The sequence below is a fragment of the Argiope bruennichi genome, chromosome 9, assembly GCF_947563725.1.
Source record: "Argiope bruennichi chromosome 9, qqArgBrue1.1, whole genome shotgun sequence".
In the NCBI taxonomy this organism is placed as follows: Eukaryota; Metazoa; Arthropoda; class Arachnida; order Araneae; family Araneidae; genus Argiope; species Argiope bruennichi.
In genome coordinates this window covers 74814061-74886149 of record NC_079159.1, presented here as the reverse complement: position 1 = coordinate 74886149, position 72089 = coordinate 74814061, and the positions used below count along the sequence as shown (strand labels likewise).

Below are 72089 nucleotides of genomic sequence, written 5' to 3'. Positions count from 1 at the left end.
AAGGGGTTTTTTTTATATAGTTATTTTAGGAGAAAGCGTGGATTCTTCAGTGGTATATGCGTCATTATTTGGGATCAAGGATGGGAATGAAATATATAAATACAGTTTTAAACCAACTAGAACAGTCTGTTTAAAACTTTCTCACATATTCTATAATGAACTTGACACACCAGAGAAAGCCTTATATAGCATTAGTGTACAATGGTTACGAAATATTAACTTTTGGCGTATCGCGAATTGTTATTTTTGAATTTATTATTTTTACTGAATCTAACGAGTGATCTATTAGAGAGTAATTTGGCGATTCATTTCTAGCATGAATAAATAGTACACAAAAATCGTATTTGCGTTTTAGACTCGTTTTCCCCAACCGATTGAGACAAAAATTTGACAAAAAATTGCAATTGTAGACATAAAATTCCATACCAAATTTGATATTTTTAAGTCATTGCATTTATGAATTATTTTATTTATATGTTTCTGAAAATACAGACAGACAATCAACCCATATTTGAATTTTGCTCAAAATTTGACAACAGGTAACTGTAAATTTAAAATCGGTGTATTGAATGCTATCTATCTAGCTCTCTGTTTTATAATTAACCATGTTATTTTATATTCTGACAGACGGATAGACGGACTTCCTCTGCACATATTTTATTCAAAATTTGACAGAGATCTGCAAATTTTGTATACAGACTGTATACCAAATTTCAAACGTCTAGCTCAAGAGCGTTTTTGAGTTATGTTTGTCACAGACAGACAGACGTATACTTTCCAAAACTATTTTTCGTATTCGGTGGGGGGGGGGGTCTAAAACGTGGAGATTTTCGAAGTCTCGAGTTCGAAATTTTTGACCATTTCTATATTTTCTATATACTACGTATACAAGAAAGTAAAAAGAACTTTCCACATTCTTAAAGCGTCATAAAGGCAGGACTGGGAACTAGAATTTGTTGGCCTAATATCTTGTATTAGATTGTTAGAGTACCTTCCAATCGAAAACGAGTTAGATAGAAAAGATTATCAATAGAGTCGAAAACCGATATCGAATACTTGAAACTCTTAATCTGAAAGAGTGTTTCGCAACTGATACTTGTATCAAGTCGATACAGAATCACCTAACATTAGCACAAAGTTATATCGATATGTAAATCAGTATTTATAATAAAAATGTATTTACAGTTATCACGTGTCTATGACGTCAGGTGAATTAATTGCATTTGATGTTTAAATTTGTAACTGCCAATTTCAGTAACTATTGGCATAGTTATTGGAATGAATAATTTAATAAATCCTAGAATGATAATGCAGCGTCATTTTTTTCTGCTACATTCGCTACTGAAATTCAAATCCGTTTATTGTTAGGGAGAATTGCCTTTCCACCTCTGACCTAAACTTTTAACTGACTTTGAGTGTGGTTACCCAGACGCACCTATAAGTCAAGTAAAAAAAGAACCAACCCTATGAGTCAAATTCTACCGGTTCTCGTTTCCAATTTTGCAAGTTATCGAAATTCTGCAAGAAATAGAACTAAAGAAAAAGATTTAGCATCCAAGAATCCTAAACGCATTTTATTTTTGTTTACAGTTTTTTGTACCAATAAAGAAATAAAAAAGGAACGTCATGTTTTACCATTGTTTTTTTTTTTTTTTACTCTTTTATATTACGAATTACAAAAAAATTGTCTGTTTTTAAATTTTTCTTTAAAAAAAACAAATTTATTAAAATACTTGAAAAATATTTTAACAAATAAAAAAAATCCTTATTAAGTTTTTGAGATCATAAAATATTTCAACGTTTACCAAATGAATTAATTTTAGAACAAGAATCAAATAGATTTGCCTTGCCTTTAATGAAACACAGCAGTGGTGTTTCCATTCCTCTTTAAAATAGAAATAATAATTGTTATATTATTCAATGAAAATCGTTGAACAAATCAATATAAATAAAAAATAAATTTATAAGTTCTTCGCGCATTATAGAAATAGAAGTTAATGAACTGAAATTCAAATTAGACTTACAAAATCAATAAATCATAAAGGAAGTTTTGATTAGGATTCCGTGGCAATTTATTAAATAGAAAATTTTTTTTGTTAATTATGTAAATTAAGTTCTCATGCAAAAAAAAATTATTTTTTATGATTCTATTGTTGTTGAATAAAAATAGAAATATTATTGAGATTTTGAAATCATTTTACGTGTTTATCTCAAATTTGCCATGAAATTTAAACAAATTTTGTATTATTCTTTAAAAAAGTTTAGCTTATGGAATAGTTTTTGGGGATCTCTAAAATCATTTTATGCATGCTGCTAATATTCGCATTTTCTCAAAAAAAAAAAAAAAAAAAAGTATCAGTAATAAGAAAATATTTTACATTGTTTATGATATACATAAATTATTTTCTATTAAAAATTTTATATACTAGTGTGTGTGTGTGTGCATGTGTGCGTGCGTGTGCGTGTGTGAGTGCGCGTGCGTGTTAATAATTTTCTAGCTCATGATCCCTAATTACATTATTAAAAATAGCTCAATTAATATACGATAACCATAACCTTTGTAACGTTGTAAGTTTTCATTACTTTAAAAGTATACTGCAAATTTTACATAATTTAATATTAATAAGAATATTAACAAATTAAGAAACACGTAAAATATTTTTAAATTACGATGCTTACATGATAACATATTATCTGTAAATTGGATGATCCAGGATAAAAAAGATGTCTCACAAAATTTTCTATATAGACAGTTTGACATAGAATTTACATTTGACTCTTAATTATTTCTTGAGTCGTAGACCCTGCAGAAGAAAGGATTTTCAAAATTTTAGTTAAAAATTAATTAAAATATTAATATTTTCACTCAGTAACTTCGAAGCATATTATTGCATAATAAACAATTTTTACAACAGCTTTTCTTCATTTTACTTAGTGAATTTATACACACGCATGTTGTGATGACATTAAATACAATTTTAATGTGCCTATTATTGCTGCTTTAAAACTAAGAGAAAATAAAATGAAATTAGATGAATCAATCCTAAAATACTATCATGCTATAATATTAACAACAAAATAAAGAAAATCTTTATTTATTTTTTTTATTTTTTTTCATCCTGAAAAACTTTGAGTGTATTAATCGCGAATACCTAAACGGGAAATATTAAATTTTATAATTTAAAATTGAATCTTCCATAAAATTAAAACATTTGCACATTTACTATATAAAATTTCTTTATATACAAATGTTTTTTCTGCTCAAATTCATTTGTAAAAGAGCAGTTCGAAAATCAGTTTTTAAAAACTGATCAAGCCAGAAATAGGTTGAATTCTTCATAGCCTTGATAATTGTTACATCAGGAACGAATGTTTCCTTTAAAAATATATGTTTTCGTTCAAAAAGTGCGCAGAATGAAAGCTTATACGACCACCTGTTAAAATATGAAGCTATTAACATAATGAGACCATGCGCGAGCAGGTGTTCGTGAAGTAAAGAGAAAAGGTGGAAGTGAAAGGCAGCTGCTGAAACTATTCTGCGTCATTTCAATATTTGCTTTTTGAGCTTTGACAGCAGTTTTGTCTTGATATACAGGCACTTTCGAACACTTATCTGGATATAATTAGAGTTAAGTTGTTGTGGATTTGGCACAGATACTTTTGAGACATAAGACGCCATTCTTTTATTCAGGAAATATTGATTTTTCATATTTAGCGCAAGAAGGGAAAAAATGGAAATTTTACAACAATTGGAGTTGATTTATGGAAGATAAATGAATCAAAAGAGATTTGAATCTTGACTTTTTAAAACAGAAAATAATCCCATTTAACTACAACCATAATAATAACATAGAAATAAATTCATGAAACATTTTTATTAAAGGAAGTGGTAATGTGTATTTGAATAAAAGTAGAAAATATAAAAATTATATGTTAAAGATCGCAACCAAAATAATTAAATACATTTTCATTTAGTATGATAGACAACTTGCGTGTTAAAATAATATTTTCCAACAACTGATTTGTATTCACAAAGTAGTGAAAAAAGCAAGTATACACTTAAAAGAAGTATTTTCTCTCACTGTTGGATTTGGTTCAAAATTTGACATAGATATACAATTTTAATGTTAAAATTTCTTGTCAAATTTAATCCTTTTAGCTCATTTGTGGGCATGAGGTATCGAATTTCTATGCACGCAGATAAACAAACTGTTTCTAAAAACAACTTTCGAGGCCAGATAGATATAAAATGGTGATATTTATCATTTAAATATTAATCAAATAATTTGATAACAAAAGTGCTTTTTCTAGCCATATATTTGTATAAGATAGAATAAAATCGTTTCAGTTTTATATGGAATAATGCAAGGTACATAGAGCATTTCATAATTGATTGATACATACTATTGTTTTATTGATCCGTTAGAATATCATCAAATGTATGTGGTTCCACATTGTGAAAGAAAATGTTCATACTAAATTTTTAAAACTTTCAAAAAAAATCAAAAGTTTTGTCTAAAATTATTTCTAGAATTTATTAATAAGATAATTAAACTGAAAAACTTAAATATTGGACAGTTTTGTTTATTTTTTTACGTTTTTAAAATCGTTATTATATTTTTAAAATATAATTAAATAAAATCGAAAAATATCCAATTAAAATTCGCCCATAAAATTCGACAATTTTATTTTTGTCCCATATTTCTGTTATAAGTAGCTTAAAAGGAAATTGCTCAAGACATTTTTTGACAAAGAAACGGACACCAGGAAATACACAGTCAAATTCCTTCCTATAATTTTAACCTATACAAAGACCTCTAATTTAATTCTTCCAAAACATTTGAAAAATAAAAAATATTAACAATACATTTAAGAGGTACTGTTGTCTAACAAGATAAAATTTTTCACACAATTTTGTAATGTTTATCTTTATTTACTTTTATTAGACATTTTTGTCATATATATTTATGGGATCAGATTAATGGAATGGATTCACGGGAGATACATTTATCACATGGTTAATATGATATCTTCGAAGTTTGATAAAAAAAATTTATAGGAAACTTTGCTCTAAAATAACCTATTCAGAAAAGAAAGGAGCGGCAGATGGTTTTTAACCTTTTAATATAGTTATTAAGAAAGTGCACTGAACTTCAGTTATAACAATTGGAATGTTGAAACTTGTTGAAAACCGGTCTCTTGTGATACTTATACTTAAAATATAATACTTCTCTCATGTTCAAAAAATATTTCTAGGTGTGAAATTCAATGTCAAAATTTTTTAAGTTGAATGGTGGCGCCGTAATTGGTGCATATAACTTCAAACGAATTATAACAACTAAAATATGTAGACTCAGTGCAAATTTATCTCTCGTTAAATTGCAAAGCATTTTACTCACGTTTTGGATTGAAATTGTTTATGCGTGTGTCAATTAATCGAAGTTTACGGCGATTATACTATGAGAATGCAGCATGGTGTAAAATAGTAATACTCTAGAATTTAAAAAAAACAAAAATCAAATCCCCAAATTCAAGATTTGGCGCTAATTTTCATCGAAGTTCTGATATCTTTACGACATGATATATCTCCTTGTGATTATTTCTTCTTCTCTTACATTAAGTAGAATGGTCAGGAACAAGATTTTCTCCAGATGATTAATCAAGACAGCTGCTAACAAGTGATTAAAAGAGCATAAGCATGATGCATATCAAACAGAGATGCACAAGTTAGTCTTGTGTATCTCTTGATGGATTTGGCGGATTACAAGTAAAATTGATCTGGCGATATCTCATCCGTCTTATCTGGTTTGCTATTTTATGCTTGCTATTAGTTTGCAAATTCTTATTAGTGTAATAATCATTTTTATCAACCAATTTAACCGCAGACTTTCTTGTGATGTGACGTTAAGCCCTTTAATCCCGAAATAAACATAGGATCATGCCACTAAAGTTAGATAGTTTGGACGATTTCTTGCCAAATATGAAAATTCTGACTATCTCGTGGTCACTCAAACTGTTGAGTGGCATGGGTTTAGCGAGTTTGGCGAAAAATCAGACCCTCTTCTTATTGTATTTTTCTTCCTCATGATACGTTGATAAAAATTTATTCCTTAAATAGTACTTCATGCTTTGGGAGTTCCTATTTTAGAAATTTAAGCCATTTCTTTCATTTTGTCGTCTGTTGCGTTTATTTTAAGTAAGGGAAAATAAAAAAAAAATACCCTTAAATATAGAAACTCTAATCCGAAACATCATAACACGGCATTTAAAGCTTGGATTCGTCTGTCTTATATATACGTCTGGTTAAATATTGCTTAGTCTTCGCTTTTTATATATAACGAATTTACATCACAAAATTTACAGAAAGAAAATGGTCATAAAATGTTATCTTGCTGCTACAAACGAACGTGAAGAATTGGATTTAGATTTCTTCATTTTACCAAAAATTAATATTGAAATCAATTTTACCAAATAGAATTTTGAGATAAAAAAGCAAATTTTTTAAATCACACAATGAACACTGCCAAAAACAAATGAGCGACATGTTTGAAGAAACAATAAAATGGGTTACAGTATTTTTTTCGAAATAATATTATCTTGAATATCATTGCAATGATATAAATCACTGCTTAATATTGCTTAAGAATTTATTTTTAACCTTTTTAACTTATTAAAACTTAAATAAATAAAGAAAAATCATAAAAATTAAATCAAAAAATTGAATGGAAATAAAAAAAATTTAATTATAAAATGAAATAAATATTTTTGTGTGATAATATGTTTGGAAGTTATTAAAGAAAAACTTTAAAAAATTAAATTAATTTTTTTATTAAAAATCTAATTAAAATTTTGAGAAACCATTTTTTAGTGTGTATCTATAACCTAAAAAGAAATGACGTGGCAAATGAAATAACTCCAAGTTCAATGGAACAATCTATGTTAGTACTAGTTAGTACGTACTACTAGTAATCTACGTTATACTACTAATTGATAATCCGGTTGTAACCATTTTTCAAATATATTTTATTCTGCATTTTACCCTTTGAAAAACTTTTGCACATTTTTCAGGTTCCTTCAAGCAACAAAAGGAATAATGGAAAAGAATTATAGAAAAATTAATGATCTTTTTGGGAAAACTGAAATCACTGGTCACACGGATATATGCAGAAGCTGTTGAGAAATGCTTTGGCCGTATGACTAATGAAACATTACTCGTAGGTTAATCATTTGTAAACCTAAAAAGAGACGTGACTTGATTGTGTGTGTTCTGCAAAAAATAATAATAAAATAAATGCCGTACAAAAATGGAAAGTCTTATATTTTTAAGAATTTTTCCCTGGCTCGGTAAAGAACAGAAGCCTTGGGTTATGGAATCATTTATTTCCTGCAAAATATTTTTTTTCTTTCTTACAAATATATCACACCAACCAACAAGAATGAAGGCACGTCAAGTCGGCTGTCAAACCTCGAAAACTAAATAAAATAAGATGGATTCTTTTGAGAAACTGTAACCGAAAAATGCTTTCTGGAAGAAAAATCATCATAATCCTCTTAGGATTGACAGCACCAAAAATCCTTTTGCGGACTGTTTGCTAAGCCCCTGCTTCTTTTTTTGTTGCGCCCCGGCTTTCCCACGGCGTGGGCAAACTTTCTTCTCACTCTTTCTCTCTCTCTTTTTTATTTTTTTGACTTCATACGAAACATCCGTTCCGAATCAAGAATCGAAAAGCAAAAGATTTCTTTTTTTTTTCTTTTTAGTTTAGCCATTTTTATTTTGCAGTGGACAATTTGGAATTTCTTGGATGGTAACGGGTGGAGGAGAAAGGGAGCAAAAGCTGCCATGGGGCGCAGGCTGGGGATTTAGAGGTGTTTATCCGAATGAGGATGTTGGCTTTTCGAAAACTCATTCACTTAAAAATGATTGTGGCTTTTCTGTTAGTGCAACTGTCTCTGCTTTTGGACAACAGAAGAAATTGTGGATTTGAAGCCCCTGAAGTTGGGTTTTCATTTATTATCGAGGAAAGGCGATTATTTCTAATTGTATTAGAAAGAAATATGGATTTTCTTTGTTATTTGGGACTTTGTATAAAGAAAAAAATTACTGTTTTTGCTACCGTCTTTCACAGAAATTGACGTAAGCTGATTTAACTTGGACCGAAAAAAGTTAGAGACAGTCTAAGAGCTGTCGTTTATAACTGCATTTCTAGTAAAATAAAACAATAATTCAATAAAGCAGCAGATCCACAAGAAACTTTAGCACATTTACCTTCCTCTCCCTTCCTTCCCTGTTAGGTGCAAAATGTACATACAAAGTATCAAATGTATATACAAGCGAAATATATACACAGAGTATCTATCACACACAGTTTATTGGCAAGTACGTATCTACTGTGTTTCTTTGTAAATGATATTTAATGTCAGCATGCATTCGTCTTGAATTTTTGTTAGTCTTTTTCAGTAACGGATATGATGTTAAATTAGTAGATTTTTATAAAACTTACATAAATAATGTTATATATATTACTAATCAAATAACATTTGATTTAAAATGTATATATATTATTTTTGTATAAAATCATAGAAAGGGAGATCCATATTTATGCTAATTATAAATTATCTAATTTACTCTAATTATAAAAAGGATAAAATTACAATTTTCTAGGAACATGGAAGTGTTTGTATCAATTAACTGCCTTTGGCGACCAGCTGGTTAGACAGAAATATTGCTTGTGTTATGTCTAATGCAATCTTTTATGCTTAACTTAAAGTTCCTGATTCCATCAAGAAAATACTTTTAAGCATAAAATTGTGGCAAACGTCAAAGAAATTTCAGTAGCCTTATATCTGATCTGCTCCTTGTATATATGAATTATCCTAACAGAATCAAATCTCATAATATATTAGTGCTATTAGTAAGTTGAATTCATTAACTTATTAGTCATACAAACTAAATGGATGTTAAAGAGAATCCTTATTCTTTTGCTTACAACAATAGTAGAAAATCATGCGGAACAGTGAAAACGGTTTGAACTTCAGTTCAACAATGATATCTCTTGTTAAAAATTATGCAAAAAAAAAAAAAAAAAAAAAAAAAAATTTAAATTGCTAAACTTTAAGAAAATTTTTTACAACAGTCAGATACAGTGAAATAATATCATATACAGCAATCTGATTATTCTCTTTTTTGTTGCAAAATCTTGCAGAGCAGTTTTTCTAAATTCATAGAAACCAAATCCTACCTATTGATGTAGCAAAAGGCTGAATTTCTTTGTCGATACGGTTCAAGAACCAATCAAAATATGAAACTCTGGAAGGCGTTCATGAACTTATTCGTTTAATGATATTGAATGTTTTGACGGTCTTAAAGTCTTTTTTTTTTTTTTTTTTTTTGCATAATTTTTAACAAAACGCGAATTGGGAAACAGTAATAGTATTCCTTGTTATAGAGACAATGTCCAAAAATTTCAAAATAAACAGTCGAGATCGAAGGTGTTTTATTTTTATTCTTTTAATTAGCATTTTCGATAAGAATGGTTAGTGATTATCTGATCATATACTAGGTTTTTTTTTTCTTTTTTAGTTTTCAAACGAGTATTTCAGTTAACTCTAAATTGCCATGACCAGTTGTAAACTTTTGATTCGAAAATTTGCATAAAATATTATCTTTCTTTCAAATTTGACTTTTTTTATTAATTACTAGCCGCCTTTGGCGACCAGCCGGTTCGCCAATCTTAATGTTCGTTTAAATTTTAATAATTAAATAGGTTGAACCGGAGTTTAACCCCCTTCTTCGCCAAGCTGCGATAACGCACCAAAGCTGGCAATCTTTATTATGCACTATAATTGAACATCTGCTCCTTTGCTTTTGAACATTTCGCAAGGCCATTGTTGGCGATTTTAAAAAATTGCGCCAAGCAGGGGGTTAAACACCAGAAGTACCATTAAATATTTTACGCAATTCCAACTTTAATAAATTCTTCAGCAAAATATTTTAAAACTTCAAATTTTGATAGTCATATAATTCATTCATAATATTATAAGGGCCTTCAGTCATAACGTGATATGTATCTCTCTAATTTTCTGTTACCCCTCGTAGAATTTATGCTTTAAATTAAAGTGTAAATGATTAATCTGCAATTAATATAATAATATTTTTTACTGAAACAAAGCATTTTTTTTAATAATATGATTACTGATAATAGAGTCACTGAGCGTTTAAACTTTATAGACACTAAAGACTATCTTTCTTAATTTATGTAATATCTCAAGAATTTGTCAACAAAATTTTCTCAGATTCATCATGAACAGATCGATTCATTAAAAATGTTTAATTTTAAATGCATCAAACACTCAGAAAATAAAATGAATCGTTTAAAATAATCGATCGAAAACAGGTTTAAAAAAACTACTTAAAAAACGATGTACTTAAAACTATAAGCATATACAAAAAAATATATATAACTAACATTAATACAATTTAATTACAAAAGCATGCAACTAATCTAAAAATAATTTAAATCATCCGTTGATAATGGTTGTCATGGCAACAATCAGAATGCGCATGCGTGAATTTTCTTCGCCAGTTACGGTAACGCAAATGCGTGAATTTTTCTACGCCAGTTTAGGTAACGCTATGCAGATTATACATTTTTAGTTTCCTTTAGTCTGTGTTATTTTAATTCAAAAGCACTTCAGAATGAATCTGAAACATGGATTAATTAACAATGTTTAATTTTAAATACATAAAACATTAAGAAAATAAACAGAATCGTTTGAAATAATCCGCCGAAAAATGTTAACCCTAGCCTCATTACTGTTGGGAGAAAAAAAAACTGAAGCCTTACTCATTTGGCGGTGGGGAAAATGGAAGATATTTTTGGCGAGAAAGTTAGTTTTTAATTAATAATTAAAATTCTAATTAAAATTTCAAAAAAAGGGACCCCAGGTGCACATTCCCGACATCTAAGGTATACATGTACCAAATTTGGTTGCTGTATGTCAAATGACCTGGCCTGTAGAGCGCCAACACACACACACATTGAGCTTTATTATAAGTATATAGATAATCATTTAATTTTACATCATTAATTTATATCCAAGAAGAGGAAATAGGAAGAACCAATGCGAAAAGAACATCGATTAATTCTACGACAGATTGTAGTAAAGTATTGTAAAGAAAATAAAACCATAAAGGTGTGTTCTGAATGTAAAAAAGGCGGAAAATGTTCATTGGAACCTTCCTGCATGTATAAAAAAACTGTGGCCCGCAATTAATTACCTGTTATCAAATTTTTGTCTTTTATAGTAATGGGAAAAATACATTTTTGTTTAATTATTGCCTTAAATTTATATTGTTTAATATTTCCTTACCAAAATCAATATTTATCCATTCAATCAGGGAGAAGAAAGTTCTAATCTGAAAACCGAATCATTTAATCGGTTGCAATACAGATAGATATATGTTTAATCTCCGTGCATTTAGTGTTAATATTAAAAATATCATTCTGCCTATATAAATATTGCATTTTAAGCATATTTTTCATACATACAAGCTTAAATAATAAAAAAAAACTACATAAGCTCAGAAACATTTTTAAATAAGCAAATGGTGATTTGTTTACGATTTCATGACTGCATTCAACTGATGTTATTAGTAATAGGCATATTCCATGTTGGTTTTTTGTTGTATCACATGATATGGATTTGAAAATTCATTTTTAATGATCAGGTATTAATAGATATTTCTGTATCACTAAATTTATTTAGATTCATCAGATTTGTTTGCATCTACGTTTACCTATACATGCAATTTTCAAATTTCAAATTATTATTATTTAAAAAAAATTTCTTTACTTTATTTTATTACGGAAGAACGAGCTAAAAGGGAAATTGTTTGTTAAGAGTTTCCTTTGACGTAACTACTTTGTGCAAGAACTAATTTTTGGATAAAGGACCTATGAGCCGGCACTTTATCATGATGGAACCTTCAGAATTTGGCCTCCCAAAACCAAGTCACTGATCTTTTGTCGAATCATGCAAAAATTAACCACAAGTTCTGAAAGCTTGGAAACAATTTTTATAAAGGGTGCCAAGATTTGAATTTGACACCATTTGTGCAGTAAAGTGTTGGCAACCCTGTTAATGAAACCATTTAACAATGAACAGTTTAGGGTTAGTAAAAATGGAGCGTTACACGATAGAACAACATGTTCTCATTGTTGAACAATATTTCAAAAATAACGAAAGTTTGGGGGGCTACAGTCCGAAAAATTGAGAATTGCCGTCTCCCAGACATGAAAAACTCCATTTCTGATAATTCTAAACTATCAATTGTCAAATGTTTTTTTAATAGGGGGGGGGGCTCAACTCTTTACTGTACTAATGGTGGCAAATTCAAATCCAGCTTTAATTTTGGGGCCTTTATTGGATATTACTCTTCGATTTTTCATCATTTCTTTGTCAACGTCAGTTTTTCAACCATTAAGAACTCTCCCAACCCTTTTTTCACTCTCGGTACAATTCTGTTAGCCCTTTTCGAAATAATAAACTCTAGTCCAATTTATTACCATTTCAACAGTCATATATGTAATCATTTAAAATGTTTTGGCAAAAAAAAAACTTTCCAAGTTCCTCTAAACTCAATTCTAATTTATTACTATTTGATCATAAACTTATTTAATCATTTAAAATGTTTTGACGAAAAACTTTCCTAGCCTCACAAAAATTTTAATACTTCATCACTGTTTTCGAAATTTGACATCTTTTCTCCACAACACGAAGATTTAAATGTCTGTAATCACGAGCTACATGCTTGAGTGGTATATACTTAAAATGGATGATGTCAGCAAGAATTTCTCGGAAATTATAGACTCTTTAAACGCAGCGATTATATAATAGAATACAAATTCTATTTTTAAATAAAATACAATGATCCCAAATCAAAATATTTCATTTTAAGACTTTTGCTGCAAAATCATATTTATTTATCTTATTATTTGCGTGTAGGAAATGATTCAGTATTAGATATTCAAAACTTAAATCTATAGAATAATTCCCTATTATCTTATATTATATTCTGAATAGAAATTTATTATTTTCAGCCAATATTTTTGATAGTTCTTAAAAATATTCGTATTCCTTTTCATTTTGATTCTAAAGTTAAGCTACATTTAAATCTACAAAGTTTTCACAATAAAGTTTATTAAACTTAAAATTGTTTTAAATTTTTCTTAGAAGATGATCAATTAAATAATTATCTTTTATGTTTCAGTTAACACACTATTAACTTTATATCTGCTAAGTTGAGTCAAATGATTGCTTTCCATGGTGTTTTAAGGCATCTGAGAAGCATTAGTACTTTTAGGGTTAATCATTGCTTTTTATTCTACTAATAAATTTTCCTTCCAGATCGAAATATTTTCCCTTCAATTACATGGCATTAGAAGAAAAATAATTGTTCAGGAAATTTACATGACTTAACAAAAATGATTGAATAAAGCATGGTGTCTTAATATGTTTTATTTTAATTATTTTCTTTTTGACTCACTGTGGTTTAGTTCGGTTTGTTTTCTCCTAAAGCTAAGATTTTAATATGTAGTTTTGAATCATCTCTGGATTTTCTTCGCTAAATATAAAAAATATCCTTGTTAAATATAAAATATTCTTTAATATTTTATATTTATGAAAGATTAATTTAAATACAATATTTTATAATTAGAATTTATTTCCTGCAATCAACTATTATTTAATTAATTTTGAATTTTGTATATCTTTAGTGCATTAAATATACGTAAATTAACAGCATCTCGTTTGTCATTGCAAAAGAGAAAATTTAATTTGTTCATTTTTGGAACAAATTTTCAATACGAATAGAACACTTCTTAGAGGATGATATTAGAAATGAAATATCTCTGACGTCTTTACATAAGAAACAAAATTAATAAAATATAGAATAGACGTATTTTTCTTAGAAAAATTATAAAATTAATAATTCATCAATTTTTTACCGAGAAATCTGATTACTTTTGAAATATTAAATAGAACAGAAAGAAATTGATTAGAAGAAATTTAATATTCATAAGTGTCAGAAAATTAGACAAGAGAATAAGAAATATATTCGAATATATGTTTAAAAATCCTTTTTGTTATCGTTTCTTGTATAGCATTTATCTAATTAAAATTACAGAAATAAAGGAATCATAACCGTGTTATCATTTTTCAAAGAATTAATTTATCTCGAACTCGCTTTAGTTTTTCCTTAATATAAAAATGTCATTTTTACCTTACAGCGAAAATTTGATTAGATAAATTGAAGGAGAAAATCTCTTTTATGAATCTAGATGATATTAATAATTAAATTTCAATATTTGATCTCTCTTTCTCATTAACTGCAACCATCCACCTACTTCATCCATGTTTATTCTTTCAAGAAAAGATGTCACTACACCTCGCTTTATTCCTTTTTCCAAGAAGAAAGATATCTAATTAGATTGATGCGTTTTTAATTCCCTCTTCTTTATGTCACTACGCAGAATTGGGAAAATAATCTGATCCCTACATATATATGAGTCAAATTGAATTTAATCACGTGACAAACAAAACACGAATTGGATTCAAGCAGACGATAAAAAAAAGAGAGAGAACGAAACTAGTGAGAAAAGGGAGAGTTAATTTCCTACTATTTCAAAGTTCTTCATGGGAGAAATTCCATAAGCTAAAAGTGACATTACTGAGTAAAGAGAAAGGCAGAGCGAAAAAAAAAAAAAAGAGAATTCCACACATAAATTTGCTCGTTCTATTTCTGTTTCCTTTTTTGGCGGGAGAATGCTGACAGAGTTCACTTCATGTGCTGCCACTCACGCATGAGAAAAATGCGAGTAGTATTCGAACAAAAGAGAGAAAAGCAGAACGCAGGAGTGATAATAATAACAGAAGGATGAGAAAAAAAGCGGGGGGGGACAGAAAAGAACAGACACACATGAAAAAAAAGAAAGAAAAAACGAATTGAATAAAATACTTTAGGTGCGGAAGCTCAAACTGAGACCTGCCGTTACTCTCGGCTTCGAATTTTTTTCCCCGCCCTCCGTGAAAGTTTCTTTTATTATTCCTTCTTTCGAATAATACTTGTGTCAGAAGCGAAGCAGGGAGGAGGGGTTGGACAGGGGAGCATTACTACGGTTGAAACCTAGAAGAGAAAATATAAAACAGGGGTACGATGAAGGAGAAAATACTCTAAGAATACTGAACACCCTGTTGGATTGAAATTGCAGCTGTAAAAGGGAACATGTACAAATTTTAGTGCTTCCAGACAGAAAGTCATAGATTCAGTAAAGCAAAAGGCTTGAAAAAACATTGGTGTGAGTATTTCTTATGACGCAAAGAAAAATATACTTTATTTTAACAGCGAATTTAATAAACTTTGCAACGAAATATTACGCAGTTTAGTAAGACAATAATCTTAGACTTAATTTCAGTAATAAAGATCTATTTTCAGAAAGTAATTGGTTTATTTGCTATAAAAATTTTCAATGAATAGTTCAAACCAATGAATGTTAAATCTTAAGATATTTCTTAGGAATTGAATTTGTTTTGAAATAACTTACATTCTATGGTTAATATGCTTCTGCTTGTTAAGCAAATGATGGAATAATTATACTAAAAATAGCAAAAGTTGTTATATTTATCATATGTGTATAACTTCAGAGAACTGATAGGATAGAAGCTGAAGCATAGCTTAATTATTCTTCCTAGAATATTGATTATTCTTCTTAGAACATTCTTATTATAGAATGTTCGATTTTTTTTTTATCAATTTTTGTACGTTGTGTGTCATTATGGCTACTTCAAAAATAACATACTTAGCAAAACAAGACAGAATGGGGACTAAGTATAAACACTCAAAGCCAAAGCCTCTCATGTTTTCATATGATATTGTAATTTAACCTTACCAGAAGATACAGTTAATTAATACCTGAAAATCTTAGGGAAGCCAATGCCCAACATTTCTCAAAAGTTAAAATTTCAGGTCAAATAGTTAAAAAATATTTAATTTTAAGAACAACGATAATTTGAATTTGTTACGTATATGTTACCGATTAAATGTTGCTGTTCATATCATTAATTGACTTATTCAATTGAAAATGATTTAAAAGAAGGGTTAATTAACTTTTAGAGTTTATTCATTATGATTTCCTAATAATCATTAGAAAAAAAGCAAAGTAATTAATCGGTAAAACCCAGAATTGTGAAATATTTTATGTAGATCTAAATTTGTTTTATTTCTGAATTTTTCATCAAGATCAAATCTTTCTTTGTACCTGAAACTATTCAATATACCGAGACATGAAAAAATGCCTTTTGAGATGACTTTTTTTATTGAAATTTTATTGATCACAAATAGTGATCTTAAAAAGATTTCTTCTGTAATCTCTCCAAAAGTAACAGTAATTTAACTGAAATATGAGAAGAAAAAAAAAACATGAGTAAGCATTCCTGCTGTATGTTTTTACAACACATTAGAATATTTTATTATTTCTTAACCTTTACTATAGCTTAGAAATTTATAGCAATTTTTTAAAAAATGAAAAAATAGAGGAAAAGTATGACAAAAGTGATTTATACACTTTTATTTCTTAAAAATCAAAAGTAATAAACTGCCCGAACAATTAGGCAATTAGTATACAGATTGATTCGATTGGCGGTGTTTAGGCACCACCCGTGCAAAAAAAAAAAAAAAAAAAACTACATTTAGTACATATACCAAATTTTATACACATAGGTCTGAGTATGCAATTTTGATTTTAGAAAGAAAAAAAAAATAGCCCATATTTTGACCGATAGAGGGGAAATGGTGCTACATTGCCAATAATTTTGATAGAACTGAAAGTATTTTATTTATTTATTTATTTATTGGTCTATATAACAGTGCTTTAATTACTGTTACATAATCATGATCAATAATAAAAAGGATTTGAGTTTCACCTCAGCAAGAAATATATTGTTGCAAAATATGTTTCAAATAATTTTTTTAAAAAAGGTTGAAGATGGGAAAAAAATTATAAACCAAAAATCGATATCTTTGAAAAGATAATTTTAAGATAATGTTGATATTTTACACTGTAAAATGAATGAATATAATTACCGAATAAGGCGAAAATTTCACTTAATTTCTGGTTATTGAAATTCTAATTAATTTTTTTTAAACTGCTCCGAAATTAACATTCTTACTATTTAAAATATATATGTGCCAAATTTGGTATCTATTGGCCAATTGGTTTGGCATATAGAATACCAAAACACACATACACATTCATCTTTATTATTAGCAGAAATGAACGCAGTTTAAAGAAGAATGTGGAGTTATAAAACCACGAAATGCAACACGAACTTAGAAGACAGATTATCAAGAAAATGATATTTAAAATGCCACTATGATGTCATGCAACATGATTTTATCAGAAATATTTATTTGTATAACAAACCAAACAAGTGCAAAAGCTACTAATATAACACGGCTTTAATGCTTATCACAATTTGATCCTTAAAAATACATTGCACCGGGAATCATGAATATCAAGTTTTGTATAACAAATACAATTGAAATTATTTCGTCAATAATTCCGATGAAAAATAAATGATAAATGATAAAAAATAAACGGTATAACTGAACAGAATTTGATACTAGACATCAACACTTTCTATCATATGGAATAAAATTCCATATTGTAATTTAAATCAAAATTTAAGAAATTATTTTAATTAATCCAGATTTAATTTTAAAGATTTTTTCCCCAAAACCCACAAAGTATCTGACCATTCACTAGTGATGAGATCTCTTTTAACTTTCAAAGAGCAGTCAACATGAGGTGTCTATAATAATATCTTGTATAATTTTTTAAAAAATAAATAAAAATAAAAATAATTAAAATTTCAATGCAAATCATATAGAAAACATTTCAAAAATTCACTGTGAGGCTTGAATTTACATAATATGCAAATCATTATCTGCATTTACTGCAGTTGGACATTTAAAAATATACAATTTAATGCATCTCTATGTACGATTATTTTATGTAATTAAACGTTACAAAAATTAGTTGCAAAACAATAATATGATCAAAAGTGATTATCAAATTTATTTGTGGTTTCGATATCTCAGCTCTTTAACCTTTGAAATCCTTCAATTATTAGTTAAATATAAATAATTATATTTTTCATATCCATCTACATATAAATAATTATAATGTAGATGGTTTGATAAATATAATATAAATGGTTTGGAATAAAAATTCTTAATTCGAATTTTTTTCTTTGTTCGCTGGTTTTCTAGTATGTTAGTGTTGAAATAGCTTCTATTATAATTTTAAAATATTGTTATTTGATTAATTCGAAGTCAAAACCAAAAAAAAAAAAAAAAATGTCGAAAATTATTTTTTTATTTCTGAATTGTTTTCGCAACTTAAACACGTCCGTTCTTTGAGACTTCAATGATAATAAAAGAATAATATTTTAAAGTCTTTAATTTATTCAAGTCCTTTACTAAAATTCAATATATTCAATAAAAAAATGAATGTTTTCATACGTTTTAAAAGCAATTTGTTAAATTTGAATTGAACGATTTATTCTGTTTTTCCAATAGACAATTGTTGCATTCCAAATTCAGTAAATTGTGTAATAAAATTACAGATTTAATAAAATCATCATTTTTAAAATTGTAAAAAAAATCGATCATGATGATTGTTTATGCTGATTAAAATTGCTTATTGTTTATTTATTTATTATGTGTTGTTTATTAAAATTCTCAATTAACAAAAATAAATCTTTACAGTCATTTTTTTAATTAAAAACTGCAGTTTTCCCTATTATTTTTCTACACATTTTTATTTCGAATTTTTTGGATTAATCAAACTTTTACTGTGGTCTTAAACTTCGAATTAGTCATTATCCTTAATATATAACATTTTCTGAATTTATATTATATTCTTTGATATAAGAATTATAATAGTATTCAAATTTTTTTTCCTTTTTTACAAAGAGAAATCTTTTGAACTTGAGACAAATCTTCACTTTCTAGAGTAGGAAAAATACATTTTTCGAATTATATCTGTCTATGAACACGATAACTAACGCTTTGAACTAGATGAATGAAATTCGGTACACGTGTTTTGCATCAAATTTATAGATTTCTGTCGAATTTTGAAAAAATACATTCAAAGGAAATTTGTCTGTCTGTCCGGCTGTACGAGTACAAATGAACACGATAATTACAATAAATAAGAACTAGATAGATTAAATTTGGTACACAAATTTAGCATCTAAAATGTAGATATAGATCAAATTCGCCGAGTGTTTGACCGTATATCGGTCCGTACTTTCACAATCATGTAAACGCGATAAGTCAAAAACGCAATGTTTATAATATGTAAAATTCGATACCTGATTTTGTGACTAAAATTTTAATCAAATTTTAGTGTCGATAGTCGGAAAAAAAAGATGTCCAAATCCTCATTCGTTATTCTAGTTCATTGGTATTAACAGAATCTCAGCTATTAATCGTCAACTATTTCGAGACAATTCAATAAATAATTATCTTATTGTTTAAATATTGCCCTTTTTTTATATAGAAATGTTTATTTCTTTTTTAGTTTTACTATTCCAAATGAATTAAAATATAAATATTTTCATTCTTCTTTTTTATTTTTCCCTGAGTATTTGCTAGCAATGTTTATATAATTTTTTTATCTTTATTTAAAAATTATTAATAATTTATGTAAAAAAAATTAGCCTTTGTTGGGTTTTAAAAATCATTGATACAATTTGCAATTTTTCGAAAAGCTGTAAAATTTTAAAATCGTTTGATGCAACTACAAATATCATTTTAATTAAAAAATAAAGTTGCAGACGACAAAATAATTTTGTTCATCAAAATATTTTATGTAAAAATATATTTAACATTAAAAATATTAAATATGATTTGAAAAATGCACTAATTTATGTAGAGCAGTTCTATCAAAGATTAAATTTAATTAAATATTTTTATGCTGAACAATAGAGAAATAATAGAAATAATAATTCATCAATAATTATCTAAAAATTAATTCTATGTACTTTTTATTGTAGTATTAATTATTTTAAAAAACTCTTAACTGTTAAGTTAATTGCATAAATCATAACATTTATTTATAACTGAGCATTTCTTGTTAACGGAAAAAAAAAGATAATCAAAAGGTCATTTTGTCTTATAAAAAGAAGAAATAATAAAAATATCTAATATTTCATTATAAAAATAATATCTCATTTCGTCTTTGCAAAAATAAAATACTTTTATAATTTTTATTAATATATTTTTTTTTATTTTATTATTCAGTTAAGGGTGTATTTAAAAGTAAACTAATAGTAACTATGATAATTACAGGAAATTATAAAATAAAGTATAAAAATAAAAAAGATAATAGATAAAATTGTTCTTTATTTATTTTAAATGGCGTAAATATTGTATTTTATTTCTATTGTACCATAGTTAGTGTTTAAAAATATTAAAATCATGAAATAAAAATGCAACAGAAGCCTTTCATGTATGAATAAAGTTATTCTGGGTACTTAATAAATATTAGTATTTTTATGAATCCTACCCAAAAAAGCTTTGCAGAGTTATACAAAGGCATTTTTTTTGTCGGCATCTTTTAGGTGACTACTTTTGAAAAATACAAGAAAATGGAAGGGGCGCCTCTTCCCTTTTTATTTATTTATTCAAAAACTAAAACTAAAATCTCCTTTCAGAGGAACTATATTATTCATCTCCTATCTTGTATCAAAATATCAGAGAGACATACAATTCGGTACAATTTATCAATGTAAATGAAAGATATCGTTGTTTGGAACTGAAAATAGCAACGGTCGCGTCTTTAACCTTTGCTATCTCATCAGGCATCGGAAAATGCAACGACCTAAGAATTAAGTTACAACGACGGTTTCGATTCCTCTCGCAAATAAAAATAAGAAAAGTTCATCAACGGTAATTGGATTTCGCCCTTTTGAGAGATTGGCCTTTATTTAAAAAAGTGAATTGAGCCTTTTCAAAAATGAAAATAAAAAGGAAATGCGAATATTTGTAATTATATGTCTTTGAGTGAAAGCTCCATCGAAAAATTATTTAAATTTCGGGCTTGAAGAAATCTGAAATATTCTTCATAATGCGAGAATTTACTTTTCTTTCTTTTTCAGGAATTGGCGATTTGATGTCAAAATGCAGAATTCTAGACCAAAGAGCTCCATGTTCAAAAATTGAATCTACAAACAATCCACTATATATGCGAACAAGTTGCAAGTTAAATCTGATGTCAGAAGACAATCGTCTTATCATAGGTGTGGCGTGGAAATCTGCAGATAGGTTTTTATTAGCTGACCATAGTTTGAAATTATAAAATATATCCCAAAACACTTGCCGTATTGCTCCAGAACTTAACTTCAATGTAAATAATTTCTCTGTTTCAAGTCATTTAAATATAAACTTCTTTCGCCTTTTTACTATTAACGTAATCTATTTTTGCTTTCCTTCATTAACAATAAATTTAAAAATTACATCTCCGAGGATACGAAGTAAATAAATAAATAAAAATAAAATAAAAACTGTCTACAAGGTGATTAGAAAACCATATAGATTGAGTAATAGAGAGGATATAAATTCCAGAGATTAAGTGGCACAGATTCATAATGAATAGAATTTCAGAAAACGAGGATACGATTCAAGCATGATCTTTTGGCCCAAAATTACAAATTCTCCCTCTATGATCTTCTTGTATCTATGAGAGTTGTGATTTTTGTGTCTGTAAAAGATCAAATAACAAATCCTTCATTATTAACCTGCTGCTTAAAAGATGCTTTTAATTTTTAGTAATTCTTGTTGTTAAAAAAATTTCATAAACAGTTTTTTCAAAAAGTCATTTTCTGCCATGTATTGTAAATAACGAAAGGAGATGATTTCAACGAACAAAAATTACTTTTTAACATTAAAACAAATATGACGAAGCAGAATCTTTTCCTTAAGCCGGCCAGAAAATTTCGTCTGTCTCATTATTTATAATGATCAATGACTCGGCTGCGATGTTACAACCGGCTAAAAAAAATTATATTTCAGTAAAGGTAAGCATCATCTTATTATCAGAGGCTCAACAATTCTGAAATGAGGAAGCGGAAAGAAGGTCAGAAAATTTTGCTTTTTAATGTATATTGTTTCAAAATTCTAATATTCTGCATTAGATAATTGACTTAATTAACGCTTGCTTCAAAATAAATATAGTGGTTTCTCCTGTTTGTTATAACTTTATGGCATTGTATACAACATTGATTTAAGAATAAACAGAAACTATGTGAGATTTAGCTGCGCGGATGCTCATAAATTGTTACTTTTAACTTCAGGTTGAAATAGCGTGTATAAAATAGAAAAAGAAAATAATGGCCACTCCTGAAAAAAAAGAGCCTAAATTTAACAGCAAAATGTGAATATGTAATCGCAGTTTAATATACGTCCCCCATTCGTTAGTGGTTCCCAAAGTAATAATAGCGTTTAAAGATGATGTCCCTAAATCATTAAATGGTATCATATTTGTTTCAAACCACTAAATGTCTTTATAAAGAGAATATACAAAATGGGTAAAAGAATCTGTAAAAAACTTTCACCTATATATACACTATGTGATCAGAACAAACCAGACATTTGTACAATTACACATTTTTCCAAATATTTGCAGAAAAACCAGATAAATTGTCTTTGAATTTTGACTAAGAATTTCGAAATTTAGAAAATACAATAATGGTCACAATAACACGAGAAAATCAAATTTCATGAAAAGCAAAAAGAAAGACGCAAAGAAAAATTTATTTACTTTAGAAACGTTCAAATAAAGAAGTATTTTATTTATACTTTACTTCATAATACTTTTATACATGAATTTTCTTATAAAACATCAAAACTTCTAATGTTTTTTTTTTAGTCGGACTTGTTTTATATATTTCAATATAAAATTTTGTAATCTTTTTTTCCAATCTCTGATTGGTGCGCTAAATTTCTGGAATTTTGAATTGTGTATTGTCGATGATATTACACTTTTTTAATATTTTCAGAACTTAAATATCTTAATCGATTTACTTAATTAAATTTTGATTTCATACGAATGACAATGCCTGGCAGCCAATTCGAGAAAAAATTTATTTAATGATTTCACTATTATAAATCATGATAAAGATTAAATCACTGATTAAAGATAAAGCACAGAAAATAATTAGAATGAAAAAATTCAAGTTTTATAGTATAGGAATTAAAGATAGTTTTAGAAGTTATTTTTATTAAATTCATTATTTTATTCGAGCAGAAGTCAAAAACTTGCTTTATATGTCTTCGAAAATTTCTAAAATTTTATAATGAAGATTATAGTGTATGTCAGATTAATTATATTACGAAGTATAAATCATTAGATTTTAAAAATATTATTTATTTATAAAAATTTTAATCAATGGACATTAAAAGTTGGAAGCGTTAAGTCTTCTCTAATTAAACAACGACTCGAAATTCCTAAAATTGGGGAAAGGTGAGGAAATATATTCAATAAATAGATTACTCTTATTGTTAATCTAACCTAAAACGATGAACCTGAACACACTTATTTGAACTGCATCAACGAAGCTTCGTATTCTAGCATCAGTCAAACACTCACTACTTTATCTCAAATGATATCGACGAACTCTTATACAGTGGCGTTTCCGATGTTAAAGTAATTGTGGCCCTAATAAAACTCAACGGAAGGAAATAAAATGCAACTGCATCCGCTTTTAAAGTAATTCTAAATTTGTATCTTAAGATGAGAAGAAAGAGAATGATTTCATTTCATAACTGGCGCATACAACAGTTCTTATTCGAATATCCACGAAGTAAAAAAATCAGATAATCTCTACAAATATTAAAAAGAATGTGTGTATGGGCATATTGGCTCTTTAGAGGTTAGACCGCTTGATTTATGGCTATCAAATTTGGCCAATATATATCTTCGAAGGTTGAAATGTGCAATTCGAAGCGATTTTTTTTTCAAATTTTAATTCATATTGTAATATTTAATTTCCATATTTCATTATTTAATTTCAATATTTTAATTAATTAAAAATTAAGCGGAATTTTGGTGTTTTCCAGCAATAGCTTCTTAAAACATTATTACACAAAAATGAATTTTACACCGCTTCAAAATTTAAAGAAATTATCTTTCTAATGACACCAGTTTAATAGAGCCAATTTTTTCCGAAATATGGAAATTTTGAAAAAAATATTTTTCCCTTAATTTCCATCAATAGATTGTATTTTTGCCTTTAGATTCAAACTGATTTCATTGTTCGTCAAAACTTTAATCGCAAGATATTTTTCCATTGTTGAAAATTTAAGAAGAATTGTGTTTAATATCTGTGTAGCCGAATTAAAAAAAAAAAAAAAAATGGTCACCATACCGCGAAATTTAGAAGATAGTTAATGTTATTTTTTTTTTTTTTTCATTTTTAATAGCGTTATGTTATTATGAAACTGGTCTCTATTAGAAAAGTTCATATATATAATGAACAGAACACATGTAAAACAATTAAAATTAACATCTTTAATCTTTGACAATTTGATGGAATCTTGGATACGAAGCTATATCTAAACAGAAATGAAAATAAAACCAATATATCTGACGAACCAAAGGTAACTAATTTAAAATAAAATGAGGAAACATTCTAGAAAATATTTGAAGGAAAATTTCCGAGTAAATATTAATGAATTTTTTGTTATTGTTGTTTCAATGGGGCGCCGTTTTGGGTTAGCATGAATGAAGGATATTCAAAAGCTTATAGTAAGCGATATTGTATTCAAATAATAAACTACATAAACGAAGCCGTGATTTTATAAGTGAAGCCTTAAAAGAGAATTCATAACAATTTCTCTGCTTAAAGCAAGTAAACTGAAATAATTTTTTGTATATTACATTGTAAGAAGAAAAAAATAATTATAAAATTAAAGAAATTATTGAAATGATTTTAATAAAAACAGTTTTCGAAAACACTTTTTATTAGTATATTAAAATATAGATTAATTTAAATTTTGATTATTTTTATTTTTAATTTAATTTATAACTCTTTATAATAAATATATAGGATAATGTAATCAATTTCACTACAAGGTGACCCTACGTGGTATGGAATCAAAACTTAATTGAATTAATCGCTTAATTGATAATTAAATTTTGAAAGCATTAAAATATTATATCGTCATCAAATACAAATATGTATATTAAATTTTAAGTCCAGTGAGTCAGGCAACGAGTAAAAAATAAAAAACAAAAATACACGTTAACAAATATGAAACCAGTTAAGATAATTAAGACTAGGAAATAGAGCCTCATCGGCTTCCTCAGTTATTAATGAAGTAGAATGTGTGTGTAGCTTCGAGCAATTTTTTTTTCTTAACCTAAATTAGAATTCTAACTGATTCAAATTTAAACAAAATTCTGATGTTCTTCCTTGATAACTTGAGAAAATATCTAACAGTTTCTTAGAAATGTTTTGCATTATTTTTAACAATAAATTCCATTCTTCAAAGAAATTTTGTCTCATTTTTTTATTATTATTATTTTATCAAGTATTTAATCACATCATTGTTGTTGAAAATAAAAAATAAAAAAAAACTTTCATTCCGTGACAATTTACACGAAGAATACGGTTGCGAAAGACAACGTTCAATTAATTAAAAGATAAATTACCCAGAAAGTTGCGTTTTTATTACTTACTCTATGATATCATTGACTCCATTAGAAAAGTTCATCTGCACAATAAACATAACAGATATTTTATGACTATTTGGCCTATAAAGCGATGATGAGAAAAAAAATAATTTAAAATTTAATAATATTCCATAATTTCTGCGAAAGCGACTTTGTATCTTCATAATTAATAAAATATATTAGCTTTGTTCCATACTGTAAAAGTATTTCATTCTTTTTAAAACGTATACGAAATATCTTTTGCATCTCATTTCTAAAAAAAAAAAAAATAAAGCAGAATGCAAACGATAACTTTAAAAATGCAAATAAAATTTGAAAAAATTGATGTTCAATTAAGAATTATTCTTGTTAAAGTGAAGTTGTTTTGCAATTCAAAAAGTTGCTTAATTAATAAATATAAAAAAGTTATTAATTTTTTATAAAACATTTCTTTTTTTAATTCATCTGGTGATCTTTTTAATCCTATGGATGAATATCAATTTTTGTTTACTTTTTGTTGCAATTATGTACAAGCGGATTTTCTTTTTAATTTTTGGAATCCTTTCCCTTATTTTTTCTTTCTTTCTTTTGTTTTTTATATTTGTTTTGTATAAAACACAGATTCACAAACATGGTCTATCTATAAGACGTGAACGTTTCGTGACTAGAAAACAACTGATTTACTCCCTAATTTCTGGCGAAGTTTCTCTGTCTTTTCTTACCCATGGGAATTTCTTACATATATTGCGCTCTTTGTTATCGTCGTCCTATTCGTTTGCCAAATTCGCTTATTCTTTCCTTTGTTCCAGTCTTAAGGATATTCTGCTTTTTATCTAGTTCTTTCTTGTTTTATTTCTGTTGTCAGTCTTGCTGCTCTTTTAGTCCATTTCCATTTATTCTCTTTCCTTCTTCATTTCCAGCTCTTAAACATTCATCTTTTATTCTTAAATAAGATTTTCGTCACACCCTTTTATTTAACTTGACTTTTTTTCGTGGTTGTAATGATGGAATTTTTAAATTGATTTTACTCTCCTTTTCTGATGTTCTAGAGCTCTGAGGTTTTTACAGCTTTGGTTTCTTGATGATAAAATAATATTTGTAGAATTTAATTAAAAGCTAATCGATTAATTTTAATGAAATTTTGATTTCGTGTGACAATCTCTATATAACAGCGAATTTAGATCAAAACTGATTATAAGACTGGAAGATATTTATAATATTGATATAAAAAATATGTATTAGGAATTAAGGCAAAAAAGGAGAAATAATTAGTTTTTAATGGTACGCTTTTATTAGTACACTGAAAATAACATTTCATCAAATTAAAAAGGTCAAAATAAAATCAAAGAAGCCTAGGACATTGAAAAAGGAAATTAAGTTGCCATGAATGCATTAAAATTGTCAAAATATTTATTAAAGGTAGATTATAAACTAATCGAATTTGTCAACCAACTGGTTCGCACGGATTAATGGCTGCTAGAATGCTCAAACATTTTATGTAGTTTCATTTGACTGCTTTCTTAGCAAAGTATTCTTAAACTTCAAATTTAAAACATGTAACATATTCTGTTTTTGAATTTTATAGCGCACCGTTAACTGTTGCAGGCATTTCTCTATTTATTTGCCATTTCACCTAAAATTTGAATTTGAATTATAAGAGAAGGAATCATTTAAACTGCAACTAATGCAAAACTTATTGCTGAAATTAAACATCTCTATTTAAAATATAAGGGCAGAAAGTAGAATAATTTAGCTTTGAAATTCCACGTGTATTACGAAATATTTTTCATAATACTTCAAATGATTATTCAATAAAAATTTCTCTCATTCAACAAAACATTCAAGGTACTAAAAGAAGAAAGCAATCTTCATGAAGTAAGAGCAATATATTTTTATACAACAAATTGCACTATATTAAAAAATGAGTGGTCTCGCGAAAACTTTCTTGCGTACTCTCTAATAAAGGTGATATAAAAGAGAACGCCTTGCATGGTATTGGTGAACAATAGTTATAAAATATTAATTTTTTTGACATGAATTTAGCATTTTTACTAAATCTATCGTGTGATCCTTGGGTAGTATTTTTTTTACCATACTTTATCTCACAAGCGGTAAAAATTATTTGAAAATCAAATTTGAATTTTAGATGCGTTTTTCCCAAATGATTGAAACAAGAATTTGACAGAAAACTGCACCTGGTGTCAGTCCCATACCAAATTTGATATTTTTAAGTCATCACGTTTTTGAATGATCACGTTCATATGTTTCTGAAAGTACAGACCAACAGACAGTCAACACCTTGTTAGATTTGGCTCAAAATTTGATAGGTGTCTACTCTAATGATGCTGTTGTTTCTGATAGCACTTGTCATAGACAAGCCCGCTGACTAAGTTAGCGAATTTAAGCCGAAATTTTTGAGTCTCTTGTTTTTTAGTAATGCCATCTAGGGCCAAGAGTACGACTTAGCTACTCACGCGCCACAACCCATTTTACGGGACGAACTTCATTCATGCAATTTATTCATTCAACCACAGATCGTAATTTAGACTTGAACAAGAGAACGATCACCTCTGATCCAGTACCCGCAGTGATATTACTCTCGACATGGGGGATTTTGTGACCAAGAGAGATTTGTACGTGCGCCAGCCACCACCACACACGGAGAGTCTTCGGCTGGCGGGTTCGGACTCACAACCCAAGGGATGCGAATCCAACGCCCTACCAACCAGTCTATCCCGCCGTACTCTAATGATAAATATGTATATCGAATTTCATCCATATAGAGCTATTCGTGTGTAGTTATAATGTTTACGTATGTTCGAACAGCCATACAGACCGCCTTCTTCTTCTGGAAAAATCCATAAATTTTGTGTAAAGACCGTATACCAAATTTCATGAGTCTAGCTCAAAGAATTTTTGAATTATCTTTGCCACAAACAGACATTTTTCCAAAAATGTGTTTTTCTTCAGTGAGATCTAAAACGTGAACATTTGTCAAAATCTCGATCTAAAAATTTTTAACGATTGCAATATTTTCTCTATATTTCGTATACGAAAAAGTAAAAATGGATGCACTTTAAAATATTTCATCATTGCTTGATTATAAAATTGTTTTAATTGTAATTACAACATATTTAAAAAAAATACTTTAACCGCGTACTTTAAATAAGAGCTTATTCATTATAGAAATATATGTCGTAACTTCATGTCTTCATCATTGATAATAGAATAATCGGTATGAAGATTTGTAATAACAATGCAAATGATTTAAGTTTCTGTACAACATTGAAATGCATTACTGTAAAATATGCTTAAAATATTTATCAAAAATTAATTAAAAAAGTATAAAAATTTATGCTACAATTAAATCGGGGTAATTGAAATAATACTTTTATATATATTTTAAGATGGTTCGAAAATTATTTTTGGAGCTGTAATAATTTCGGAAATATAGTAAAAAACGTCGAAATTCTATGAGCGCATTGCACCTTTCAAAATATGTCTGTACCAAATTTAGTATCTTTAACATTCTAAACTAAGTTAGAGTGCTAACATAGACAAATTCATTTTTATTAGTAGTAGAGATATCATTAATATTCAAAATTCAGTAAGGATTTTTTTTTATTAGTGATTTAACACTTATGATTTTGTTCTGATCTGCATATTTTTGATCAAAAACTATTCTTTACTTTTTAATTCATTAATAGTAATGCATTTTAAAAAATGTTTTGTTTTATTAACAACCGTTTTCAGCAATCATTTGATTCGCAGGAAAAATCACTCAAATTTCTTATTTATAAATTTAATGATGGCAATGATTCCCTGTGCAATATATTTTTAAACAATACATTTTTTAAAATATTAAAAGTCTGTCGTTTTAAAAGTTCTATTGAATATGAATATTCAATCATTTATATGAATATTCCTAATGGAGTCGAGGCCTATAACATTATAGCACCATTATAGGTGCAACTCTTCGAGAATCTCATTAGACATTGTCTTTCGCAATGCTAGAACTTTAATTTCTGATTTCATATATAAAATGCACAATAAACCGAATCTTTTTCTCCCAGTTTCCAACAATGGATGAAAATCAAGAAATTATTCAATTAAAAAAATATGGTAATTTTTTTAAAATTTTAACGTTGCAACAATGAAATCCATTATCAAAAATAAAAAATTCAGAGAATTAGAAAAAAATTTGCAAGATAATGAATTGGTTACTTAATTTTTTAAATTTTAAAATAGCATAAAAAATGATTTTTTTACAGAAATCCTTACATCAAATGGAGAAATACAAAAATGTTTCGTTTAGTTTTTAATTAATTAAAATTCTAGTTAAAATTTTAAAAGAGTAGCTTAGATATGTATATTTACAAACACATCCAAATTATATTTATATCAAATTTTGTTGTTCTAAGTCAAATGGTCTGGCCTTTAGAGTGCAAACAAACATACATAATTCTCTTTTATTATTAGCAGAGATTTAAGATAATTCTAATTTTCAATATATGTTGTCTCGATTAAATATGAGATAGAAAGTATGTCAGGAGAAAGGAGAGGTTGTATGCACGAATATGTGTGCATGCCGATGACCTTTTGAGTAGATACAAATTAAGAACAAATATACTTTGAAAGATGGAAATATGTACCATGCAGATAAATTTCAATTTAGCATTAAGCAAGATTTGGGCATTTTTACATAATAATTTCTTAATATATTACTGCACAAAAATTATTTTTATACTTTTTTACAATTTTTTTAGTTTTTAAGGATGCTCATTTGATTGTCTACAATCTTTTTATTATTTTTTGGCAATATTTAAAAAAATATTTATTTTACATATTATTATTATCTTATTATTAACATTGCCTAATTTCGAACAATAAATTTCATTGTAGCAATAAAATAGAAACTATTTTCATTATTTCATCAAATACTTTATCACTTCATCTTTTTCCATCGTTAAAAGCTAAGAAAAAAGACTGCCAATTATCTCTGCAATTTTTAATAAGGAAACAGAAAATGGAATAAGGTTTCTGCAAAAGGTAACGCATAATTTGAAATTAATGACCCAGACAAGTTTTTAATGGCAATAAGATGACACAGGATTCTATTCCATTAGGAGCATTAATTTACACAAACAGAACAAATGCAAAACTATTAAAATAACACATCTTTAATATCTATTCCAATTTAATACTTAAAAATACTCATGTGGATAATCAAAAATCTCAAAATTATTCATAATAGATATAATTGAAAAAAATACAGCAATTTTCACTTAATATAAGAATAATGAGATATTATGATTAAACAAATTTAAGCACAGGTGAATTCATAATTTAAAAGCCTTTCTCGAAATAAATATTCTCATAGATGCAAGATGTAAAGAAATATAGGAAATTATTTATCTTAAATTAACTTGTTGTTTCCAAAAGAAGATCAATGTCATCTGTATACTTACAAAAATAATCAATATTGCCACCAATATATAGACTGGCCATGAATTACCATTGACTATTGGGAGAAAATATGTCCAGGCACATGTCTACATACTTTCTGATCAAATTTTAATCTCAGCAAAAAAAAAAGTTATATTTTTTACAAAGTGCAATATGAAGCTACACATGCAGCTGACTAAGTAAATTATGTAAGTAACCACATATATGAATTCATAATAACTACATATATGAATTTGATGCACTTCAAACTATCCTCACTTTAATTAAGCAGCTGGGAACACAGAAAGTCAGCTCTAATGTCAATTTTGATATATAACCACAGTAAAAAATCCGAGGTCCATCTCAAATAGCCTTTTGTTTTTAAATTTCAAAAATTAGAGCCTTTTCATTTCAATTTATAGTCAGATGACAATCATGTCCAACTTTTACAAACTTCTTCTCATCATTAAAAGATTTAAACCTCTATGGATTTAATAAGCATCGATCCATGTTGGATTTTGAATAAAAGTAAACTCTTTCTTGAGATCACTTGAAAAGAAACTAATATTAAGCAACTAAGTCAAATTGACAGCTGGTTTATAACTATAAAACACTAAAAACAAGAAATTTCAAAAATATAAACTTGTAGTCAAATAATAAAGTGAAAATTCATAAAATTTTATTTGGCCATGGTTAGAATAAAATGATACATTCCACTCCTGAACGTTTCAAGAGGTAAGTGGAAGAAAAACAACTAACTTCTTTTCAACAATGTCAATAAAAAGAAGGGGAATGGTTTCTCTTTAAAAAGAAACATGGATATATTTTAAGTTATAATAACTATAAGAATATATTGTAAATTTCAAATATGAGAATTTTAGATTTGCATACAGAATTTTACACTTAAAATGTAATATCTAGCCATGTTTCTAGATTTTGGCAAGAGTAATTTTTTGTTGTATAAACATTTTAATATAACAGTTGATAGTAAATTAAAATGAGTTTATGTAATGAGGTATATTTGTTATCAGATTAAAAAAAACTGAAAAATCTGATAATTCAAAGAAACAATAATTCAGATGATGTTCAAACATATTTTTTTGATAGATAATTCAATCTTTCAAGGAATTACCAAATTTAATTGCATTAAATCTACTCTTCAGATAGATCCATCCTAAGTGTATAATAAAGGAAAAGCATATACCTTTAAGAGGAAAAAAATAGCACATATTAATTTCACAGATGCTTTATTCACAGATATATAATGAATTAGAATGAATATGTCATTTTATAATAATAAAATCTACACGCGTTTTCACTGTTCCCTAATAAACAAACATATCAAAAGCTTCAATATTATAAAATTATTGGAATTTCTTTAAAATGTTACTCTGATTTTCTCCAGAAATAATATCAGCAATATATTGCTTTGAAAACTTAAGAAATGAATGGTAAAACTACAATAAAACTTTTTATTTAAAAAATATTTTTATTATTATATTAAAAGAATCCATTCATAAAAGAAAAGAAATTACATAAAATATTTATCTATTTTACAGTAACTACTTATAATTTGATAAACTATATGAATCAATTGATCAATAATTAGCAATCAGTCTTGAATTAAAATAAATCTTTATAACAATAAAGAGTCAACAAAATGTGAAAGATTATCGACCACTGCATCTGGTTTCACAATAGGATGAGATAAATCACTTTCCCTAGAAAATAAAAGGCAGAATTACATTTAATACAAAAATAAAAAGAATGCAGTGATAGTTTCAAAACATATCTCAATTTTCATTTTTTTAAATACATTAAAGTGCACTGAATAATAGCTTTAGATATTCATAAATAAAATTCATAATTTAGATATTCATAAATTTAGATAATAATAAAACAAGTTCACATTTCCTAATATTCATACAGATTCATCAGAGAAAAAAGAATTCATTTCCATAACTTTTAGAGCAAAGATAATTAAAATGATTTTCTTAATAATTTCTAATAATATATCTTCAAAAATAAAATAAATATTACAGCTTTATGAAAAAAAAAAAATAATATGAAAGATTCACTTTCATTATACTTGGTTTTGTGAACTTGATACAATTCAAGTTCTTTGTTGTGATATTGTGTATTAGTATAGAATAAAAGTCTTGTAAATTTGAATTCAAACATTGAAGGATTAAAGCGACCTAAATAAATAAAAAAATGAGTAAATTTTGTTATTGATCTTTTGAATGGCATTAATCAACAAAATATTATTAAAAAATTAAGATACTGATAGATAAATCTTATATTGTGTTTAAATTTATTAAATGATTATATTACTTTTGTTTGTCAAAGTTTGTATTATAGTTGGAGATAAAACATAAATATGAAAAATTGTGAAATTAAGAAGCTATGGCAGGTAACACTTGGTTTGTTTTCACAACTTTAGGTGGACAGTTGCCCCAAATGGTGCACAACACATGAAAATTTCATACTAGTGAGGGACATGTCTTCGTTTTTTGAAAGACTGACCAATCACCATGAAGACATATATTAAGAGAGAAGCTTTTATAAATTTTGTAGTGATGGAAGATGCAGATATAGTTTCAGTATAATAAGGAACTCCAACCCTAAATAGTTCTGACTAAAGTGGCTACTGTGAGGAATTATGCACCAAACATGAGAAACTGAAAAACTGTAGCACTGGTAAAACTTAAGGTGTTAACAGAAAAAAAAAAAAAAGTTCTGTTGATTTAGCAATGTTATAACTAGATAATTGTCAGCATAGCTTTAAATACTTGCTTTTTTTTTTTTTTTTTTTTTTGCAAATGAATTAGTATATGGGACTATTACCGTTGCAATTAAAGTGATTTGTAAATTTCCTTTTATTTATATTAAAAGGATTCCAGATACGAATTTGTTTAGTGCAATTTAACTAAAAGGAATTGTAAGAACAGTGTAAAACAACAAAGGAACATAAATGCATTGTAAATACATACAAAATAAGAAATACATTGTAAAACAAGTGTTATACTAGTTAAAATATCAAATATTAAACTGCATTATTAGATGCATTTTTAAATATATGTTCATATATTTTAGGATTAAAATCTTATATTTCAGTTAGAACAATCCTTGATGTGTATGTATATTCAATTCAACTGATATTGTTGTTATTTAACCAAAAATTTTAATAATTGCTTGGTTTTATTTCTAAGATATTTGTGTCAGTGTTCCTCAGTGTGCAGTTATTGTGCCTTTGGAATGACATGTGAGCTGTAAGTAAAATAAATCTTTGAATTACAGTAAAAGTAACTACTAATATCAAATGATATTGTACTACACTATCACAATAATATATTCCTAAAAATAAGAGCTTCAGATTTCAACTTAATAATTTAAAGTCATGACAGGAAATGTTGCCTGAATGGTTTCTATATATTAAAAATATGAACAATAGATGCTTTTGAAATTCACAAAGCATATAGTACATATGATTATCATTTTAAGTAAATATAATTTAAATTCTTCAACAAAATAAAGTAAAATAATCCAGTGAAATAATGAAATCTATTAAAGAGTTATTTATGTCATAGAAGATCCCCACATTAATTTTTTTTCTTACAAAATCTTAGGCTTGTTCTTGCATTGTTAGAAAAGAATAATTAAATTTTTTTCATATATTTATAATTTTTATAATAAAAAATTCGATTATCCCCCCCCCAATTTACAACACCCCTATATTCCCATTTCTAACTTTAAATTTAAATATGTCAATTAATTAATTGTCTTTTAACATTAAAAGTAAGTTTTAAACTATAAGGTAAGGTTAAGTATAATAACCTTGTTTAACACTTACATTAAACATTTCTTTCTGACAGAATTGAATATAGTCGCAATGAAAATTTTATAAAGCAAGTTTAAAAGGCGAAAAAAAAAGTTTCATAAAATACATAAATTTTAGCCATTTATAATACATAATTAGATGTACTTATAGATAGATATGTACACACTAAATTAGAATTAATATCAGCTCTGATATCAGAAAAGAGAAGAAGATTTCAAATTTTTTAAAAATCAAACAATGAAAATTTTGTAATTTTTTTATGCATTTCATTATATATTTTAAATAACTATGTACATATTATTTTATAAATATTCAAATAATTTTATTTGGAATATTTGTGGCATGCCAGGATTAATACATTTATTACAGAATATTTTGTAATATAATTAATAATATATATTAAATATAAATGCCTAAAACTTAAAAAACTATCACACATTATATCACCTTGAAATATTAATAAATATACTGGGGAACAGATTTGTATTTAAAATTGCTCATATTCTAGCTGTAACACTCACATCAACAATAAAGATGTACTGAATATGAAAATTAGATTAAATTAAAAAAAATCTACATACCTAAATTTTCCAGTTTTAACAAGAACACCTTTCATGCCACACTTTTGAGCTGCATGAACATCACTGTTGATATCATCTCCAACCATAACAGCCTGAAAAGAAAAAACGGCCATTTCAGATGTCAGCTTTTAAAAATAAACAAAAATTCTCAATGTAGAAATCTTTTAATATTTTAATGGGAAGAGTAAATGTATAAGAGTATTAAACATAAATATACAAGAATTATTCCACAATGGAGAATGTAGCAAATAATAGGTATATGAAATTCAGTGATTTTGATATGAAACTGAAATATTTGGAATTAATGACAAGATTTCCTTGTAAAATTAAGGGAACATTTTTTTAAAAATTAGGAGCTATTTACAAATAAAGAATTTTTGCAAATTATAAAATTTTTTCTTTACTATTTCTTTAAAATATTTTTTCAAGTGCTTAGATTTTACACTTTCTGTTAAATTTCCAAACTAATATATTGGGATAATGAACCAAGAAATATTATAATTTAATGAATAAATAATATATATTATTAGCGATACAGTTATGCTACAATTCTCTCTAAGAGCCATGGCTCAGATTTGCTGACAATAACATAAAAACTAATATTAAAATATTTTTTTTTCTTCATTTACACAAGATAAAAATAAACGGAAATTTTGCCTAATTTTATATATATAAATATAAAATTTAATAACAAAAATGATCCAAATCGTACTTTAATTTCATAAATTTTTAAAATTTAATACATTAAAATTAAAACTCTTAATGGTAGATTGAAATACTTAAAAAATAAGAGCAAAATATATAAGAATGCATAACAAAGAAAAGGTACATAAAAATAAAACCAAAGAGAGCCATCTCTCCCCCTCACACCACATAAAAAGTTGAACCTTCAGTAAGGTTTCAAATGCCTTGCACTGCATTGGTAAGCAATAGCTACAAAATGCTGATCTTTGGCAATACTCTGGCATCTTGAATCAATTTGGTGATTTAATAGAATCTAAGAATTGAATTTGTGTTTTAGATGCATTTTTCTAACTGATCAAAATCCAAGTTTGTCACAGAATTACAATTGTATATGAAATTACATACCAAATTTGATATATTTAAATTATTCTTTTTTTGAATTATCATGTTTACATTCCTGCCAAAATACAGACTGACAAAAGGTGAACCCCTTTATAGATCCAGTTCCAAATACAATAGGTATCTTCACTTTAAACGTTAAATATGCATACAAAATTTTATCTATTAAGCTCTTTTAATTTCATATTCATTGTGTTATCTTATATTTAGATAGCCAGACTGACAGACTTTTACAGAATGAATTTTGCTCAAAATTTGACGGAATTTTATAAAGTTGGTGGAAAGATCATATACAAAAATTCCTTCATCTAGATTAAAGTGCCTTTGAGCTATCTTTGTCACAAACAGACAGAGAAATACAATGCCAGAATGAACATGAAGTTATAAAAAACGATTTATTTGAAATAAAATATAACCAATATTCCTGGCAACTGATTGCCAGAGGTGACTATTTTCGTGAAATATTAAAACATTTGGTTTTCTTCCATTTCCATTTTCCTTCCATTGAGAAATAAGAGAATAAAGTTATAATACTATAAAAGTTAAAAGAGAGATGAACTAGACAATTGCGTTTTTAATATCACTATGATGTCATGAGACTGGTTCATGTACACAAAGAATATATATATATATACAATTTTGACATCTGACAATTTGGAATAATCATGAAGTTATATCTAAACAATTAATCTGAAATCAATTATAACTAATATTTCTGATGAACCAACCGGCTACCAAAAGCAACTAGTAAATAAAATGACACTAAAATAATTGAATTTAAGGCAAACTTATTTCAAAATCAAATTTAAATAAATATTTTAAAACTGGTGAATTATTTATTTATCTATACCCCCTTACTACAAGATATTCCTTTATTAATAGTTAAGGGTGGGAAAAGTTCAAGGATATTTGTTCCTTAATGACCATTTTTCAATAAGTAAAAATATGTAATGTCACATAAATGATCACAAAAAATTAAAATAACTAAACAAAATAATGCCAAAAATATAACGATATCTTGTGCTGAATTGTTAAAGCATTCTTTACACTATGTTTCATATTACTTTGCAAAAAGTATTTATATAGATATTAATATCAATGAGATAATAATCAATCTTGAACTGCATCATTAAAGAACAATTTTATTTAGATATCAAAATGATCATAAAAATTTCCTTCAAAAAAATGCACCCAGAAAGACAAGTGTATTTGAAGGCAAATGTGAAAGAAATGAGTAATTTTATGTACTACAACACAGAATTTAAGTTGCTGATTTAGTGTTTTAAAAAGATTTGCAATGGAATCTAACCTAAATGGGCATTTATAAAGTCAAAACAATCAACAAGGGGATTGATCACATATTTAAAAACAATACATAGAAATCAATCACAGAAATAATATTTTTCAAAACATTAAATCATTAGCTTAAATAATGACATTTTTAACAAATTTAATAAGCCTCTCCAAATATAAGCAAAAATCTGAAGCTGAGAAAAAGAAAGACAATTTCTATCACAGATAGTAATTTAGAATACATGAGTTTTAAAAGTTTAAAGAGTTTTAAAGAGGAATGCAGAAATTATTCATAAATATAAAAACATTATAAATTTTAAAAAAATTCATTACTTCAGATGGGTTTGTACCGATATCTGTCAAAGCACTCAAGAAATAATCAGGAGAAGGTTTCCCAATCACTTTGGCTTCAATACCCACAGCAAACTAAAAAAATAAGGAAAGAAATGCATAAATAGTTTATTTTAAACAAAAACAACTTTTATTAAAATTTATATAAACATACTTCCAAAGCAGCTGTAAATCCTCCTAAGTCCATCACAATTTCCCCTTTTTCTTTGTAATATTTTCTAAAAGGAATAAATAAATAAACTAAAAAATCAAAATTAAACTCTAATAATAATTATGATGAAAGTGTATGCATATGTGTGCATGCATATATTGGCACTCTACAGGTCAGTCTGCTTGACTTAGAGCTACTAAACACATATACTTTGGAAGGTAGGAATGTGCTAATCAAAGAGATTTTTACAACTCTTGATTAACTGAAGCATTAAAAGAAGTTTTGCTGTTTTTCTGTGATAATATCTAAAAAATGTTATAACATAAAAAGGATTTTACATCTTCCAAAGTTTGAATATATTGTCTTTTCAATCTTATCAACTTAACAGTTGTGCAAATGTTTCTTAAATTTTGATATTTTTTTAAACAGTTTTTTCCCCCCTAATTTCCAACAATAGATTACATTTTTACAATGAAATTTAAATTATTTTCAAAAATTTCTTCATGCAATTTTCTTCCAATGTTGAAAGCTACAGAAGAAGGATTTTGTTTAATATTTGTGTAATTTATAAGAAATAAAATAGTGAAATTACAATAATGCAAAATTTAAAAGATGGATGAACTGGATACACTTTTTTGCAGTAATATGATGTTACGAGACCATTAAATAGGTTCATAAACACAATAAGCAGCACTTAACTAAGACAATTAAAATAACACAAGGCTTACTTTAGACAATTTGGAGGAATCATATACATGAAGTTACATCTAAATGATTCAACTAAAATCAAATATAACCAAAATTCCTGATATAATCAATATATCACTGGAGTAAATTACAGTAAAATGAAAAATTTAGATAATTTCAAAAGTATGTATTAATTAATACTTTTGTTGCCCCCAATTCACAACTGATATTTGAACCATTTAATCAGTTAAATACCATTTCTTTGCTATTTCTTCAGCTGAGAAGAGATCATCTAATTAGATAGCAAACATATATAAATACTACAATTAGTAAATGCAAAGAATGAAATGAAAAATAAGGATAGTAATATAAAAATGAAAGCTCCTCCATTTGAGTTATTGATTTAATATGATATAATACATTTAGAATAATTTATTTTATTGCATTTGAAAATAATAAAATAATAATAATAAAGATCATTACCCTTTTCCCATGGAGATTAAAATTGGGTTTTCTGACTTTAGAAGTAATTGAAAAGCTTTATTCATATTTTCATATGAAAAATTCTCAGCTGCATCACCTATGACAACACAATTTGGTGAGGTCTGATCACAATCAGAGAATTCTGGTAACAGTTCTAAAATTGAAAATGATTCAGTCAATTAATTGTAAGAAGAAGATTACTGCATTACAATAGCATGCTGTAAAATTAAAATATACTTACCAGATTAAAACTGCAAAATATTAAAATGTTAATTATTTATGTATAAAGAAATATGCTTATTTCTTATAATATAAAACTTAGTATATATTAGTAGAAACACTAAATAGACAATTTTCAATTTAAAAAAAGAGGCAAATGGATGAACTAAAATGTAATTTCAGTACATTCAGAAAATTTATCACAAGAGAATATTGAAAGCTTTTTTATACATAAAAATGGTTAATCAAACTAGCAAAAAATAGAGCAACTTATTTTGAAATTATGTGTATAATAATAAGTAAACTGAACAAAATTTGAAGAATTGATTTTTTGAAGACAGAAAAATGTAGTTAAAACATAGTTTTATATTCCCTTTGTTTATAAACTTTTAACTATTGCAAACCCTTTTTATAAGTAATATGCATTCTCAATAATACTAATTTATAGAGTGTATACAATAAAATTTCATATTAAATATAAATTTAAATATTTTTATTTATATTAACTACATTCAATACATGGAAAGGACACGTTTATTTACTTATTTTTACTTTTTCAAAATATATGTATGAACAATTAGCACTTGATTAATATTGAGGGCTATTTGTTTGAAAATGCCATGTAAATCATAGTAATAAAATCTGAATTCACATTTTAATTCAAAAATATATTTATAATAACTTAAGTAATTGAAAAAGAAATAATATTTTCAAAAAAAATGACATACTTTTAATTCAAGATTTAGTAAATCAAACAATATTGCATCAGTTAATATAATTACACAGCACTGCTTACATTTGTCAGATCATGTAAAATTCAAATTTAATGGAAATTCACCCATCATTGTTGAAAAATGTTAAATTAATGTAAATCAAATCTTACACACACTATATAAATGAATTAAAAATAAATTTGAAAAGGAAGTGAGGAAAAGAGAACATTTTCAAAAGAAATAATTATAAAAAGAATTATATGCAAGACCTACCATTTTGTCAGCTATCAATTGTTCAAAAAAATATTGGTACTTTTATTATTGATTTGCAAATGCTACTTACAGCAAATATCATTAACCCATTAATGTCCAGTGTCTTTTTTTATATAAGACAGTTACATTTCAATTCTGTGGTTAAATCAATTAAATTTAGCATTATTTGGCAAATCTTTTAAAAACTAAAATGTAGGGTAATAACAGTAATCGTAATATTAATCTGTTCACTAAATAAGAGCATGTTTTGAAATAAACTGTTAAACAAAATTATTAAAAATGTTTTTTTACCAGGATGCACTAATAAAAAGGGTCGAAGATTCTTCTGTTTTAAGTAGGCACTTGTAGCAACACCAGGAGAAAAAATTTCATATTCTGAGAGAGAAAACCCAATTGATTTTAATTTAGTAACTAGATCAGGTCTTGTCCTTTGAGTCTCATTTGTAACAAATCGAAAAGGTATTTTTGAATGGCGCAATCTGAAAATAAATAAGAAATTTATTTATAATGCTTTATTAAATACTGCAGTAAGTTTATTTATCTTTATAAGTATTCATTACTATACCAATGTCAGTTGGTGAAAATAATTTCAGGTCTATAATGTGAAATATTGTATAAAAACTGTTTTTACATTTAAAATGAAAAATTTTACTCAATTTATACTCAATATATATTTTACTCAATTTATTTATTAATAAGTTAAAATGCAAATGCACAATAAATACATAGGATTGAAAATCATAAAAAGGTCAATTTTCATATTCAAGAGGAGAAACAATTTACATCGCATACATTTTTCAATATGATAAATATATGTAGTTTAGATAAAGAGATTAAAAACACTATCATTTTCTATTATTAGTGGCCTTTAAGTTATGTTCCCTTTTTAAAATGTTTTGCTACATTCATTTCTAATAACGAAGACTTTTCAAGTAATAGAACTATACAATGATTATTCTACAGTAACTTCACGAATATTTTGAGACACACACTGAATGCTAAGACATTGCAATTGGAAGGAGCTACCTCTACCAGCTCTTGTGGATGAATATGAAAAGCATGATATAGTTTTACAAAATTCATTATTTACATTCTAGCTAATTCATACAATAAAAAAATCGAATAGCAATTTTACAAATATAAGTTGCCAACTGATTCATAATTATAAAAATATTTCTTACACTTGCAAAATGAATAATCAAATGAAATAAAAAAAAATAATCATGCATACAACAATTGAAAACAAATTAGATTTAATGAAGTTAAGCAAAAAAAAGCCTTGAAATAAAATTAGAAGAAGGAAATAAAGATCAAAATCATGTATGATTGAATGATGGGCAACTCCTTAAGATATATGCTTTAAAGCAGAGACCAGTAAACTACAACTTACGAGCAACATGTATCCATATTCATTTAATTAATGTTATTCATAGCTGCCTATTTCACAAATCAAAAGTTCTGATAAATTATGTATTAGAATATTTAAATTGTGTCAAAAATTTAAGATTTGTAAAAAAAATTCTTAATTTAAATTTTTTTATATGCAAAATATTAAAACCATCCATCTTATTGTGATTAAATCATTCAAATGTGATTAAAAGTTTTATCATATTATTTCATTTTCATCGTAATAGATTTCATTTTAAAAAAATGCTTATATAAAGATCAAATTAAAATCTATGAAAAAATATATGCTATTAGAAGTTAGGGGTAGAAAGTGTGAACAAATCTGAACAGCTTTATTGCCCTGATAAGGCTTAATAAGAGTTTGTAAGAGAAGACTCAAATATTAAAAAAAAATTTCATATGAAGCATAGTTTCTAGGCATTTTTTCCTTTAATAACCAATAATTATAATTAAATAAAACATTAAATTACAGACTATAATGACATAATATTTAGAAAGATTTCTAGTCATGATTAAAAAAAAGTTTATATAAATGTATTAATTCATTAATAATTTTACTTCTCAATGGCTTCAACTGATCCTTTGATTGCTCCATTTCCACTTTCATAGAGGACACCAGTTATATCCAAAAGGATGCCTTTAACATCCCATTCAAGTTTAGATGACATCTGTAAGTAAACAGATAATTATAAAATACATTTGTTAAAGGATTGGTGATTTATTATTTTTAATAATCTTGGAAACTTATGCTATTATCTCTAAAGTACATTTTGGAACAGTTTATTGAGAAGAACTTAAAAAATATCTGACAGTTTCAAAGCTATAAAACAGTCAATTTGAAGACAATTTGTAAGTAGATTAGTAAGACATTAGTAAGATACTATATATTGAGACTATACTATAAGTTCTTTAGGGCAAATTACTTATTTTGAGCCAAACTTTGAAAATTTAAAGAATATCCAAGCATTTAAGACAATTTCTTAATTGTCATGTTATTATCATTACACATTATTATTCAGAAGAGGCCAAATATATTTGAAGGGGAAATCTAATCCTTGCAATCTGTGCAAGCTGTTGAGAATCAATGATACAGGAACCTGTTTAACTAAGACATTTTCTAAGACAAGGCTTTGTTAGAGAAATTTTAACATACAAGTTATTCAAGAGAAATGAACTTCAATTTACAATCGGTTATCTAAACCATCAAGACTAACATCAACCAATGCCAATCTTTGGAAATGTAGAAATAAAAGTGATATTTTTCTGGTTTTTATAATACCAGAAAAATATTACTTAAACTATCACCAAAGAACTATTCATCAACATATAAAATGAAACTAGAAGCAGGAACTAAAAAAAAATGGGTAGCAAATATATAATTAATATATGGTTTAGGTAGCAAAAGTAAAGACTTAAAAGGAAGAGGTATAATTTTAAGAGAACACAATACCATATTAGTAAACAAATTCTAAATTAATAATGCTGAACAAGTTGATTACATTAGAATATTTTTTTAACGTAAGATGTAAAGTCTATTATCTTTTTAAATAATAACAAAAAAAAAAAGAGGAAAAATCTGAAATATTTCCAAAAAGTTCCAAAACCAATTTCTGGAAAAACTGATACACTAAAAAAACAAATTAAAGATTCTTTACATTTCTTGAATTGATGTTCCGCAAATTTTTTTCTGCGAGTATTTTTACAGATATAAAAAGTGGATTTCTTTTTTTCAGAGGAAAAATTAATTTTTTCAACATCGGGACAGTACGACATTGGGGCTAATTAAAATCTAAAAATCAAAGCAAAATTATATGATTTTTTTTTTCTGGAAAAAAAAAATATAAGCTCAATTACAATGAAAATACTTGATGATACGGTGTAATGATTGATTGATTGATTGAAATGGGATGAGAATGAAATTTTTGGTAACAGAGGCAGTTATCCCATAATTCCAAAAGAGTTCATTCAATAAGTGTTAAAAAACACGGCGTAATGAATTTTTACAGTATATTTTTTGCAAAATATGATTTTTTTTTATTAATATAGCTTGAATTTGTAGTTTCAGTTTCTTCAAAAGTCTTTGCAAATAATGGAAGTAAAAAAAATTAGACTCTGCTATTTTGAAATTATAACTTACATTTAATAATCTTCTTACTCTAAAAGCATGTTAATTTATATTGAAATTTGAGAATTGTTATTTGAAATTTGAGCGCTTTCATGCATGAAAATTAATATATATCACTGTAGCATTTTTGCTAAATTTCTATTGAAATGAAGTGAAGTAAAAAATTTATAAGTTTGTTTATGTTTTCTGTAAAAAATTATTATGTTCAAATTAGACTTTACATCAAAATCTAAATTATGCTTGTAAAATGATAAAATTAAATTTAGCATAAATATTTTCCTATATATGGACATTCTTTTCATCTTTCTTACTATGAAAGATGATTGTTTTCCAATTGTGTTTTTGATATTCAATAAAAGTTTCGGTGAGATAGAAATAAATTTATGTTTTTTAATCAGTTATTTATTTTTCCTCAGTTTATCTTCATATTTTCCCTATTATTAATTATTTTTATCTCTGCTTATAATTAACTTAATATTATGACTATTGCTCTTTTTTATAAATTTTGTTGTTATAATCAAATTGTTAAATGCATTATTTTCTTTTTCTCTCATGAACTTGTTCTAATCTGTTATTCTTAAAACGTTTTATATGCAGAAATTTTCTTAAACTTTGAACTCTTCTTTGCTTCAAGCTTTTATTATGTCTCATGAAAACAATTTTCTTGATTTAAAAAAAAATATATCATTACTTATAAGAGCTATTAAGAAATGCATCAAATGAAGAATAATTATTGCTTAAAATATTTGTAATTGTCTTTGAAATTATATTCAGTATACCTAGATAGAAATTAATAAAGAAAGGGTAACATACACATACAGAAGAAAAGAATTCTTGCTTAACTATATAAAGTGAAATACTTTATAAACTATTGAAACTTTCTAAATTTATCTCTTTATATAATTATTCTATCCATAAGTGAATATATGAGAAATAATATTTGTTCTTCGGTATTGGTATGAAATTTCAGTGCTTCTTTTACTATAATATTAAAAATATTATACTTAAAATGTAGTTTATTTTGTAATAGTCTTTTATAAATTGCCAAGCTATTCAAAGGAATGTGAATTTCTTAGAATAAGCCATTACTACATTTATTAGATTGTGAGCAAAAAAATATGTGCTGAAAATCTCATTAGCAAGATATTCTTCTCATTATATAAGGATTTCTGCAATTGAGAGGGGGGGGGATGAACAGTTCCACTAAAATAGATTTATTTTCTAATGATCTTAAATTGACTTTTCAAGTTATTAAAATATCAGAATTGTTTTCTTGTTATGTTATCTATTCTCATTTTCTCACTTGATCAATAGATCTATTCATTACACATGGATTAATATAGTTGGATAAATAGTAAAAACTGTTTACTTGTCAAGAAAGAGAGAGAGAAAAAAGTTCAAGTGAAAAAAAAGAGGCACCCAACTTATTTTGTGGCTTGATAATGATTCTGATTATAAAAGCAGATGAAAAAAATCTGCTGATAAAGGGCTCTGTATGACCTGTAAAGAAAAGTCTTTTCTATTTGTACCATCAGCATCAATAAGATTTGATGATGAAAATTATTGATAAGATTTCATAGATTTCTGTCTAAGACTGTTAGATGCCAAATATATGCTACAGAAGAGAAGAGTGAAAAGTAAACTTTAATATAATTGGATTTTTGAACATTGCATCAATAATGTTACATTTGTTATAAGATAAGAGAAATAAAAATCAATTTGCATTTTTAGTGTTTTCTAGACATCAATATTGAATTGAACATTTTCTTCATTCTAGTCAATCTACAATGGCTAAGCTTGTTATAATAAGCTTGAATAAGACAAGTTAAATCTTTCCCTCCATGGGGCAATGTTAGTGATTTCCTTTCACAAGAATTGATCATCTTGTTGATGTAAACTCTTTCCCACATGTGTCAATATATTACCTTTTCATATAATTATACAACAGCTGCTTCACAGATATGATGTCCATCTTCAATATGTTGTTGTGTCTTGTCTGGTGAAAGGAACTCAGTTCTAATAAATATCCCCATAGTAAGTTTTTCAAACAGTATTAACTATTGTCAAATCTTGTAATTTCTTGCCTGTCAAGTGAATGAGCTGGAACTAGTTCATCATCATCATGATTTTTTTAAAAATATATAAGAGGTTTTCTAAAGGCAATATATATTCCTTTAAATGCTATTGTGAGACTCTCTATTAAGGAAAATATGGCCAACCATTTTTCTAAGAGAATGTTTTATCAAAATGATTAAATCCTTCTACCAAACTAAGCATGAAATAATAAATTTCCATTTTATACTCAGAACCCCTGCATTGTTTTGAATTCCACAAACTTGCACATTTCTTTATTTCACATTTTTGTCAAATCCTTTCTTGTCTTAATGTTTTAGTTCCCCACTCAATCAAACAGTAGTGAAGCAGAGCCATTAAATTCTTTATGTTATAATTCAGAGCTAAATCCCGATCCTTCATATGCATTCTTCTAATAAAGTCATCTATGTATATGTTATTTTTATTTTATTATTTATTTATTTACTTATTTATTATTATTTTCCTTTTGATGGCATAAATGTCAGAATTCTTAGCTGCTAATTCCTAAAGACAAACTGATAAAAGAAAAAGACCAGAATCAGACTGAATAATAAATGTGAAAATCTGTAAGTGAGGATACCATACAAAAGCCATGTTTGCCTGTCTGTGTCCCTTCCAGTTCTTAATTTTGTCTTTATCACAAAAATCTCATTGTATTCTCACTGTTCTTCACCCAAAGTCAGTTGCAGAAAGGCTTGACTATCATCGCAAACTATTTCTCATTTTTTTAATATAAATTTATTACCTTACCAAAATGTATGGTTATAAATATGAATCTTAAAAACTTCATTCAAAAATAGATTTTCTTATGAGTAAGAAATTTTTTTCAAATATAATATAAAGTTTTATTTCTTGATTTCTCTGCATTTTCATTGCTTGATGTGGAGGATAAATTGTTCTTAACTGAGTATATAGGGTTTCTGGAGCATTTTCACTTAATACTTATTAATATTATCTTGCAAAATTTGTGTGTATTTTGAAAGTTCTCTGTTTTTGAACTTCTAAAATCACTTTAAACATTGCCAAGCAACATTGTGTTTATCTGTTGTTTAAGTCTTGTCTTATTTCCCATGCAATTTAATGCCATCCACTACTTTGTAAGAATTACGGAACTACTTCAGAATTTTTCATTTATGTACGAACCTATCTCTTTTTTGCACTGTTTCAATTCCAATATCCAAACCCCAAAAGAATATACATTGCCTGTGTGGATATTGTGAATAGAATATTTTGTAGTCAACATACGTAAGTCATTGATATAAAATAATTTAAAATTCATTCAAATAGAGTAAATATCAAACTAATATTCTTGGTCAACTTTTCTGGAAGTTCAGCCATCAGCATGATCAAATGCCCCAATATTGAGAAAATTCATCTTTCCCTAATTTAAAAAAAAAATAATAACTTTAATATATCTGTAAAAATACTTATAAAAAAAAGAAATGTGAACCATAAATTTAATATCTACATCAGATGGATAGAAAGAAAACTGTATTGGAAGCTACTATCAAGAATCCAGAATGCTAATTAACACTCCTAGGAAGCTGATAATAGATTCCTTTGAGATTTATAAATGGGTAACATTTGATGCAGTATCATTTATTTGATTTTAAATTGTCATAGAAAGAAGGATTTTTTTAGAAATTGACACATGGTGGTCTTTTTTTTTTTTTTTTTGCTTTTGATATGGAAGTCTAAAAAGAAACACCCTAACAAACTTATCTTTTCTAGCATAACTCCTCATGATATGCCATTGTTGGTATATAAGAAGCTATTGCTTCCAGTTTTCAGTCTCAAATATCTATGCCAATGACAGATTTACAATTTTGAGATTTGTGCCCAGAAACATTACAAAATGAGCTTGGAATGGTAGATTGTATTGGGTCTTGGAGTTAATATTAAACACTATATGTAGGAAAGAGTACAAATTCTTCTGTTAATTCGCTTTTAATTTTCTAAGACACCCTCAACTTTAGAGAGAAACCAGCTTTATTATATCACTTTCTGGCACATTTCCCCATTTTTCATGAATAATCTAATGTCAGCAAGCATCATGTGAAAAAGGACATAGAATTTTAGAGGCCAATTTAAACTCATACATGTTACATACATACATATCTCCCCCTAAAGTTGATAAAACTCACAGCCTTTTGTTACTCCCTACAAAAACGTCATTCAGAGTAATTATCATTGACTTGGAAACATGTTATATTTTCAAAAAACAAATAAAATCTAAATGAATTTGGATTTTGTTTTTATTGCAACATTTCATTTTTTTCAGATATTTTTTTATTATTTCATGTATTTTCATGGTTACGCTTATTTTATCAGCCATTTGTTCCAACTCATCCTTCAATCCACTATCTACCATCTTGTATCATCATGTAGTACTAAATTAAATATAGTTATGGCAACTGAGATGCAAGGATTTTAATTCATTATCAAAACATTAGTTATAATTAATTTTATAAAAGTTAACTCCAAGAGTAAAATATATGGATTTCTCTGCATCTTTGAGTGTTTGAAAGTATTTGTGATTAATTGTACTATCATTAGTTAACTGTGCTTGTAGAATATAGCTTTATATTTTTGCACAAGTTTAAGTTATATTCCCCAACTAATTGTTCATGTATTAATGGATGTTAAATTATGGTTTTCTTCTTAATCCTTTGTTTGTTATTAACCATGCCATGGTTCAATAAATGGTGCTAAAATAATAAAATAGGATTCAGCTGTTTCTTTAACTTCTCTTATCAATTTACTTTCTTATTTTCTTAAAGTAAAGTTTTGGTTTGAGAATCTTGAATTTTGGTTCAAAATGTGTGCTATTAAAAGTATTCTTTTATAGATGTTGAAAAAAATTGTGTATCAATTGTGAGTTGTTCTATTCTTATAAATAGCATTATTAGCAACTTCATAATTTTTATTTTATTTATTTATTTAGATGCAGAATAATTGGGTTTAATGCTGAAGAATCGGAAGTAACAATGGAATACAACAGCTATTCCATTCCTAAAATGAATGACTGTGCTCAAGCTATTCATTCTTTGAATCCTATTCCTCCAGCTCCAAATTTAACAAATGCTTATCAACCTAATGTTGATAAAACTAATGGTCTTCATGCTCTAACAATGCATGAAAATCTAGATTTACATGAAAATCCTGATAGTCCTCCACCAGCTGATGGCTCAAAGTGAGTATGCATTTGTTATTTACTAGTTGAAATTCTCTTCATTTTTGGAATGCAAATAATTTCATGCCTTTTTTGATTAAAGATTAATTAGTATAGCTGTTTATATATATATATAATATTTGCTCCATTTATTCAATCTTTTTCACACTCCAAAGTGTTCTTTTATATATTGTCATTGTATATATTTCTAATGTAATCTATACTTATAATAAAGCTCAAAGTGTGTGTGTGTGTGTGTTGGCGCTCTACAGGCCAGACCATTCAACCTACAGCTACCATATTTGGCATGTGTATACCTTGCAGGCCGGGAATGTGCATCTGGGGGTTATTTTTTCGAATTTTTAATTAGAATTTTATTTATTTAAAAATTAAGCGAAATTTTGGCGTGTTTCTGCTATAACTTCCGAAAATATTACTGCACAAAAAAGATTTTTACGTGAAGTTAAAGATCAAAAATTTATCTTTTAAATGATACCAATGTTTTAACCTTAAAATTAAATTTATATTTTTAATGAATTTTTAAATAAATATTTTAATTATATTTTTCAACAATTTTTTTTTTTTGTAGAAAATAAAAATAAAATTTAAGCTTCACGAGCACGTTTCGCATTCATGGGGAAAAAATTAGCTTTTTTCAAAGTGTTGCCATCACATTGGTTAAAGCTCCAGTTAAAAATAAATTAAATCTTTTTGGAAATGAAATCTGCAAAAATATAATTTTTGGCACATGTCTGTAGGAAATGAAACAAATATGAAATATTATTTTTTCTAAAAAATAAATTCAAGAAAAATTATTTTATCATCTTTTACACTCTCTATATTATTAATTCAATAAATGAGTTTTATTTTAAGGCAAGTTTTGTTTAATATGAACAGGATATCCATTCAAATCAGGACCACACAGCTAATTTGTAAACCTTTAGTAAAACACAGATCTGCTAAAATGGTTTAAATGGAAAATGATTATATTTTATGTAACTTGATTCAATAAATGCTCTAATAAATAACGAATTTTTGATTTTACATAAAGCTTCTGCTGGGGAAATCACGAATAACAAAATGTTCTTGAAACACTAATATTTTAAATAAAAAGAGTTAATTTCCAATCAACTAAATCAATCACTTAAACTGACTGATTTATGAAAATTTGAACATCACTATTCAATAAAAAAATTATAATTTTAGAATTTCCATCGATCGTTTCAAAGAAAATACGCCAATCAGCGTGCAGGTTTCTCAAGATTAATTGACCTAAGATTATGAAAATGTTGAGTTTTTCTAAATTTTTAACATTCAAAACTTCATAAATAAGTCTTAGTTGATCGTGGAAAATAGAAACATTCATTCATTTATTTAAAATTTGGTGTGTCCAGAATATTTCTCAGAATATGATACCTTACTGCATTAAATTTAGACTTCATAATTTTTGAAATATATTTATAGGCCGGAACAAAATATAATTATTGATTTCATTTCAATCCTTTACAAAGCAAAACTAAGAACTGAATTTGGTGCTAAATCTGAGAAATTTTTGTTAAATTATCGTTTGAGATATTACATAAATTATGAAAAATATTTTGTAGTTCACATACGACTTAAATACCGAGCGATTCTGTTTGTAATACTCATATTCAATAATAATAATAATAAATAAATAACAATGAAGATGATAAATAAAATAAAACGCTTGGTTTTATTAAAAAATATCTTTGTATTAATTGCAATTTCATCATTTCCACTTTAAATTAAAGTTGAAGTTTTACCAGAAATGACAACAAATTAGCAAAATATATATAGTAAATCGAACGAAACGATCTAAACAACAGTATAAGCTTGGTATGACTATCAAAATTTGAAGATTAAAAAGGTTTTGTTTGAGAATCTATTAAGAGACCAGTTACTTAAAATATTTAATTGAAAATTGTAGCGAGCGGTAATACTGGTGAACCGGCTGGTCGCCAAAGGCAGCTAGTATATAATAAAACAAAAATTAAATTCATGTATACAAGCTTGTTAGAATTAAACTTCAGGCACATCTTACTTCTATTTTGTTTGATATACTGTTTAATTAATTGCTAGAAATCCACCATAAAAATCTCCTTATATTTTAGTATTTGTGAGCAGATTTTTTTTTCTCGTGAATTATTAACAATTTTTTAAGAATGTTACAAAATATAATTAAATGTTGCAAATTAAAATTCATTCAATAAGGATAATAACTCTAATGATAAAATAATAACACTAAGAATTGTTTCTATACAAGGGAACATAGTTTTCAATTAATGAAAAATTGATTTGTATTTATTGTTTCAAAATTTGCTCTTTATTATATTTCTGAGTAAAATTTGAAAAAAATATATTTGGTATTTTTTATTTTTTATTTATACAAATTATTTATGAATTTCATTTTATTTATATATTAGCTGTCTTTGTTGACCAGCTGGTTCACTGGAATCATGGTTACATAAAATTTCAATTGAATCTTTTACATAATATTCTCCTTAGCAAATTATCTTGAATTTCAAATTTTGAATGTCATGTAATATGTACCTATTTAAAAGTCTTGAAAGTTATGATCATTATGCTTTATTTCTCACTAATTTATAAACTCTATAATCTCTTTATGGATTTTTTTTATTTATATAAATGATATACTGTTTATCAAAATCAAGATTGTTAATTTCCATGGAAGAATTTTTTATTACATTAATGTAAATTAATTCCTTTTGAAACAATATCAGTTAGGATTGCTTTGAAAATTTATATTTTAAAATGTGTAGCATTTTTCATTTTAAGACGGTATATAGTATATTCTTATGTACACTAAGTTTGGGAGAAAAGAAAGGAATTAAATCAAAAGTAAACAATTAATCACAGTGTATATTTTTTTCATGTGTATGTCACATAAAGAAATAGTCTCTCATCCTTTGAAAATTATCTTTTTACTTGATTTTTTTTTTTTTTTTTTTTGTATATGGGCAACATTAAGCTGCTAATTAAATTTAATGTTAAGCCACTTCTTATATATATTTGCGATAACTTTCACTATATAATGTTGATAACTAAGAAATAAAAATTATATATTAGTTTTAATCATTGTCATAAAACAAATTTTTTAAGATTTTTTTTCCACTTTCTATAGGGGAATGTCTGAAGAACAACACCTCTGCCAATATTGTGATAAAGTCTACCCATCAAGAACCAATCTTTCTAGGCATATATTTCAAATTCATCGTGTGCCACCCCGGAAAAATAAGCCCCCTGGTACAAGTACGCTTTAATTGTTCCATACAGTTTCTTTAAAACTGTTTTTCAATTGCTATATTGTGTTTTTGCATTCTATTGAAAGCTTAAGAGTTCAGTTCCTTTAAGAATTAGTAATAATTTCTGCTTATTTTTTAAATAAAATCTTTATTTTTATTTACAGCGTTATATTCTATAATATTAGAATTTAGTTGTTTTTTTTTATGTATTTACTAATCTTACATCACATGTATTTACTAATACAAGCATCACTTATTAAATGAGTTACATTTTTATATTTTGTTTTTCTCATTATACAGGATGCTCATTAAATTAGGTTTGACTGTTTACTGCTCCTAAAGGAGTGAAATCACATGGTTTTTTTTCATGAAAACATTACTATAGATGTAACTAATATCTAATTGTTCATTATCTCACCTAGTACCATAATTTCATCTTGTCATTCTTCATATTAAATATGCAGCTGATTCCAACATTAAAATGGTACATCTGCTTTATTTGCATTATATGAACTTTTCAAACAGCCTGTTAGTTCAATTAAAACATGCTGATAAAAGATCAAAGAAAAACAAATGTCTTTCAGCATATTGGAAAAATTAGTTAATGCCTTAGAAGGATTTGATTATTGATTTCATAAAGATTGATGTACTAATTTAAAAAATTTAAATAAATGATGAAATTTTCAGTGTTCAGGAAAAACAATTAAATATTGTAGAAACAGTGAAAATAGTTTATAATTTCATTGTGATAAAAAATATCTGTAAAGATTGAGATAAAATTTGCACAACTAAATTGATACTATTAAAAAAAAAAATTTGAAATTATTTTGAAAAGCTATTATGCAGAATTTCCAAAATGATGCTTAATTTTTAATTAATTTTATTGGATTGCTTTGTTATGAATAGATAAAGAATGTGGAATATCAGTGTATATATTAAAAAAAGAGACAATTTAATATGTTCACCTTCTCATTTGATGTTTTATTCAAAATATGTGTTTGTAATATGATAGGAAGTTCGTGTTATGTTAATTTCTTTATATTTTGCTACAAAAGATATAATTTTTTTATATGTTAACTTGATTTCTCCATTGAGTAATGATTAAATCCAATTTTCATTGTTTGTATTTAATTTAAACTTTTATTCTAGCAAATGAATCAAGAGGAGCCATTTGTTATGAAGAAGGTTGCAATAATGAAAAATTTAAGAGCACCACAGAACTTCGTAATCACCTTGTAAATAAACATAATTTCATTTTCCAAGTTATAAAAAATGTTCTTGAGACAGAACAGGACTTTATTCGTTGGAAAAAAAATGTGGAGGAAGCTTGTGATATTAAATGGGTAAAGCAAGCAGCGAAAAAGAAGGCATCTGGTTGCACAGTAGTCACCTATATCTGCCATAGGAGTGGAAAATTCCGTAGCAGTGGTGGCCGTCGGAGGGCGCTCAAGTCTTGTAAAATAGGACATTTTTGTACAGCTTATCTCAAAGTTGTGATACTTGAAGAAAATAAAGGATATCAAGTAGAATTGTATCCTGATCATTATGGTCATGATATATCCTCAGCAGAAGATAAGAAGGTCAAAGTACAAGTGAGTTAAGCATAGACTTAGAGGGATATCAGAAATATAAGTGTTAGTCTTCTGTAACTCCCTTTTTTTTTTCTTCCTTTATTTATTTTTATATTTTTATTGCTATGATTGATAAGTTATGTAGTATTTTTCTTAAGTATTTTTTTATTATTTTTTTTACTTCTTTATGTTAAATGTAAATTAAAATGTATAGAAGTGATCCTAAAGTATCTTGCAAAGAATAAAGGTGGGTAACAATATCTAATATTAGCAAATTTTGCTGATTGAATATTTACTCAGAAACATCATATTGAAGTGGTAGAAGTTAAATGATGATATGTATGAGATCTTTTTGTGCATATTAATTCACATGGTACTTAATCTTATGTCTACCAAAATAGATTCTTTGCTGATGTTTGAATCAGCATGCACATATCTATTTACTGTTCGTTTCAGTATCCAGAGATGACTACTTTTCGACGATTCTATCTTACTAAGGGGCTAGAAGCAGAGAGATATACACATTTCTAGAATTACTTTATTGTTAAATGTAAACATCTCCTCACTTCATCTTTCCTATCAACTCTATTTATTTGAATTAAATCCATCTTAATGCAATCTCAAAAACATGGAGTGTTCTAGAATCCGTTGGCAAACAATAGTAGGATGTATTGCAGTAATATGAGAAATTATCTGAATGTTACTTTTGAACCTCATTAGAAAGTTTGAACTTCTAAGTAACAAGTAAAAAAAAAAGGGGACCATCAAATTTGATGAATATGGATTTCTTCTAGTTTTGGATTATCTTTATATACAGAAAGATCAGGTTAATTTTCCTTCATAGTATATTTATATATTACTGAATAGTGAAGATATTATTGAAAGTCATTTGTAAAGTTTTATTAATATTATTATAACCTTCAATTAGTTTAAAATCTAATGTTAATGGGAAAAAAACTAAAACTAAAGTAAATCAATGAAAAAAATAAATATTTAAATTAACAGTATTAGGTGGTTCCACTTCATGATCATTTTAGAATTCCTGTGAAATTCAGATCATTCAATGAAAATGCAAAAATTACAAATGGACTTTTTATAACTGTGAAATATGGAATACCCAAAATTGGAATACATTTTATAAGGAATTGATGAACAAGTTTTTAAAGAGGCTTGCAAAGCTCTTAGAAAAAAGCATCCTTGATTTCAAACTCAGTAATATAATGAAATATAATTTAACTAATGTGTCATGTTTTTCCATCATGAACATTCTTAGTTAAGTATAATATATAAATGAACTTGTAGGGGAAAAATTGTATATTTCTTTTTATATGAATCTTATCGTTTATGTGTCTATTTATTTATTTTATTTACTTCATATTACTGTTTGTTTGTAATAGGTTGCAAAATGCTTGAACAATCCTGTAAGGGGTATTCTCATAAGTACAACTGGAGTCTTATTTGAAAATGGAAAGTATGAAGCCATCAAAGGATCGGTAATAGCAGTTGAAAGGTAAAGCTACATAAGTATGTATATAGTGCTTGTATAAATTTTAAATAATATTTTATAAAATTTATTTTGTAATATAATTTATTAACTTTCTATCTCTAATTTCTAAATTTGTTGTATTTAATTGTGATAATTTTAATATATTTTTTTTTTAAGTTAACTGGAAATAAAAAATGAGATGCTTAAAACATTGCTGAGTGATGCATATTAGATTAGATTTTTTTTGTATTATTTTGTTTTAAGGAAAATTTTATTTTAAACATAATATTTTATGCAATCTTTTTTTTACCAATGCTGTCTGGTAAAAAAAAAAAAAAAAATTAGTACTTAGTATTTTATTGATGTTTCACTTTTTCTTATGAATAACAGAAGCTATATATTTGACTGACTCTTAAAATAATGTCTTAGTCGTATTAGTAGATTTCCAAAATTGGCTTGTTTTATTTAAGAAAAGTATCTTATTATAAAAGAGTTCTTCCAAGTTACAAACCAGAATTATGTAAATCAAAAGGATATATTGCTGCTTAAAAAGAAATACTGTATAACATTATATTACTATAAAAATGACATTTATGCATGCAGAATATACATTTGCTTATTAAGTTATTTATTTCAAAACTAACATTTTTCTTTCATTTTGTTTTTGTTAATTCAGGCAATTATAAAAATTAATTTTGTAATGAAGCAAAGTTTAAAAATATATTATTATATATTATTAATTGTATTACAGAATGTATTTATATATTATAACACTTATTCTATTTACACTTATTTATATACTATGAACATTTATATTACAAAATGTTGAAAGTGAAGTTTTTGTGGATATAATTAATAGAAATGATCTTTTTTAAAAAGCATTTTTCATCTCTTCAAAGCAATCAGAAAATTTCTATTATCAATAAAAAAAATCATTACATGGTATGTATGTCAAATTATGACAGCTTCACATTGAAATTCGTAAAGAGAAAAGAAAAATTTGGGACTGGAAGGTGAAATCATTTCCCATCATATTTCTACTCAATACTTATTAGCTATTTGGCTTGGGGGGGGGGACATACAGAACACACTTTGAGAGCTCATAAAGTGTACTTTTCAAAGTATTTACATGAAAAATGTTTGAACAAAATATTCATGTATAATGATATTTAATCAGAAAAATTCAATAGTTACTAAGATAATAGTTTAAGCTTAAAAAAATACTTAGTAACTATTGAATTTTTCAGATTAAAAAGCCTGTAACCAATGACCAACACAATCAGTTTATGTTTGACTATAATTTATCCATTTGTGTGCTATATAAAATGGTCTTTCATACCTGTTTTGAAAAAGTGGGTATGAAAATGGAGTAATCCACTGATACTTTGACTTCTTCTTTGCACTTTAAAACATAACTAACCAATTGAGTTTTTAATTTACAAAGTGGATTGCATTAAATATTTTATAAAAAACAATTCCATGTTTGTTTTAACCCTTCAGAATGTCAATCAAAAAATAACTATAGCACAAACAATGATCTTTCATGTCCAAATACAGATTCCTTCAGGGAAAAAATAATAATAATTGGGATTAGAAACATTTAAGAGCAATCTAATCATAATGAGTTGCACATTTTATTGTATAATATATTTTATTTACAGTATTTTGTTACAGAAAGTAGGTATTTTGTGAATAAAAATACATCACCATGAGCATTGGCCTGATATGTCTGAATAGAAATTCCTTAGGAGGGACGGAAAAAAAAAACTGATTGAGAAGGTTGAGATTTCATTATTAAAGATAATCTTATAATAACAAAATTCACAAGTTAATATATAAAGCATTTTACTTTCAATATGCTAGTTTTTATAAAATAGGAAAAATGCATCTAATATTTATATTGGGAGTTTTATAAAACTATTGAATAATTTAGATTGCAATGATATCCATATACTTTGCATGCAGTTGATTAACTGCTGATATTCTGAAATGGTGAAGAAAGCTAATGATTTCCCACCTCCACAACTCAAACCTAAATGTTCTTGGTCATTATTTTTTGGGAAAAAACACATAAATTATGACCTCACAGCGTGCACATTCTTGAGATTTAAGCATGATTCTGCATTTGATATTCTAATTCATATTGTCAAACACTACTATTATATTTAAACTTTTATCTGTTAAGTTTGATTTTTAAAAAATGTATTTGATTATTATTATTGTATATAATAAGTATAAGTATCTTTTTTTAGAAATTATTTGATATTTTTGCATGCATTTTTCAATTACTTTTTCATTTTTTTAATCTATATAAACTTAATAAAATAATTAACATTAACTTAATTTTTAGATTGCGACAACTAGGGATTGCAATTCGATTCATCACCAATGATTCTCGAAGAACTCCAGCAGAATTAGTGAAAAAATTACAATCTTTAGGTTTTACTGTTTCAGAAAATGAAATTTGTTCTCCTCTACCAGTTGTTATAAATACATTAGAAAATCTTGGACTCAGGCCTTATTTAATGGTACATCCAGGTAAATATTTTTTATTCTTTGAAGAAATTAGTTACTGCAAATCTGTTGCCTAAATTATATTCCAATTTCTTAGAATTATTTATTATAAGAAAACATAAAAATTATGCTTTTTGGCAAATTACTGGATGAAGTCTTCATTCTGATTAAAAAGAAAAGGAAAACTTTTCTTTTTTATTGGTACAAGTATTTTGTATCATTTCATTTATTAGAAAATTGTATTTCAACAAAGAAATTTCTAATTACAATTTGTTGAGATTTTTAAAAAATACTTTGCAAAAAGGAAATATTTTTCCAACTACTTTATTGTTGTCTATTATGTAACATGAAAGTTATTTGTTAATAATTTGTATTCTGAACTACTTGTTATTAAAAATAAATTTTAGAAAAGTTAAAATATTATATTATAGTAATTAAATCTATTAAAGTGAATATTTAAATATTTTTTTTAAAGCTTTCTTGTAATTTTCAGTAAATAAGTAAAGCAACTATATAATAATAATTATTAGATTTCAGAAATATTTATGTAAATAATAAGCAAAAATAATAAATAAAAAATTATATTTACTGTTAATGTGTGTGACTGTTTGCATTTCACATTATTAATATAGCTTTAAAATTAGTGATAGTGAAAATTTCCATTATCTTAAGTATGCCAATTAATCAATCATAATAAAAAATGTAACACTGTATGGCAAAGCTTTTTTTTTTCCCTAAGATTTGATAGATAATATTGTGCCAATTGTGATGAAAGTAAACTTTTTAAATGGATTCACTGTTTATTTTTCTCCTACTATTATTCAAATTAATACCATTATGCAAAATGATAATTTTTTGTATTAGGAATCAATTACTCTATTTAGCCTTTATCCACATTAATTAAGTACTTACTAATATTTGGTTTATATAACATTTCTAGAAAATTTATTTGTCTGTTAATGAACACTAACTCAAATGCATTGTAGATAATATTGTTTAATCTTCAACTAATCATAATAGACTGGATTTATGGGAAAAAAATTGCAAAGATTTATCTTTGTATAACATTAAATTTATCTTGCAGGAAGCCTTAAGAATTATAAGTAAAAACTTTTATTAAAAGTATAAAACATCTACAGAAATGATAATTGCATAAGAACACATACTTTGAAATAGATGTTCAAAATCTAGTAGTAGAAACAGAAGTTTGAATAAGCAGAAACACTGGTTTACAGAAAAACATTTATAGAACAAAAGTGTTACTATTGTCATACTAAATTAATATTTTATAAAGCTATAGCAGATGATCAACATTTTCACCATAATGTAAAATGCACAAGTGACCAAATCATTGATGACTGATCATACCTAAAGTGTCTTTGACAGTAGGCAGCAACATGTGTAAGATGCAGTGTTTAAATTCTTTGGTAATGAAAGTGTCCTTAGTAATCATACAAAACATGTTATGCATTGCAACAAAACACACTAAAGGTAGAAACAATAACCTGTATATTGTAACTGGAATAATTTGTCTCAGTAACAATATGCTGATGTAATAATTATACAGGCTTTTTTTCATGTCAAGAATTGTATTAGATGAGTGCTGTTCTTTCTTTTCCTGCTATCTTAATTATCCGTAATTGTAATACATTTTGGATGCATATGTACATACAAATGGAGATTGAATACATGTCTATATGGGATTCATTCGTTGAGCAATTCATTATTTTATTTCAGTGCTTTTATTCACCAAATATATGATCATATGTAGTTGTTTGCTATTCACATGCAAATTACTTTTTCTTTTGATGAAAAGTATTGCCTGTCCACTTACAGTGATGTTCCCAGATATTAGTTACAGTGCAGTTCTTATTCTGTAGATATACTTGTCTGAAAGGTTTCTTCTTATATTTTTGAGATTCTGTACAAACAAAATAAATATTAATATTATTGCAAGCAAATTAGGATTTATATTTATTAGCTTTTATTCTGAATGAAATAAAATAGATTTAGCATGGAACTATATATTTATGCATATAATTCATTTCTAAACAATAGTGAATCATTTTTTTAGATATCAAACCTGCATTTGATAAAATAGACCAATCCTCTCCAAACTGTGTTGTAATTGGTGATATGGGTGGTAATCTCTCTGCAGAAATGTTCAATAAAGCCTATCAAGTACTCACTTCTTCTCCGAGTCCTGTTCTTGTAAAACTGGGGAATGAGTAAGTGTATTAATAATTGAATTCTATAATTAGATTGAAAGTATATACATATATAAATTGAATTCCATGAATTTAGATATAAATTTGTTAAATCTGTTTCAAACTTATCATAATATAATCTGTATTTACTATTTACTCTTCTAAATCTGTCAAACTATGAAGCTTAAAGCTTGAAATTCCACATGTAGTTTTATCTTGGATAATATATTTTTAAAAGTTAATTAGAATGTTGATTAGCTGAAAGCTAAACAAAATTTTAACATTTGACAACTTAACAAAACTATTTTTCCATTGTTTTAAAATTTTAGAAGGTAATTGTTCAGTCGCATAATTTTTACTCTCATGCAATATTTTATTTCATTTTAATTAGTTTTTATAATCTTCTGAATCGCAGTTTTTATAGTGCTTTTTATTGTCATAATGGAATTCCCAATTTTATTATTTCTCTATATTTATTCTCTATATTATTTCTCTATATTTATTCTCTATATTATTTCTCTATTATTTCCTGTATTAAAATTTTGATAAAAAATATTGCTTCCTTTTAACATTTACTCCAAAACTTATTTGTTTCTGAACTTTAATTTTGCTATATAAAATAATAAGTTTTAATAATAAGAAACAAATAAGTTTTGGAGTTAATGTTAAAAGGAAGCAATATTTTTTATCAAAATTTTACGACAGGAAAACACACAATTCTGAAAGATATAGAGAAATAATAAAATTGGTACTGTAATTGATAACGAATTTGATTGGATTGAAATAATAAAATTGGGAATTCCATTATGACAATAAAAAGCACTATAAAAACTGCAATTCGGAAGATTATAAAAATTAATTAAAATGGAATAAAATATTGCATGAGAGTAAAAATGATGTGGCTGAGCATTTACCTTCTAAAATTTTAAGACAATGGAAAAATAGTTCTGTTAAGTTGTCAAATGTTATGGTGGAAATGTTAAAATTTTGTTTAGCTTTCAATTAATTAACATTCTAATTAACTTTTTAAAATATGTTATCCAAGATCAAACTACATGTGGAATTTAAAGTTTTAGACTTCATAGTTTGACAGATTTAGAAGAGTAAATCAATAAACAGTAAATACAGATTATACTATAATAAGTCTGAAACAGATTTTAACAAATTTATATCTAAATTCATGGAATTCAATATATATATATATATATATATATATATATATATATATATATATATATATATATATATATATATATATATATATATATATATATAATATATACTTTTCAATATGTATTAACAGTACTATGCTTCTTTTTTTAAAACTCTTCGATTTTCTTAGGCTGTTCGTCTTATATAATAAATTTTGTTTCATATTTTAGTTACTTTAATTTTTTAATCTATCCAGTTTTTTTTACAATATATTTTTATATTATTTTCACTGTATTGCTGAAATATTTTATCACATTTGCTTCATGGTAATACTTTCTTTAAATGTTCTATAATTAATTCATATATATATATATATATATATTCTTTACAATCTGATAATCTGTGATGATTTTCATTCTTCCTTCAAGCATTTAATCTCCTGTTTTTCCGTTATTTAAAAATTGTGAGTTATAAAAACGCTTTTTATATTTTACATATTTATTAACAGGCTGATTTTACTGAAATTTTATTTGCTTTTAAATGTGTGGTGCAATAACAAATTTGAATTTTCACAAGTGTCAACTTGTCAGATTTGATATTAGTATTTTACACAATGCTTGTCAGTAATTTTAACTATTGAAATGTTGCAAAATTTATCACAGAATAGTACCTTGTTCTTTTAACAGCTTTTTATGGTTTCTGCTTTTGAAGTAATTACTATGAAGATTTAATCTCAGATATAAAAAACAGAATTACATCACTAGCCCGTTTCGTCTAGACATCAGGAGTTGATTTTTCTCCTGAAATGTGTATACTGGATTCTTACATCTGAAATTTATTTATTTTGGCTCTATTCCCCCAAGGAATAACTTAACTGTCTTGTGCACTTCATTTTGTAATTAATAAATTGATTGTTCATGAACAAAAGAATTTTCTCATGAAAGAAAGAGTTTTCTCATGAAAGTGATGTTAGGGACACTGATTTTGTATACTTATTGCTTCAAATAAAAGAAACACCATTTCTTTTCTTTAAATTGCCATTTAAAAAGAATATATCTGATTTAATAACTTATAAATCATTACTTTATTTTATACTAACATAAAATGCATATTAATAATTATCCATATTAGAATTTTATGTTAAGTGTATGGCACTTTGAAATTTGAAAAATTGATGAATGATACACATTCTTGGTAACTATTAAATTTTTAAATGGTGGGAAAAAATAATGCAGAAAAGTTTTTAGAAAATTTTGTGAATGGAGTTTATACAATTTAAAAAGAATGCATTAATTTTCTTATGAATACACTAAATGATATTTTTAAAAATTTTACTATAATTTACTTGAATATATATCAGTTTTATATATAATAGTGTGTGTGTGTGTTTTTGATGCTGTGTTTATATATTTATTGCTTTATATTAAGGAATTATATGTTTTATTTTGATAATTTCAGGAAGTATTATAAAGAAAAGAATGAGTTAGTCTTGGGTGCCGCTTCTTATGCAGCAGCTTTAGAGGTTTGTCATAATTAATTCATTTATTTTTTTAATTGCTGCTTTAATTTAATTAAATAACTTTACTTGCAGTGTATTTTTCTTGAATGTTTTTTTTTTTTTTTTCCTTCTATTTTTTGTGTGTCTTTACAATTTTTCTTTGGAATTACTATTTTGCCCCTATATTTTTACTTAAATATTTAGTGTAAATTATTTATCAAAAAGGAAAAAAATGTTGCTGTCACCTGATTATCTGTGGAATTTAATAATATGACAATTCTAGAATGTTAGAAATTATCTACAAAATGATTTTTTTAAAAAGGGGCATTTGATTCACAGTCAGAATTGCACAAACAATTATGACATTATAAGCAGTGGAACTCTGTATTTGCTAATGATTTTTTTTTTTTTTTTTTTACAAAAAATGGTTATACATTCAGCATTATTCTTGGATTAACAGTCTATCAAAAGTTTACTGCAGTTTAATTTTGATGATCAGAAAAATTATTTGTAAATTGCTGTAATGGTTAAATAAGAGATGCATTTCTTGCAAAAGATGTAAAGATTTTTTAAAAATTATTATTTATTTATTTATTTTCCTTAAAATATATATAAAGTATATTTAAATTTGTTATTAATAGAGCATGAACCAAAAATAAAGTTTAGAAACTGATGCTTAAATCATATGTATTATATTTTTCAGTATGCCTGCAGTGCAGAAGCCATGGTAGTTGGAAAACCTTGTTATGATTTCATTATGAATGCAGTTAATGGTCTGGGTATCTGTCCTCAAGAGGTATATTTTGATCTATCAAACCATATGAAAAATATCAATTTTTATATTATTTATAAAAATTGTAAAAGTTCTGTAGTATTAACTAGGGATTGCAATATCGGACCAAAAGTTCAATACCGGTATTTGGTATTTTTTAGATCTTAATACCAGGATACCGGTAGTAGAAATTTTAGAAAAGAAAGAAAACACATGTGTTTCTTTGTTTTATTTGCCAGTTTTATTATAGAGTGTAAATATCACAAAAAATAATTTTTAACTTATAAATTATAATAGGATTAAAGAATCACATAAAAGTAAAGGAACATCTTATTTATTTAAATCACAATAAAGTGTAAATATCACTATTCAGTCTGTAGTACTCTTACAAATTTTTGAAATATGATCTTAAAAAACATAATGCATCAATTGTATTGTCATTAAGCTTGGAACGTAATTTTGTGCAAAAATTACCAGCTGTCTCTAACGCTCTTTCGGCATCTATGCTAGTTGGCGGTACTGTTAGCAATGTGCGATATACTTTTTCCAAGTATTTACCTCTAATCCCTTGAAATAAATCGATTTTTCGTCAGATGGTTTTGGCTATAGCTGATTTCTGTATTATATTTTGGTTTATTGAAATTTTTTTATTTATCACTAATTCTAATTTTTGTTCAAGAGACAATTCCTTTTCACTATCGACATTAGTGTCATCATAATCTTTGATAACTGTACCGAATTCTTCTAAATGTGGATAGGTTTGTGGTTAAAAAATTTAAAGAAAATTTACTATAAACTTGATCAGATTTAAATTGGTTAGTCTCTTTTCATTTTCATTTTTCAAATCATTATGATTATGTAAATACCGTAAGACATTTTCTATTTCGGTATGCCTTTCTTCTGTGCGATTTTTCAATATAATATATAATTCTTCAGATAGTGATGTTTGCTGTTCTTTCAGTGACTGCAACATGAAATTTATTGTTGCATTAGCTGTTAATAAATTAGAACTCCTTTCATCTTTCCTTCCCTCCTTTCATCTCAAACATTTTCATCTTTCTTCTCACCCATATTTTGCCAGATTAAAACCATCCTAACGCATATGTAAAAGCACGGAGGGTTTTTGTCAAACAGTATTTTATCACTTCTCTTGATTGTATGATGCAACTTTGTATTCACAGTCTAATTAATTTCGCTCGTTAGGAATACATAAAAACAAAAACATATACTTTTTTGCTATGTTGGCAATGTAGTGGATGTTGTATGTTAGTATATAGTAGTTAGTTACATAGTATATGTTGGCTATATAGTGGAGGCAATTTTAAAAAATTCTAGTAAATACCGAAAAGACGATATTTAAACTTGTGAATACCGGTATTACAAAATTGTACAAATGGCTCAAAACACCAATACTCGGTATACCGGTATTGCAATCCCTATTACTAACTTATAAAATGCATATTACTATTTATTTTCTTTCATGATAAATATCAAATGATTTCTTCTAATTTAAGTTCAATATTCAACAACTTCTAATCAAATCATCACAAATTTCATTTTTCCATTATAATTTAAAACTTCTATATCATTTAATTAATCTGATTTGTGTGCAGATACTCATGGTTGGTGATGACATTGAAAATGATATTCAAGCTGCTCAGAGATGTGGAATGCGAGCAATATTAGTCAGGACAGGAAAATTCAGGTGAAATTGAGAAATAATTTATAAGGCTAAAGGCTTGTCTTTAGTAACAGTTTATTGATTATTTATAACCCAATTGTGCACATTTATTTAATACTTTTAGTTAGTCTTTTGTAATATAATAAAAATTTTGAATCTTGAAAGTAAATGTTTTTTTTTTTTTTTTTTTTTTTTTTTTTAATAATTGTGTGAAGTATAAACTTTTTATATTTAGGATATTTATTATTCAATTATTATTAATTTTATTATTATTTAGTACATTTTTAGAATTCAGTTATTGCTTTGATTATTTTAATACAATATTTATTCTAGTATTAGTTTTATTCTCAGTTATTTTTGCATAATATATGTATGCTGTAGTATTAATTATGCTTTTAAATCAAATTTGCTTATTATTACTTTTTGCTTATCCAATAGAAGCCTATTTCAATTTTGCATGCTTTTATTTTTTTTAAAATGATCTAATGATTGTACTTGGTATCCTTATTAAATATCATGTTCTCTGATCTCTGACTGAAATAGTGTAATTTGTTTGTACTGAAAAAAAAAATGTGATTTAATCTATTGTATTAACTTTTAATGAATGTGATTTTAATAAAACACTTGTATGTGATTAATTTCGTTCTAAATTTTTTATTATTACTTCAGACTTACTTTTTATCATTGCTTTTACATTTGATTTAAGTTCATATATTGGTTAAATAGTATTTTGTTTTTCTCTTTTAAAGTTGCAATTTCAGAAATTTTTATACAAACATTCTATTCATAGTGTAAATCTAATCATACATTGTTATATCTAATTAAAGCATGAGTTTTTTAATGATCTGCATTCTGGTGCATTTTTTAAGGCCATGGAGACTGTTATGTCCTGATGGCTGCATCTCTCTTACCCACTGTTGTTTAATTGGCTCATTTCAAGTTTATAAAAATAGAGATTCAATAGTTTTAATATTATTATTGTTATTGTTGTTCATATTCTTATGTGCTGAAGTTTTTAAATTTGTGTGTTCTAAATTATCAGTTAATAATTTTTTTAAATTATATTTTGATCTTATTTGAGGATTGCCTACCATTAGTAAGTTTAAACGAAAATATTTCAAGATTCCATAATAGTATTACAATAATTTTATAAATTAAAGTATAAAAGATAAAAATAATTATTTAAAAATACTTAGTATCTCTGAATTTATTAAAATTCAATTATTCTTTATTATCATTAAATATTACCACTTATATAAACTTAACACATATTAAATATGCCTAAATATTATCAGGTTCGTATGGCATGAAAGTTTAGAGTGTTTGATGCCAATAGCATCTACATTTTTTAAATGGCAATTCAAGTTAATGATTTTTTTTTCCTAATATTCTTTATATGGTTTCAAAATCAGATGTTAATCAATAATTCATATGAAATCTCAAATGTTCAAATATTTAGTTGTTTACATTGTATATAAAAACTATTTTTTTTTTTCCTCCCACCAGACCTGATGATGCAAAAAATGAAGTGATCAAGCCAGATACTATTGTGAAAAATCTTGCTCATCTAGTGGACATGTTAGTAATGAAATCTAAACGTGAAAATTCCACTAAAAATTCATCTGATGGGATGCCTAAATATCCTCAAGAACAGAAAAAGCAAATGAATCGGACTCCTAAACCAATGGAGGTACCACCTCCTGTTCCTGTACCGCCGCATTACGATGTATATCCCTTTCGTTTTGCTGGCACTGAAATTAGCTAATGCTCATTTGCTTTTCAGACCATAGCTATATTTTAATAATTGCCATTCTTGTTGACTAGTGATATAAAATATCATCCAATCATTTTGCTGAACCATATGAACAATGTATAGTCATAATTTGAGCATGTATGATAAATGCTGAGAATGTGTAAATGATCATTAATAGGTAATGTTTTTAAAATTACTGTGATTTTAAATTGTGTATTGCTAAGCAGCTGAAAAGTGAATTTTGTGTGTATATTTATCAATTTAAGTTTCATCAGTCTGAAGAAAAAAAATTGTCTAGTAGATGATTTTGTTCACTTCACAGAATTTATTACGAGTTAAACCTACTGATGCTCAAAGAAAATATATCTTTAAAATTGTTCTTTTCTACAAATAATATTAGTTATCAAAAATATTTTTAAAGAAAAATTAGCAGATTTTATTTACAAATTATTCTATTTAATCAAATGCTTCTGTAAATGATATTCATACTGAAAATCAAAAGTCTCTAATCAATGTATTAATATTTTTATTATATCAGTATAAGATGAGTATTGTTTAGAAACAATATTAATTATGTGAAAAATTTATTATATTATATACAAATATTACTCTCTCTTTCTCTCAATATAAATATGTATAGAAAGAGAATACACATATGAAAGAAATGGAAAAAAAAAAAAAAAATTAAATAAATGATTTATGAAACAAATTAGAATAAGGGGAAATTCCAAAAATAAACTGAAGTAAATATGAATGGCTAAAATGAAATAGCATGAAATGAATAATTCGTTCATTCTGTAGAAAACGCAGTTATTTTTCATGTAATTTCTGTTAATTTAATTCCCTGATGAAGCATAAAAATGTTTCAACTGTAACATTTTACTTTTTGTTTCTCCATTTGATATTAATTTTTGATATGTATAAAAAAATTGCTTTATATTATAACTATTTAATACTTTATTTGTAATTCTGTGTACTACAATAGATTTTTTTCATTTCAAATGCTTGATTGTTATTTTCATTCTATTACTGAAGTAAACCTTGAATTACTATTATTTTTATTTCTTTAAAGTTCATTTAATGCTATAGCTTGAACTTCCATATTTATCCATACATATTTTAACTTTCATTATATATGTTAATTTAATTTGTAAGTTTTTAAAAGTTTTTTAATTTCAAGCCGTCTTTTTTTATTTTTATTTTTTAATCACACAGTTTTATTTATTATGATTCTTATGTCACTTGTTGAATGATATAATCTATATTCACTTTGGCAGTATGTATACTATATCATTTCCTATGTGCTGTAACAAGTTATCTCCTCTGAATATTTACATTTATCATGACTTTCTCAGATTCAATATTTATTTACTTAAATTTTTATACTGTAAACAAATAAATCTGAAGTGAATTGACTAAATATATTATTAATCTCTTTATATAAAGCAAATTTTCTTTTCCAAACTTTATATAATATATGTTTCCATGTAAAAAGATAGCATTTTCTTTTACATATAATGAGAAATGAGTTTTATTTACGTCTGCAATGAATATGAATAATATGTTTTTTTTAAAAAATATGTATAAAAAGAGAAATTTCTGAATGATATTTTTCTTTGAGCAACAGTATATAAATGTAATTATTTTTCTAGTCAAATCTAAACTGATGTTTAGCAAAAAAGAAAAAAAAAAAAAGGTATTAGCAATAATGTATAGTAATTAAAATTTATGTATTAGCAATCATTTCTGTTTGAGAATATAATATAAAGTGCAGTTAGAGAGGGCTACAAACAATTATATGATATACATTTATTTAAAGTCTCTGATTCCTGAAGGCACTTGCACATGATGTATATATGTATTATTGAATGGTGAAATTGATTCACTCCTGTACTCTTTACAATCATTATGAGTGATAAGGAACCACAATAGAATCACTAATTGACTGATGCAGTTTCCAATTCTACTGAGTTTTTTAAAAAATTTATTTTATGTGTGATAATCTTACTTCTTAATATTTCTCTCATTCAAATCACTGCTGAGTTTAAAAAATAAAAAATATAAATTTAAAAAAATAATTCCAGGATCTTATTTTAAAAGTTCCCCTAGTACAAATTTAATGCTTTATTTTTGTTGTAAACAGCTAAAGCTATCCTACCAGGCAAATCAGTTCATCATTGTTAAGTATGAATAGCTGATTTTCTCCCTTGAGGATATCATTGGTGATAACTGGTTTTACATCCTGTACTGCTCATTTGAAATAGATACTAGCCCAACTGTATATAGGACTTCCACAGCCAAGTTAGTAGTGAGAGGGCAAATCTTTTTTACTTCTAGAAATATGTCAACATATAACTTATTTTTTTGGTACAAAATATTTTTAATATAGTTAATGCTTGTATTTGTAAGTTCACAATTTTGTCTTTAAAAATCAATGAATCGCCATCGTTGCTCATACAACACTATTTAAATTGCAGGCAATAGCAACATATTATGACAGACATATGTAGCAATACATTTGTCTTCATTCTGCTTCGAATTTTGTTTTATTACATTGATTCTCTAGAATGTAAAATTTTGATCTTTAAATGTCTTTCTTAATAATTTTTGAACTTATGTCTCAAAATTCTGCATCAGTAAATATTACTAATTTATTTTAAAATGACATTAAGCATTTACTAACTGATATTGGCATATTTTTATGATATAATTGATATCAGTCTAGTATTTGTTATAATTCTTTTCTTTTTCAGTTCATCTACTTTTTTTGACATGCTGATTTTTAACCTTATTTCTTCTTTGGATTGGATTCAAATTTTGTTAAATTTATATTTATTATTGTTCATTTAGCTACGTAATCTGCTTACACATAGCATACTGCAGTTCCTGGAAATCAATTTTAGTAGAATTATTTTTTCATAAGTTGTAGGAAATTATTTTGTAATTAGACTTTTAGGTAAAAAAAGGCAAAAATCTGTAAATGGTATAAATATTTTAAATGGATGAAATGTCTTCCTCTTTACTTTTCATATTGTTTTTGCTGCAAAACTCAATGAAAAAAGAAAAATAATTTGACCAAAAAATTTGGCAATCTTTTAATTAAAGACATAATTGATTTTTTTTCAATTAAAATAAATATCATGTTAAAATATTGCATTTTTTTATTTACAATTATTTTTCCTTGAAATATACTTATAAATTAAATTAGAAACCACTTTTAAAATGTAACAATTGCTCTAGTACAGATTTCAACTCGGAAAAATTTGACTAAATTTATTCTGGTTTTCTGGAAATGATTTATTTTATAATAGCATTAAATTGCAATAAAAATAAAGTGCAAATCAGATTTCAGAAAATTTTCTCAACTCTAATCAAAATGTGATATTATAGTTCATATTTACCATTGTTTCATCCAATTTCCTTTTCAAATAATAAAAGTTAAACTAGAGATAAATTTTCAAATTTTAATGCTCAGTACCTGCTCATACATTAAATCAAAGCTCAAATGTACAAAATTGTGTGCAATTCCTGAAGAAACTCTCATGTCTTTGTGCATGAAATAAGTATTCACATTATAAAAAATGTGACAAACTATAGTTTGTCTAAATTCGCTGAAAACTTTGGAAAATGTCATTATACATTCCATATTATCATTATGCATTTTTCTAATTAAAACTAAAGCATTTTCATCAAAGATATCTAGTATAGCTAATAAATTAATTAAACTTTAATTCTCTGTGCAATCAATTTTAAAAATATAAAACAAACTTTTAAAATATTGAATTCCATAATCATTCTCATGAGCTGATTTCTTCTGAAGACTTTTTTAATATAAATAGTGCTATCTGCAATGTATTTTTTTAAAATCAAACATTGGAATCTAAATACCATGTTGGAAATGCAAAAACATTAATGATTTAATTTCATCAAAATTAGTTAAAATCAGTTTCTCATAATTATGGAAATTTCAAGAAAAATTTGAATCAGTCATTTTTTTTAAAGCTTAAAGCAGTATGATGCAATATAAAGCAATCTCATGTAGATAAATGCCTTAGATTTATTTCTGTCTTATTGTAGACTCAGACTTCTCAGAGGCAAACTTGTACGTCTGAGAACAAATTTTCTCTGACAATTTCTTTTCTATCAATGTGTCCTTAAGTATTGGAAAATTATTATCCTAAATAAGTGCTCAAAATCTAAATGAACTTTTGTATTAAAGTAATAAAATTTTTGTAATATATAATAAAAATTTTAGAAATGGTTGTTATTTCTGAAATGTAATTTATGTAAAATAAACAATTCTGTATAGTCAATCAACAATATTTCCATTTTACAAAATATTGTACTGTCATATGCTTAAATAATTATAATTACAGTTCTTATAATTGACTTGAATTATAAAATGTAGGTTTAGATAGTTTTATTTAATGCTATTAAAACATTTAATCATGTCTAAACTGCAATTCAAATGTTATTCT

General features: G+C 26.1%; 2 protein-coding genes across 4 annotated transcripts; one reads left to right on the top strand and one right to left on the bottom strand.

Annotated features, from left to right (window-relative positions):
- Positions 1 to 32714: 32714 nt before the first annotated feature.
- LOC129984200 (phospholysine phosphohistidine inorganic pyrophosphate phosphatase-like) lies at positions 32715 to 44280 on the bottom strand. 2 transcript variants are annotated; one of them, XM_056094021.1, is made up of 8 exons: positions 43958 to 44148; positions 42861 to 42970; positions 41187 to 41374; positions 39691 to 39844; positions 38524 to 38587; positions 38352 to 38444; positions 35643 to 35734; positions 32715 to 32941 (listed from the first exon to the last, which is right to left on the bottom strand). In XM_056094021.1, the coding sequence occupies exons 1-8, from the start codon at positions 44057 to 44059 to the stop codon at positions 32857 to 32859; spliced, it is 888 nt and encodes a 295-aa protein (XP_055949996.1). In that variant the 5' UTR covers positions 44060 to 44148; the 3' UTR covers positions 32715 to 32856. The 2 variants fall into 2 exon arrangements, with proteins under 2 accessions (XP_055949996.1, XP_055949997.1); XM_056094022.1 differs by lacking the exon at positions 43958 to 44148 and adding an exon at positions 44157 to 44280 and having other exon boundaries at positions 32716 to 32941.
- A 377-nt stretch (positions 44281 to 44657) lies between these two features.
- LOC129984358 (uncharacterized) lies at positions 44658 to 68096 on the top strand. Of its 2 annotated transcripts, none has more exons than XM_056094228.1 (11): positions 44658 to 44791; positions 49466 to 49714; positions 52857 to 52984; positions 54127 to 54569; positions 55946 to 56058; positions 58385 to 58572; positions 60623 to 60776; positions 63366 to 63429; positions 64109 to 64201; positions 65791 to 65882; positions 67365 to 68096. In XM_056094228.1, exons 2-11 carry the CDS (start codon positions 49509 to 49511, stop codon positions 67621 to 67623), a joined length of 1740 nt encoding a protein of 579 aa, XP_055950203.1. In that variant the 5' UTR covers positions 44658 to 44791; positions 49466 to 49508; the 3' UTR covers positions 67624 to 68096. The 2 variants fall into 2 exon arrangements, with proteins under 2 accessions (XP_055950203.1, XP_055950204.1); XM_056094229.1 differs by having other exon boundaries at positions 44659 to 44791; positions 52857 to 52978.
- The last annotated feature ends 3993 nt before the right edge of the window (positions 68097 to 72089 follow it).

Bases quoted from the DNA above. Each gene is read 5' to 3' on its own strand.
- LOC129984200 (XM_056094021.1), bottom strand. From the start codon at position 44,059: ATGTTGAAAAAATTAATTTTTCCTCTGAAAAAAAGAAATCCACTTTTT. The intron at 41,375-42,860 runs GTAAAATTATTA...ATTTATTTTCAG, and splicing joins TCAGTTGAAGCCATTGAGAA to ATTGCGCCATTCAAAAATAC. The intron at 39,845-41,186 runs GTAAAAAAACAT...TTTCAATTTTAG, and splicing joins CTTTTTATTAGTGCATCCTG to AACTGTTACCAGAATTCTCT.
- LOC129984358 (XM_056094228.1), top strand. From the start codon at position 49,509: ATGGAATACAACAGCTATTCCATTCCTAAAATGAATGACTGTGCTCAA. The intron at 64,202-65,790 runs GTATATTTTGAT...ATTTGTGTGCAG, and splicing joins TGGGTATCTGTCCTCAAGAG to ATACTCATGGTTGGTGATGA. The intron at 65,883-67,364 runs GTGAAATTGAGA...TCCTCCCACCAG, and splicing joins GTCAGGACAGGAAAATTCAG to ACCTGATGATGCAAAAAATG.